At 41.1% G+C, this 72,089-nt stretch overlaps 1 protein-coding gene across 2 annotated transcripts; it reads right to left on the minus strand.

Annotated features, from left to right (window-relative positions):
* Positions 1-727: 727 nt before the first annotated feature.
* On the minus strand, positions 728-37,678 carry API5 (apoptosis inhibitor 5). Of its 2 annotated transcripts, none has more exons than XM_030864650.2 (14): positions 37,463-37,678; positions 23,422-23,583; positions 22,237-22,330; positions 21,676-21,741; positions 21,012-21,163; positions 19,574-19,780; positions 18,535-18,639; positions 17,328-17,417; positions 12,699-12,880; positions 11,322-11,415; positions 10,439-10,495; positions 8,024-8,100; positions 7,364-7,500; positions 728-2,879 (listed from the first exon to the last, which is right to left on the minus strand). In XM_030864650.2, exons 1-14 carry the CDS (start codon positions 37,529-37,531, stop codon positions 2,857-2,859), a joined length of 1,515 nt encoding a protein of 504 aa, XP_030720510.1. In that variant the 5' UTR covers positions 37,532-37,678; the 3' UTR covers positions 728-2,856. The 2 variants fall into 2 exon arrangements, with proteins under 2 accessions (XP_030720510.1, XP_030720509.1); XM_030864649.2 differs by having other exon boundaries at positions 728-2,884.
* Between the last annotated feature and the right edge of the window lie 34,411 nt (positions 37,679-72,089).

Here is a 72,089-nt window from a genome sequence, read left to right on the forward strand (position 1 = left end):
TGGCTAGAAGGAACAGCCAGTGCAGATTCTAAGGTAGGAGTGTGTCTTTGCCTAGCTGCATGAAGCTGACTGACTGGGGCAGAGCAGTAGCTGAGGTCAGAAACTTTTAAGCCATGGCAGTGTTTTTGATTTTTATTCTAAAACGAGGAGTCATTGAACAGCTTCAAGTAGAAGAGTGTATGTTTCTTTGCTGCTGTGTTTAGAACAGGCTATAGTCAAGTGTAATAGCTGGGAGATCAATCAGGAGGCTATTATGAAACTCCAGGCAAGAAAGGATGGACATAGACATTTGGCAGTCCTCAGCATGTAGATGGTATTACAGGCATAGGACTGGATGTGATCACCAAGAGAATTTAGGTAACTTTTTCTGATCCATCCTTGGTGCTACTTCAGGAAAACAAATAAAGGCTGGGAGTCAAAATAAGAAGTTGCTTTACATAATAACTTGAGGGAAGAAATTATTTCATAATGATTTGGCAAGTATCTGATGTTTTGCTTTGACAGAAAGAACCAAATCCTTTTTTCAGAAGGGTATTAGCTTCTAAAAATAAATCCAAAAGGTTGAAAATGAAAGATAACTTGTAACACTGAACCCTTGAAAGCAGAGCAGTATTTTTTCCATCTTTATATTTTCATGGTCTAACACACTGGCACATGAGAAGCAATGAATAAATGTTTAATGAATATCCAAGAATCTGAAGCTATAATCGTAACACAAGACACAAAACAAAATTACAAAAGGAAATTTATTTCAAAAGCATAAGGGAACATTTACATTTGAACAAGGGGATTTACAGGTGTCTTGCAAAAGAAAAAAAATTCGTGGCATGAAGTTTTTCGTTCAAAGTTTTGAAGCAGAAATAACCTAAGTTGTGCACTATTGCCTTAGGAAAGGGAAGGGGAACAATGAGGCGGTAAAGGAAGGAACACAGTCAACTTAATATCAAACTTTAGAAAGTAAAGTCACTTCTGCTCAGCTTTGAGTTTACAAATATTAAAAAGAAAAAGAGGAAAAATTACACTTAATGTTCAAATTTATATAACTGTCCCAAAACAGCATCTATACTTGAAATGGCTTTAGGCCACTGGCTGATCTGCCGTTGAGGTCCAGGCTACCTGGTCACAGTTTTCAAATGGAAAGTCCATGTTCCTGTGTCTGCTCAGATTCCAAGGGAGCTTAGGTTCAGCTCACTGTCTTTTGGAATGTTTAGAGATTATTGCCACCACTCCATAGTCAAGCTGACCAACTTCTTTTGCTCACTTGTATCATTCTAGTCTTCAAAAAATATTTTCCCCATATACATGTGCAGTAATTCTAACAAAGGGGTTTTGCCTATACCCCCAGTATAGAGGTAACAGTAATGAAGACACCTGTATTGGAATCACAAACTATGCCTCAAAAAAAAGGTCAAACTACTAGAAAATGTCACTCAGGCATTGGATTTGAATAGCAAACTTGGGGAGGGAAGATTAACTGTGGAACAAAAATATATGAAACATTCAAATGCAGAGCAAAGGGCCTATGCTACTAAAAATGCCCATGACATTAAACACTCCACAAACCCCCCATCTGTTGTTTTAACCTAAAGACTCTATTGACTAACTTATACAATAATTTTGATTAATAACCTGAGAAGTTAAAATCTTGAAAGTGGCAAAAGCAAACTGAGAGAGCATCCCTTACTTACTGGTATACCATGTTACCAAGTCACTTTTTCTGGGCTGCCCTGGTTATCAAATCCCCAAATTCTAAATTATTCTATCTCATCCTGTAGAAACCTATATGTACATCAGATTCAATATTCTGGCTGTATTTCTCCAACAGGGATCTCCAAATTTATCTTTGAAAATGCAGCCTTTGTTTATTTTTAGTTTTAAATAACAATAATCATGTAAGTGCAACTGACTCAAAAGCCCTCACTACTGGAAGGAAAACCTAGATAACAAGTTAATAATGGATTCAGCCTCAAAAGGATAATCACCGTGTCAAAGACTACCCGTTCCTGGAATTTTAAAAAATGACTTATGTTGTGTAGTCAAGTTTCGCAGCATGCATATATATATATATATATATATACACACACACACACACATACACAGATATATGCTCATGTATGTATGTATATTATACATACACATTTCTATGCAAATAGTAAGATCCCATATTCAAAAATTTATATCACAACATATGGAGAAGAGTTAAGTAAGCAGTGCAAAGCAACTTACTTCCTCCTAAAAATGTAATGTCATTTCTACATTTTAAGAAAGCTGGTAAGTATTTTGCTTTACTGACAGAAGCCAGGAATGCTGCACCATTGCCTAGCGGCTTTATTAAATAACAATGAAAATAAAATGTTAAGACTGACCATTACTCTTCTCCATATGTTGGCTGGGGGCAAGACAGAGAGGACAGGAAAGTCAGTAACCTTTCAGAACTGATGATCTTTACCAGTTATCAGAACTAGACTGAATTTTATTACATTTTAGATTTGAATAGCTCTCAATAACAAATTATCAAGATGTTTAAAAGATTCACAATATGAAGTCTGAATAATGGTGATATTGCAAAAACAAGTCAAGATTGCAGACAAAGCATCCAAAAATATCGCTGTGGTTTTACCTTGGACACAACCATGGTCTATTACAAAAGTAGATCATACATACAAAGGTATAAAGAACATTAAGTTTTTAGCTGAAGGCAGCAGTCTTTTTAAAGGGACATCCCCGGCAATCCAATGAGTAGAGTAGTAGAATTTAAGTGTATTAAGCTCAAGACAATGCTGAAGACTGTGACTTCTCATTCAGTAGAGTCTTCCCCGACTACGATTTCCTCGTGCTCCCCAACCTCGGCCACCTCTACTTCCCCTGAAGGCTCCTCTCTGCTCTACGAAAAAGCGAACAAGGGTTTAGGTCTTGTTCAGGACTTCACGGGACAGCACACACAGAAGTAATGTAGCTCGCAGCTCTGAATGCAGCAGTAGGCTCTATACAAACAGCATCGGTATTCTGCTAGTCCATCTCCAAATTCAATCTTCACATAAAACCAGGGCATCATATATGCCAAAGCACATATTGCAAGGTGCCTATATTCACAGTAGGTACTCAATTAAATGTATCCCATTAATAAAGATATTTCAAGGTGACAATGTTATAACTACATTGTTAGTTCTTTATTTTGGGGTCTATCACTACCAAAGATAATTAACAAAACTAGAAAAATTTCTATACTTATATTGGAATTAAAGCCAGTGGCCTTCAAAAGTTAGTGCCATATATGTAAAATATCTTAGACTATCAATGATCAATTCTGAAAAATCAGGCTAGAATGAAAAATGTACCTTTCAAATGCAACAAATAGGCAATTTGTTTTGCTCACCATATTTCAAAATAATGTTGATACAAATTCCGACGGCTTTCCTCACTGCTTTTTCAGCTATGTATGAGCTGCTCAGAGTGCTGCCAAAAAGGTGATATGTATATATTACAGTGTTTGGGTTACTGATGTAAATTAAGGATATCTTTTGCTGAAAAATCAAGTTACTTGTGTCATATGGTAGATTGAGTCCTTGATTTATTGGTCAGTCTGTTTTACAGCTCCAGAGAAATATTCCTCAAAGGAGTCTTTCCAGTGAAGAAAACTGATTGAAGTTATCAGCAAGGCAGGACTTTTCATCATGTATAAGTTAGTCTCAAACTTCTAATTCTGGAGATAGAATCTCCTCATTGGAACTTTTCAAACTTCCTCATTGCAGCAATCTTGTTAGGAGCAATAAAAAGAATCTGGTGTTGCCATTTTTGATCCATAATACTGGAGGCTTGAAAAATTCCTATCAAGTCAGTGTTGCAATCCATTTTTTGCCATTATGGCTAGAAATATAGTTACTGTATTTGGGTGATGTTTTGATTTCTTCTTTTTTTTTTTTCCCTCCAGAAACTCTTGAGTTAGAAAACTAACTAGACCTTTCCCCAGCTTAGCCAACATTTACCTGTGTAACAGAACAGAATCTGATTCAAAGTCACCTCTCATGTCATGACACATTTTTCTAAGTTGATTGGTATGCAAACTGTTTAAACGAAACCATCGTGAGCCAACACGTTCAGAAAATCAGAGGTCGTCTGTGGGTAAGATACTCCCAGTGATAGATGCAATGACTGTGGTGCATTCTGGGAGCATAGCAACCTTAATACAGCAACTTCTTGATGCTGTAACTCCTGCATTTTTGACTGTTTAAGACTTGGCTTTACCCATGCAGATGTCTGCATATTTTCCCCCTATCATACTCATATAACCTTCATTTCTCAGTTTACATCGACACACTTAACAAATCAACACCCCCATAGCTATCATTATTAGCTATAAGCTAACAGACTACTAAAATCTACCCTTTCAATTGTTTTTCAATCAATTTTAATATGAATAACTCAGTTACCCTCAATTGTTCAGTATATCTAATAAGTATATTAAATACATAGTATGAAGGTATTATTTGCTGTGATTATCTTTTCTATATTGGCTATTTCTTTCTGATCTGCAACCGAGGCAGCCATTTCTACAGTACAGGGAGTCACCAAACTTTCTTTTTTCTTCATCCTGAGGGACTATTCTGCACTTTAATGATCTTTTCAATGGTTTCAAGCTTACTAACACTGCTTACAGTTAAAATTATACTTTAAAAATTATTTTTATATTCTAAAAAGGTAAAAGTTGAAGGATACAAGTCACAAAACGTAGAATTAGTACTTGTGGGTTACCAGGGAACTCTGTTCTGCACGAAGGAAAACTAAACATGGGTATATGTTTGCAAATCATTTGACTGAAAATGCACCAGGAAGCTGAACTAAGTTACGGGAACAAACGCCATTTGATAAAGCAAATAACAGAGACATTGGTTAGTAAAGTGATAAACTTGGATAAGGAAAGAAGTCTAAGTATGCCTACATGGACTCAAAGAACAATCACAAATTCTGGCTCCTTCTCTGTAGTGAACAAGTTCAGGCCCATGACACTGGCACAATCTATTTTCTTTGCAGTAGACTTGTTCACTGTAATAAGAGCGATATTAGTATTACCTGGTTCCCTATAACACAAAAGGAGTAAATTTCCCAACCCTTCAGTGTGTATGACTCTTCAAAAACAAAACAAAAAAACCCCCCATGCAACCAAGTCTTCCTTGGAAAAATAAAATTGAGCTTGGCTGATATAGAGAAGTGGAATTATGATGTTTTTGCCAAATGTGGGTAATAAAATCTATGTATTAAAGACTCAAGAACACAAAACATTTTTTCCCTCCAACTTTGAGACAACTCTGACATCCCAGGAAAAAAAATCCAACAGTTTCTCCTTCTTCCTGACCCACTGTCAGCTCCCTAAGGAAAGGACATAAAAAAGGTAGAAAAAATTTGAGGTAGATTGGTCCACCAATTCTCATCTATAGTACCAAGAACGGTTTTCAACCGAATGGGTGAAAGAAATCCAGGGAAACTCTCTGAATTGTTAATATGAGAATACTTACAATCTGACACATTCAACTCCCCAAAATAAAAGTACTAGCAGAAATTTTGTTCCTACTTTCCAATAAGAACAATCAGAGTTTAGTTTGCTTTGTAATTCAATTTATGACAAGCACTCCAATTACAAGGGTCACCCCTATAGGAATATTAAAGTACAAGAATACCAGACACAAAAGACAATGGTTTTGTCTGTTCTGCCATTCCGTTACTTTGAGGACTACGGAACAACTCAGGTTGTGACTCCTGGATTTTTTTTTCTTGGCTGCACTGTGCAGCTTGTGGGATCTTAGTTCCCTGACCAGGGATCGAACCCCCCGGCAGTGAAAGTGTGGAATCCTAACCACTGGACTGCCAGGGAATTCCCTGGATATTTGTCCTGAGTAAAACTGCTTATTTTTTTCACATTGATTATTTTTTAAAAATCACATACAACCTAAGGCTTTGCATTTTCCACATCTCTTTTCCACATGCATCACATCATCTGATTCTCCCTATCAGGCAGGTAATGAATTTCACAGGGCAAAATGCTTACGGAAATTCAGAGTAACTGACTTGCCTTAGTGAAAATAAATACAATTTAATTCTCTATGTATTGCCATACCTCTTGATTACTTTCATCTATATCAAATGAAGATAGTATCTGAGAGAACAGTTGATTTTAAGAATGGTTTTGATAAACACCACATTAAATCATACAAATGACAGAGGACAATATTTCGTGCAATGAAGTAACAGCATCGTTTCCATTTAAAAAATGCTTTTGCAAATATTTTTTGAAGTTTTTAAGCTCTATGTTATCCCTTTATTTCAGGTAGGAAAAGAAGCTAAGAGATGCACATTTACTTATTATTATATAAGTAAAAGAGTTCAGTGATCTTTTCTACACTAAAGTTGCCTCAAAGAGTCTGACTGGAGTAGAAGGGTTCATTTCACAATCTAAAATTGCCTTTCTATAATCTGATTGCTCAGATATTAGAGGAATTTAGCTATCGTAGGAGGAATTTACTTAACGTCACAATCATCTCACCCTGGAAACAATTATAGAGAGCATATTCTTCAGAATGTACTTTTTTGGGAATAATTACTGCAGAATCAATTCTGCTTGGTAACCAAGACCAATCACAAGTATGTTTGGTTTTGAATATTAAACTTGGTCTTCTTAAGCAAGATTTAGGATCCGAGTCAGTGAAATTTTTGTCCATTTTTCTTTATAAGCCAGTGAGACAAACTTCACTTCTGATTCAACAGTCCTGGGAGAGACTGGACTAGTGGGAAGCTCTCCTTGCACTAATGTCTAAAGTTGAAAGGAGGACTGCACTCTGGGCAGTGGGGGAGACTGCAACAGGACACATCTTCTTTGCTAGATGATGCTTTAACATCTCACTCTACCTTCTAGAACTTCTCCTTTTGAAGTAGTGCAGAAGATGGGAGGACAAGCAGTAGGCTGACTAAGGCCAAGAAGGATCATTAATACCACATCTGCCAAGAATGGAAGCTATATACATTCTTGAGGGAGAATGCACAAAATGTCTTGCCTTGAAGCTAAAACAGGGAAAACCAGGAATAGATGGTTCATGCCATCTTCCTTCCTTTTTTTTTCTGTTGGCTCCTCTGAATACAAGAGGCACATTTTTCAGGTTCTCAGTGTTACATGCTCAATTCAGTGAGCCCACAAGGGTGAGTCAGAAAGGAATGGGTTAAGTTGTTTCCCCAACAGTTCAGGTTCCCCAAACTAACTCGAAAAGTCACCTGAAAGAACTATGATAGTCTATTTAATTAGTAATTAAAATCAAGTACAACACAATTTCTGCCTAATCTCTCATATTGCTTGTACCCAAACGGAAACGCTCACCATAATTAAAGTTGCCCAAATTGCTGCTATATTTCCCACTAGGAGGATTATAAATCTGCCTGGCATCCCTTTTTGGTCCTGCTGAAGATTTCTTGGGTGGTGAGCCTGAAGTTGTATCTTCATTGGCTCTCTTTTGCCTATAATGGTAGGAAGAATAGCAATTAAAAAAAATTCTTTTATACCAGAGGCTATCAATATATTTATTATATCTGTTACAAAAGACATCCAAAAGATGACAGTCACATCAGAAAAAAGGAAATAACATTCTGATGTCATCAAATTAACTGTGCTTTAGTTATGCAGACATTGTCAGAGGGGCATTTACAAGGCTTTACAACAATCTGAAATATGTAGCTTCACAGATTATACACAAGTGACTCATTTTATAAAACTTGTCAGGAAAGTCTTATTAAGTTACAGCAATACGGACAAAGGCTTGAAAATTCCAGAGTTGTATTCTACCAGTTTATTTTATAAATACTAGATTAGATTTTATATTTTAAGTCATGCTTTTAATAATCATAGTTTAACATCTTACTAAGAATCATTTAACTAATAACGTACCATTTTGTACAGGAAATGTAAAATCTGAATTCAGATTTTTCCGTATTTGTAAATCAAATATTAGAACACTTTAATCCCTTTACATATGTTTCTTACCCAATTTCAACCTTCTGTACAGGTTTCCAGGATAATGTTACTGTGCTCTTATAAGAAGGAGGAATGTGGAAGAGATCCTGAAGAGACAAAATTAGAGATTTCTAATGTGTTTGGTGGTGCGGGGAGTGGTGTAAGGGTAGGAAACAGGGAGACACATTTTAATTTTAGGACGGGAAACTAATTTATCCTTCTTGCTTTTGTGCTGATGACTAAAATAATAACCTAAAAAATAAACTGCAAGAGAAAAGTAAACAAGGACAATTTTGTTTACAAATTACATCTACTACTTCAATGTTATTTTGCACACATCACTTAAGAAACTGCAGCTTTTTTCAAATGTCATTTCAAGTTATAGGACAAAAATATCAATATTTATCAACTTTAATCAAATCCACAAGTAGTTTCTTTTGCACAGGAGCAGTCACTGACGTGCTTTAAGGAAGATACAATGGTGCACTCTGCATTTGCTTTTGCAGGTTTTTAAGTGGTTCAAAACTAGAACAAAACTAAAGGTCTGGCTAATCATGTTTTTCTTCCCCTCAAATATCTATATATTACCAATAAGGAAAAAACCCACAAGATTTAAGTACTAAATTATTAATATAAGGTAATGCAAATATTTGCTGAATTTAAATGTTAACATAATCTAGAACTGAAATAATCTAACCTCATAATACCCTCAAAACTATGAATGAATTTCTAAATATATTTATTCTTGGTATTTTACCTAACATTTCTTACCAGTTTTACTCTAATTTTTATATACAGGCAAAACCTGATAAAAGTAAACTAAGTTTCTTTCACAGTTAAAATGAATATGTGAATAAAAATCACCTCCTACTATATAAAACTTAAGTCCAGGGTACCAGATAAATGCAGGGAATTAGCCAATATAAAGTCCTTTGAAACAAAAATGCTTGAGGTTTCTAGCTGGAGTGATTTAGCATATAATAATGTTATTTATTAAGAAAGTGTCAACGGGAAGAAGAAGGGGGAAGTCTTCAATTTTAAACATGTTAAATCTCAGGTGACAATGGGAAACTGGAGTATAGTTTGTGGATTCACTGAAATAGAAGTGAAGGTAAATTTTGGAATTAGATGCGTCTGGTTAGGTAGGAACTAAAGATGGCAAGCAGATGCCATGGATGGACCAAAGCATACCAGTTTTTCTTGTGATTTCCCTAAAACAAAGAATTATGTCATATTAAAAAAATATTTCAGAATTTTTTGGTCAGGTACCCTACACATTGGTTGCTGACCCTATTCATCATTCTTCCCCATGCAACTTCCTACTGCAGTCATCTTTAAATCACTATGGTTTCCTGAACAGGAAACTGTCTCATCTCCATGTGTTGGGTCATAGTATTTGCTAAGTTTAAAATGTTCTTAACATCATAGTATATCTTCAACTTTGACTTATAGCATCAGTTCAAATAAAGTCAAATCTCACATTTTAATGTATTAATCCACCATTTGAAATTATTTATATTTAAGGTTTGAAATAAATGGTGGCTATGATAAAAATTTTCTTTGAGATGTGAGTCAGTATTCTTACCTCTTCTGTTTTTAATGCCTTTTCACTTTTCCTGTTGGCAATGATACTCATCCCTCAACGTCTCACTGTTTTCTCTGAAAAGCTTCCCTTTCTCTTCTGATAAAAAGTAAGTATTCCATGGGATTTTTACCAGATTAGTTTTAAGGCATATCACTAGCCCTGATTTTGTTGCTGTTAAGCTTTGTGCTATAAGTGTTACAAATATTTCTTTCTCCCATCTGGCTACAATACTATCAACTTATAACAGTACTGTTAACTTACAGTATCAAATGATGTGTACTTTGTTGTGATTCCTTTTTTGTTCTCTCAGGTTATTAGTTTTTTGTTTAGGCTAACAGATACTTGGGGAGGGTAAACAGAACTGAAGGATATTTATGGCTTAATGGTAAGTATAGAAAACTCTCAATTTATTACATAGACAAGTTAACAGAAAAGACCACAGGACAACATTTCATGTGCCACATAAGACTGTTCATTCTTAGTGTAAGCAAAGCAGGGTATTATTGGTCATTCAAAAGGATCCGATAGTATTAAGACTACAAGAACTTAAGTCAGTGAAATCTCTGAGTCTAAATATATCTGCTTCAATGCTCTGGGTCAGAAAAACTCTGCATGCCTCCCTTTGTTTGCAGTATCTTCTGCAATAACTTTTAAATAAATAAAACAATGTATTATTCTATAATAGCTACAAAAACATCACTCGGTGTTATAAAAGGCATAAAGCTTTAAAAGGCCAAACGTCTGGAATGTAATGGCGTCTCTCCTTAACCAGTACCATTGCAGACATAAAGACATACGGAAAACCTCTTGCACTAACTTTCTAGCTGGCTGGGATGACTTGATAAGAAAGGAAGACTTACCTTGATTAAAACATTGATATTATTTGTTATTTTCAATGCAACAACTTTAATCTTGTTCTGCAAAAGGAAAACAAAATTAAATTAAAATGCCAATAACTTTCATGATGTATATTTCATTCCCATATAGAACTTGAATAATTCCACTTCTCTTTCAGAATCATTTCTACAGTTAGAGAATTCCTTGGTTTATATTTACTGATAATGTTCAATCCTATTTCTTGACTCTAAAACAAGTGTAGAGATGGCAAAGAAAGCAAATAATCTTTATTTCCCTTGACAGGTTAGAAGTGTTATATCTACAATTTACTTGAAAAACGAGTAGGGGACAGATCATGGGCACATAGCAGTTGTTTTTAAAAAATATCAGTTTATGTTACAGGAAGACACAATGAAAACTTAAAATATTTCATTAGGACCAAGATGAAGATTGATCAAAATAGATGAGATCAGAGAAAACCAAAAATCCCAACATAAACACATATAGTTTGGTATAGAATTGGAAGTTTAATATTTTTTTCTAATGTAAACTAATATTTGGGCTTCAAAAAGGTGAAATTAAAAATATCACAATTGCCAATCAAATATTTAAACAAAATATGCTGCTAATGAGACCCTAGTGAAAGACTGGTATGCATCAACATTTGATAACATTGTTCACAAACATTGGAAACATTCAAGACATTTCAACAATGATAAAGTTTCCTATATAACTTAGCATATAACTAAAAATGTAGTCTTCTAACATTGTATCTTCAACTTAGAGTTGTATCATCCTTCAAATAAAGTCGAATGTTACATTTCAATATATGAATTCAGTCTGAATTTGTAATAAATGGTGGCTATCATAAAAATTTCCCAACAAGATGTAACTGAGTATTCTTACCTCTTCTGTTTTTAAGGCCTCGCCTGTTTTACCCTGGAGAGCCAAGCGAAGTTGTCTGATATACACCTGCAGGCCCCGTGCAAAGTACTGCAGCCTAAATGAAGAAGTATTTGCTAATTAAGAAATCATCACTTCAACTTTGCTTTTATACCTCAACTGTGTTTTTAAATTCAAAGAATACTATAGCTAAATGGCCTTTACCAATAAAGAGTAAATTTTGAGGGGGACTTTCTTTTAATTATCAATGTATGATCATAAGAGATACACAAATAAGTAAAATAAAAGCAGTTTTTCTTCATCAAAAATTGGAATAGATCCACACTCAACCTGGCAAGGGAAACACTTCTGGCACTGTGCTAAGGAAGCTTGTTATGTTAACCTGCAAGGTATGTGTCTAAATTAGAAACAACCAGGAGCCAGGGACTAGAATCAGGTGGCCTGGGTTCTTCTCTTCCACTAGCCAAATGAAGGTCAAGTGACACAGACAAGTCACTTAATCTCTATGTTTACCTGCTAAGGAGGGACAGTGTTTGACCCATTTGCACCTAAGGGTCCTGTTTAAAAATAAAACAAAACTGCAGATTTTGCGAAGGATGTTGAGTAATCTCTTTTTCAAATTTGTTCCCAGGTAACGTGTGAAGAAAGGTGGTACCGTAACTCCATCCTGCCGACTTCTAGGAACTCTACTTAACAACGTGGCATCGCTGTTTTTTTCACTTTCAGAGTAATTTCCTAAGATGCCTGCTTCTGGTCAAACGTTTCACCAAGTATTAAACCTCTGCCTTACCAAAGCATAGAGGACAATAACAGATGATACAGTGGCCAAGCATCTCAAAACTTAAGATGTGAATTTGTTCATGCAATGATTTAATACAAAGTATCTTCAGGAAAACGACTTATATTGATTTCTCCAGTGCTGCTCCTCCAGCTGCACTGTAAGATATTAATAACACTATAAGATAGTAATAGCAGATACAGTTTACTGAATACCCACTATGTGCCAGGCATTGTGCTTAAAGCTTTTCATCCATTGTCTCATTTAATTCTCACAACTCTATAAGGCAGGTACTATTATCAATAAATTTAACAACTGAGGACAATTTGGGGTGTTAGAGAGGTTAGGGAACCTGCACAAGATCATGAAGCAAGTAGGGAGAGCCAGAGTCCATTTTTGAAAAAGGTCATCTTCTCCCATGCATTTGCTATGCCACAATAGTTGTATGTTTATATACACTCCTGTTTTGTAGATCTTCCATTCTTCTGCACTGCAGTAAGGCAGGGTGGGGAAAAAGCTCTTATAAAATGAAAACAAAATCTAGGGAGCTTCAAGATAGCTTTCACCTTTGTCAAAGACTGGCCACTTCAACCATACATCACCTTATTTTGAAATCTTTGAGCTTTTCTGCATTCAGCTTGGCTGTTAAGAAATCTGGAAGTTTTCGGCCCAACTGGTGAAAGCTATACAACAAACATTCCACATAACTGAACTGCAGCTTGGGTTCTTCATTACCAGCGTTCTCCCCGTTTTCCGCTTCTTCTGGAGGGAGAGGCATATACTCCTAAGAGATGAAAATAGAGAGATGTATGCAATCTGCTCTAGACACTCTAATTATAAGCATATACTCACGTAATTATAAGGCACGCTTTGAAGACATGAAGCATTAAAAACTGCCAAGATCAGAAATTTAAGTAAGATATCCCTTTTACATATTGGATCAATAACCCAGCCTGTCAACATTCCATATTAACCTATAGTATAGCTGCTACTACTACTACCACTACTAATGACAGTGAAAGTGACTAATATTTATTAGGTACTAGGCAGATGAACAAACTGAAGTTCTGAGAGCTTAGGTAAGTTTCCCAAAGTTAATAAGCTGAAGAGGCAGGATTCAACCTGGGTTTGACATCAAAAGCTGATGTTCTTAAAAGAGTATGGAGGTTCCTTAAAAAACTAAAAATAGAGTTACCATATGATCCAACAATCCCACTCCTGGGCATATATCCAGAGAAAAATCTAATTCAAAAAGATATATGCACCCCAATGTTCACAGCAGCACTATTTACAATAGCCAAGATATGGAAGCAACCTTAATGTCCATCAACAGATGAATGGGCAAAGATGTGGTATATATATATATATATATGTACACACACACACATACACACAAACACAATGGAATACAACTCAGCCATAAAAATGGATGCAATGATGCCATTTGCAGCAACATGGATGGACCTAGAGATAATCATACCACATGAAGTATGTCAGACAGAAAAACAAATATCTTATGTCACTTATATATGGAATCTAAAATATGATACAAATGAACTAGTTACAAAACAGAAACAGACTCACAGGCATAGAAAATAAACTTATGGTTACCAAAGGGGAAAGGAGGGGGAGGGATAAAAAGGAGTTTGGGATTAGCAGATACAAACTACTATATATAAAATTAAGATAAACAGCAAGATCCTACCATATAGCACAGGGAAGTATATTCAATATCTTATAATAAACCATAATGGAAAAGAATATGAAAAAGAATATATATAACTGGATCACTCTGCTGTACACCAGAAACTAATACAACATTGTAAATCAACTATACTTAAAACAACAAAAAAGTTGATGCTCCTAGGAAAAATACTCCTAAAAGTTATATGGAACCAGAAAAGACCCCAAATAGCCAAAGAAATCCTGAGAAAGAACAAAGCAACAGGCATCACACTTCCTGATTTCAAGCTAGGCTATAAAGTTACAGTCATCAAAACAGTATAGTACTGGCATAAAAAAAGAGAAACAGACCAATGGAACAGAATCAAGAGCCCAGAAATACACCCAAGCATAGATGGTCAACTAATATTTGACAAGGGAGCCAAGAACATTCAATGGAGAAAAGACAGTCTCTTCAGTAGATGGTGCTGGGAAACTAGATATGTACATGTAAAAGAATGAAACTGGACCCATATCTTACACCACTCACAAAAATTAACTTGAAATGGATTAAAGACTTAAGTGTAAGACCTGAAACCATGAAATTCCTAGAAGAAAACATAGGAATAAAGCTCCTTGATGTGGGTCATGGTAATGATTTTTTGGATATGACACCTAAATCACAAGCCACAAAATAAAAAAAAACAAATGGGACTACATCAAACTAAAAAGCTTCTATATAGCAAAGTGAAAAGATAACCTGTGAAATAGAAAAATATATTTGCAAACTATGTATCTGACAAAGGGTTAATATCCAAAATATATAAATACACATACAGCCCAACAGCAAAAAACCAAATAATCCAATCAAAAAATGGACAAAAGAACTTTAACAGACATTTCTCCAAAGAAGATATACAAAAGGCCAACAAGCACATGAAAAGATGCTCAACATCACTAGTCATTAGGGAAATGCAAATTAAAACCACAATGAGATATTGGCTCATACCTGTTAGCATGGCCATCATCAAAAAGACAAGAGATAGGGGCAGTTTAGCCAAGGCAATCAGAGAAGGAAAAGAAATAAAAGGGATCCAAATCAGAAAAGAAAAAGTAAAACTTTCACTGTCTGCAGATGACATGATACTGTACATAGAGAATCCTAAAGATGCTACCAGAAAACTACTAGATCTAATCAATGAATTTCATAAAGTAGCAGGATACAAAATTAATGCACAGAAATCTCTTGCATTCCAAACACTAAAAACAAAAAAATCTGAAAAAGAAATTAAGGAAACATTCCCATTTACCACTGCAACAAAAAGAATAAAATACCTAGGAATGAATCTACCTAAGGAGACAAAAGACCTGTATGCAGAAAACTACAAGACACTGATGAAAGAAATCAAAGATGATACAAACAGATGGAGAGATATACCATGTTCTTGGATTGGAAGAATCAACATTGTGAAAATGACTCTACTACCCAAAGCAATCTACAAGTTCAATGCAATCCCTATCAAACTACCAATGGCATTGTTCACAGAACTAGAACAAAAAACTTTACAATTTGTATGGAAATGCAAAAGACACTGAATAGCCAAAGCAATCTTGAGAAAGAAAAATGGAGCTGGAGGAATCAGGCTCCCTGACTTCAGACTAAACTACAAAGCGACAGTAATCAAGACAGTATGGTACTGGCACAAAAACAGAAATACAGATCAATGGAACAGTACAGAAAGCCCAGAGATAAACCCAAACACATATGGTCCCCTTATCTTTGACAAAGGAGGCAAAAATATACAACAGAGAAAAGACAGCCTCTTCAATAAGTGGTGCTGGGAAAACTGGACAGCTACATGTAAAACAATGAAATCAGAACACTTCCTAATACTATACACAAAAATAAACTCAAAATGGATTAAAGACCTAAATGATACTATAAAACTTAGAGGAAAACACAGGCAGAACAGTCTATGACATAAATCACAGCAAGATCCTTTTTGACCCACCTCCTAGAGTAATGGAAATAGAAATGAAAATAAACAAATGGGACCTAATGAAACTTAAAAGCTTAAAAGCTTTTGCACAGCAAAGGAAAACATAAGCAAGATGAAAAGACACCCCTCAGAATGGAAGAAAATATTTGCAAACAAATCAAATGACAAAGGATTAATCTCCAAAATATACAAGCAGCTCATGCAGCTCAACATCAAAAAAACAAACAACCCTTCCAAAAATGGGCAGAAGAACTAAATAGACATTTCTCCAAAGATATACAGATTGCCAACAAACACATGACAGAATGCTCAACATCACTAATCATTAGAGAAATGCAAATCAAAACCACAATGAGGTATCACCTCACATCTGTCAGAATGGCCATCATCAAAAAAATCTACAAATAATAAATGCTGGAGAGGGTGTGGAGAAAAGGGAACTCTCTTGCACTGCTGGTGGGAAGGTAAATTGATACAGCCACTATGGAGAACATTATGGAGGTTCCTTAAAAAACTAAAAATAGAACTACCATACCACCCAGCAATCCCACTCCTGGGCGTATACCCTGAGAAAACCATAATTCAAAAAGAGTCATGTATCACAATGTTCACTGCAGCACTATTTACAACAGCCGGGACATGGAAGCAACCTAAGTGTCCATCAACAGATGAATGGATAAAGGTGTGGCACATATATACAATGGGATATTACTCAGCCATAAAAATAAACGAAATTGAGTTACTTGTACTGAGGTGGATGGACCTAGAGTCTGTCATACAAAGTGAAGTTAGCCAGAAAGAGAAAAACAAATATCACATACTAACGCATATATGTGGAATCCAGAAAAATGGTACAGATGAACCTATTTGTAGGGCAGGAATAGAGATGAAGAGGTAGAGAATGGACATGTGGACATGGTGGCTAAGGGAAGGGTGGGACGAATTGGGAGATTAGGTTTGACATAAATAACACTACCATGTGTAAAAGAGATAGCTAGTGGGAACCTGCTGTATAGCACAGGGAGCTCAGCTCAGTGCTCTGTGATGACTTAAACAGGTGGGATGGGGGGCGTTGGCAGGAAGGTCCAAGAGCGAGGGGTTTTATGTATACATATAGCTTATTCACTTCATTGTACAGTGGAAACGAACACAACATTGTAAAGCGATTATACTCCAATTAAAAACTAAAAAAGATGGCTTATTTTCTCCACAACTATGATTAATGACTTTATTTCCAGGTTGCTAAAGCCATTTGGCCTTGAGCAGCAACCTTGATGGTGATCTGGTGCAAACATTTAAAATATTTTGATAAAGGAATAGCAGAAAGACTTACTATATAAATCCTGTATTATATTTTGTCTAAAGCATCAACAACAGAAGAAATGCCTAAGATTAAAACAGATTTTATTTTTAAAGTAGACAACGTGTGGTCTGAGCAGCTAACAACACTACAATTATTATCTAAATCATTTCAAAATCTGGTTCTCTATAATCTAGAAATTAATACTACACTATTAGACTTTGGGGCTCTATACTGACTATGCCATAAGGAAAGAAAAAAGTTCTTACCAATAACTTATCAAACAGTTTCCTTAAATTTGTTTCTAGCTTTTCCATGTCACCACAAAATGAACTCATTTCAGCCAACAGTTTCAATACCTAAAACACACAATTCACTGTTATTAGCATTCTTTTTGAATGAGCAAGGGTTATAAAATAATAATTATTCTACATAACTATTTAATAATGCTTATTTTTCAGTTAGGCTTTTACAGAATCATAACATTTGAACTGGAAAAAAAATTTAGAGATGCAGCCCTATTTTACTGTTGAGGAAACTGAAGGTCAGAGAGATTATGTGACTTGGCAAAGTCACAACGTATGTGAGTGGCAGGGTAGACTCTAAAACCCAGTTCTCATGACTCTCAATATATCTGTGAGAATTGGTAAGGAAAAGAATATACACTTTCTGCTACAGGTTAACAATGTATAAGAAAGAGACAATGAGCAAGAACTCTTAACAGCAAAGAATTATTTACTAACATTTAGGATGGGCCTCCTTTGCTATCAAACTTAGTCTCTGGATACTAACTCAAAGTATCAGTAATTGCCACTATGTTTTAGGTTCATCTCTGCTTTACTCAATTCCAGTCTGATAAGCCAAACCCAGGACATGTGAAGGAAACCACAGTGTAAGTGCACAGTGAGACTCTTCTCTATCCTAAAGACCCATGAAGGAAATGGCACATACATTTCCATATTTCAATTCAATCATCATTACTAGGTGCTTTTCAGAATTCTACATTAGATTCTGAGGATTCAGAGAGAAATAAGGTTAAATTGGGGAGAAAAATGTGAGTATTTTATATGCTGCAAAAAAAATGTATATGTACATCACAGTTGAGATATAAAGGGGATAGAGAGTAGTCAATTCTATTGGAGAACGGATAAAGGACGTTTTGTGTTAATCAGTTAAATCTGGCTCTATCAGTCATAGAGATAGGAACTGTCATAATTGAACAACGTATTTAAAAGTATTAAGGCTACAAAGGCAGAGACTTAGACTATAGTGAAAACTATAGGCGGTGCTTTCCTACTGTAGCAAACTCTCAAAGAATCCATAAAGCATTCCTATGTAATTAATCCTGGGAGAGGTTACTAGCTAGCCACCACTAGGCCTTAAATCTCTTAGAAATCAGATCAAAGTTAGTGGTTTACATTTATGTTGAAATACGGGAATGACTTTTCAGTGCTAAAAGCAGAAATTTTCTCTTACCTCCAACTGTATATCAAGACCCTCCACTGGGGTAGTCAAGGAACTGAGGTTAGGGAGAACTTGCTCACAGAAATAAGTCACAAACCTTGTGGAATGAACATTTTTCTGTAAAAATCCAAAGAACACTGAATTGTCAAAAAAATATATAGATATACATATATTATATTCTCCCAAACAGTAGAATGTCAATAGACAAATGCTCAGTACCAAAGCATCAAGTACTGTGGCTAAAATACAACAGAGTGCATACCCCAAAGCACCCCAGGAGTAACCTCAATAGACAATATATACTTTGTTGCAAAGTAATCTGGAGCATTGGGACTTTTATACATCTTTCAACTCTTATTTGATTCTCAGGTCAAATTTCAGGGGAAACTTTAGTGTTGAATTTTAGACTGTACATTCTCCCTTTAGAAGGACAGCTCCTTTATTTATTTATTTAAAAAACATTTATTTATCTATTTGGCTGTGCCGGGTCTTAGTTGCGGCAGACGGGCTCCTTAGTTGCACCTCATAGGCTCCTTGGTTGTGGTATGCACGTGGGATCTAGTTCCCTGACCAGGGATCGAACCCAGGTCCCCTGCGTTGGGAGTGCTGAGTCTTAACGACTGTACCACCAGGGAAGTACCAGGACAGCTCCTTTAAATTGTGTTTTTCAAACTGTGCTATGCACATCTCAGAAGATTCATGGCCAGAGGAAGCACAAAGCCAGAGATAAAGAGCAAATACACCTACAACAACAATCTAAAAAATTTAAGGAAAAAAAAAGTTAAATTACTAAACTAAGTGCTTTAAAAACTCAGTGAAACTATAAAGTATGATGCAAAATCTCAAGACTTTTAAAAAGTCCCTAAGCAAGACTATATAGAAATTTCTTGCTGCTTTGGGCTCTTCACCTAGGCCTCCATAAAATAAATAATAGCTCCATTGGGTTAATACTTTTTTACAAAGGTTTGAGAAGAATGCTCAAGTGTATATCTATAGAATTTTAAGCTAATAGAGTAATCAAAATACCAGGTATATAAAGCAAAGAGCTCACAGAGAAGAGGGGTACCGCCTGCCGAGTGCACTGTAAAAGCCTGTCCACACAGTCAGGATCCGAGGGGTTGAAGGTTTGTTCCAGATCAGCCTGTTCAGCCACCAACTCTACCAGTTGTTGCCTTCCACTCACTGTCTGTAAGCTTTTTAACCCAGATAGTATCTTCATAAACAGGACAAATTCCTCACCAGTCACGTCTTCTAGGACCTGGAAAGAGACGATTCAGAACAGTTATTAGTATCTTTATCATTTGAATGGGAAAGAAACATCAATACTGAAACAGCACAGCAAATTTGTTTTGCAAAGTCAGTTTGCTGCTAATGTTCCTGAAATACTGAAGAGAGGACAACTTCAAGCTTCAGTCAAGTTAGCTTCAGAATAAGCCATGTATTTTCAATGGTGCGCTACACTGTTTCCAATGGAACAAAATTTGGTTCTTGGAAAATTTTACTCTTCTTTTACATATAAAGCTCAGATATACATACAGTACATAAACAGATATACAGTATATCTGTGGTATTAAAGTTTCATGGGATAGTGGCTAAGGGAAAAAATATCTAAAAAGGCTCTTCAGGGGGTGATAGCCAAAAAAAGATGGAGAAAATGTGGCAATAAACTGTTAAATCAGACTCAGTTCCCTATATTTAAAAGCAGCCTCATTCACATTAATATGGTAATTGTATACAAAACAGGAGACCATGCAAATTTTAAGCGCTCCATATCAGTAGGTCTAAGCCTTTCTGTTCACTGACCAAAGGAGCAAGCAATCATGACATATCCCACCAGATAACTAGCTGGGGCATAGGTGAAATATGCTGCTCCTTTCTCTCTCACTAAAGAAATCTTATCAATAAGCAAGTGAGTGGTGCTATTAGAGAAAATTTTGAATTTTCCTCAACACATAAAAATAAATTATTCCCAAACGTTGGCACTGTATGAATGAAAAGTTAATTGTGACGCACCTTTCAAATCTTAGCAACTGTAACTATGCCAGCGCTGGGAGCACAAATAAGCATGGTCTCTAGAGCTTATAGTGTCATGGGATAGGATGAAACAACAGGTCATTTCAAGGTGACTTCAGTTTCATTCTGAAATGATCCAAAATACTATGGGAGAATATCCTAAAATCAGGGAGGAAGGGCGGGAATTAGGTAAAAATTCCTGAAGGAAATGATTCCTTCCTGATGAATGCATAAATTTTAAGGATAACACCACAAAGGATTTAAATGTGATCAAACCCTTTAAATTAACACATTGATTCATCATTACAAGTGACCAAAGTGCAAAGCACAACATAAGAAAATCTTGAAGTTCTACGGTGGTTCTTATGGGATATATCACCTTATACACAAGCTACATACAGCACTGATGAATACGGCTAATTTCAAATATGTTCTTGTGCATTAGAGAAGTTCACTAAAAGATAACCGAAGCTTACCTTCTTGGATTCAGTTAGTATAAGTTCCTCCACTTCCTTTGTTAAGACTTCATCTGGTAAAGTCTTAAGTTTTGTAGAAAGGAATTTAATTGCTCTTTCTCTAACAATGTCCTCTCCTTGAAGAATTTGGCTGAACAAGCCACCTAAAGTCCCTGCAAAACAAAACAGTTGCATGTAGCAAGTCAATTCTATACAGGAATGAAATTTTTCAAGTTAATTTGAATTACAGTATTTCTTTACAAGTGAATTAATAAACTTCCTGAATATCACTGATACTGGTTAAACTGTCTGAAATTTCTAAAGCCCCAACCATAAGAGTGACCATATGCTTTGTTCACAGATTCAGAATCAGCTTGAGCATGACTTTCCTTTTCTATCACTATTAATAATAAATAAACTCAGGTATTTTGGAAGAATTTCTTTAAAGTGGCAAAGGGAGTTTTTCCAACAGACTTCTAAGGGAAAAGTTTGATCTGTTTTTGCAATTATTTCTGCTGGTTTTTCGAGTCACAAACATCTTGAGCTAAGCTTTTTTTGGAGAGTACTTAGAATTTTTATGAAACAGACGTCTGGGTGAATCCCAGACTTTACCCTTAATGAGTACTGCCAAACTCCCCAATTTTTTAGGACATCAAACACAATTCAGAACAAGAAGTGGCCTTACCTTTTGCATCCATCTTAAATATACTTAATAGGGCATTGTTCACTAAGTTAAATTCTGCAGAGTCATCTGGATAGAAAAAAAGTGGTACAATGTATAAAATAAATGAAAAATATCATCTGCTTCATTTTCAAACTTAAGACTCAACATAGTTTCTCACAGATTACATTGAGAGGAGACATATAACTAAGCATTTCTCTCAAGTACCAAGAAAATACATCTTTCTTGTAAGGGTAGAGAACCTGATCTAGTGTACCTGTAAAGCTCTTATGTTAAGATGGTACAATTGAGAAACTACAGGAAATTAGGGGGCGGGGGGGATGGTGGTGAATAAAAATTCCCCAAAGAATCCAGTCATTATACCTTTATAAACAGAATTCAAAACAAAACCAGAAATTAGATAATCACAAGTCAGTAAGCTTCAAACTACTGAATAAAAAAGAGAATTTAAATTTCTATCAGAGGTAGCACCTTCAGAAAAAAAAAAAAAAGCTAAGAAAAACAGAGTCATTATTTCAGAGAGAATTTATATTTAGATAAAAGGGTATTAATAAAATTCCTTACCTGTCTGCAAAAGTTGGGTTAGTATATCTGCCACTCGGGGAAGATTTTCTCCAGTGGCAAATTGAGGCAGCTCTTTAATTGCTTGCCGTCGAATCTGAACATAATTTCAAACAAAAAATTAACCAAATACTATCATAAATAAAAACAACCTCAACCTTTAAAGAAAACAAAACCCACAGACAAACCATATAGGGGCATATGAGTCACAAAAATATGAGATTTTTAGCAGTTTTAGAAATAATTTACTCCAATTTAATATTCAAAGCTTCACAGAATACTAAAACAAAATGTGGTGGAAAGGGACATTAAATACAATTATCTGGAGTAGGCAGATTTGAGATTATAAACAACAGTTTATATACTGATTATACACAACTGTTGGGTTTTTACTACCTGTGGGTACGTAATACTGTATCCCTCAAGAATGGCTACAGTGTCAATGTCATATCTAATAACTATTTACTTTAGAATTTTCAGTATTGACTACTTAATACATTTGTGAATACATTCTGTGAACTTCATTCCAAATATGCGATCGTGGCTTATCTAGTTTAACATAAAAGTGCAAGGGAGTTAAATCTAACAAATTATGCATGAAATCATGATTCAATGATTTTATTTGAAAAGCCAGGGGCTAATAGTTGAAAATTCTTAGGAACCTGTATCAGCAGCCAGAAATGCTAATGGTTAATTCTGTTCCAAGCAAAAACTATTTCTTTTTAGTCTAGTAATCACATACAATTTTTTCACAGGTCAATTATTTTTCTGCTATGCAAAATATTTAGGGGTGTTAAAACTATATTTTATGCTGCAATACTATTATTATTTTAAATATCCAAGCAAGCATAAATTGACTACAAACTAACACTAGTCTGATTTCATATGCACAATGCGTAATAATCTAAGGAAAAGATGTGAGCCACAACCATTTTCAACAGTGGATAACAAATAAGCAAAACAAAGTATTATGTGATTCTACAGATTTTTCACAGTTGAAAGAACTAATATATTTTCTTACATGTAGGTTTAAGCCTTGGTATGTTGTCACACCAGGCCACACTGCAGTATTTTATTGTTCACTGATATGATTGGTACTTCAGTTATATTAGGTACACGCAGAAAATATTTGAAAATGGCAAAAGCAACATCTGAAAACTTGTTGAAAAGTGTCAAACATAAACTTACTGATACGTCTTCATCCTCACAGAGGTCTAACTGTGCATTGATAGCAGAATCAGCCAATTCTGGAAAATGCTTAAAGAATTTTGGAATAAACTGAGCTGCTAATCTTTTTTCCTTGGTACCACCTTTGACACCATCCAATATCACTTGATAAGCATCTTTATGCTGAAAGAAAGAATGAAGTAGAAAAGAAACACAATTTTGAAGGATGGGAAGCTAAACATACTTCTTTGAGTCTCCTTTAAATTAGTTAAATTTTACATAGGCTAAGAAATGGGCTTATTTTTGGAGTTTTACTGCTTAAATTTGACAGCTACCTTCCTACTATCTGCTCCCTGTCCCCCATGTTATTATTTGTGAGTTGGGAAAGGAGAAGAATGACTCTAATATTAAGTGGAAAAAGCAAGTAAGTTTGTTATGTACCAACACTTCTTTATTCTATTGATTACTGACCCTAGCCTTGTGATTGTATCATGCTTTAAAAATTTGTAATGAATATAATGGAATTCTCAAAGAATTGTGTTACATTTACTTAAATATATTTATCTGTTTCCAATTACCACCTTGCAGAAGGTAGAGAGAATACACTCTTGAAATTAAGCAATACGAGGAAGGTTAGGAAGCTTTATTTTGCCTCACATCTTAGGATATAAAAACAGTAATTCATTCTATATGGCCAACCAATTTCGATGAAGATAGATGCTAATATCACATATTTAACTTTTCATTAAAATAATACATTCAAAGCTCATTTGTTTCCTTTAAAAAAAAATTTCAGAAGTGCTGTCCCTCAGATACTCATAATGTGAAGAATCAACAAGTTCCCAATCCCCCCTACACACTTGCCTCCAAACCAGTCCTTTTATTAAATGGATCAAGCTGGCAAACAAAGTAACAAATATCACAGTTACACAATACTTTCAATTCCTGGAAAACCTTAAACATAATACAAATACCAAATATGTATTTACTCTGTATAAAGAAATTCTCTAAATGCTTTAGATAAGTGAGCTTGCTTTATGCCATCAAGAGCGTAAAACTAAAGAACAGAAAATGGATTAGAGAATTACCACAAATTTAGTTTTGTGATAATTCTTCTCATGGACAATATACTGTGTTAAGTGAAAAAATATATAGCATGATGAAAAGTTATTTAGGTTCAGTGGGATCTCAATTAAGGACATTATTATCATTATTTTTGGCCACCCTACACGGCATGCAAGATCTTAGTTCCCCAACCAGGGATCGAACCCGTGCCCCCTGCAGTGGAAGCTCAAAGCCTTGACCACTGGACCACCAGGGAAGTCCCAAGGACATTATTTTAAAAAAATAATCAGAAATAAAGTGCTCCATGTATCAAAAGGCTATGATCACAATTAGATCTTCTAAAGGTACACATTTTAATATAATCTGCATAATTACTAGATTACTTTAAAAGTTCATATATTGCCAACCTATCTAAAAAAACAAATTCTAAAAATTATTTCTAATAAACAAATTCCATCAAACCGATTAATGACAACTCCTTCTACTATCTTAAACATTAATACCACCCCCTAAATAACAGAAATTTCTGTGAATAAGGTTAGCTTCCTCATGAAATGCAGACACAAAATCAGTCTTCAGGAGTTACTACTTCAAAAGTGTATTATACACTTTTGGGCTTCCCTGGTGGCGCATTGGTTAAGAATCCACCTGCCAATGCAGGGGACATGGGTTCAAGCCCTGGGCCGGGAAGATCCCACATGCCTCGGAGCAACTAAGCCTGTGCGCCACAACTACTTAGTCTGCGCTCTAGAGCCCACAAGCCACAACTACTGAAGCCCGTGCGCGTAGAGCCCATGCTCTGCAACAAGAGAAGCCACGGCAATGAGAAGCCCACGCACCACAACGAAGAGTAGCCCCCATCTGCCGCAACTAGAGAAAGCCCACACGCAGCAATGAAGACACAACGCAGCCAAAAATAAATAAGTTTATATTTTAAAAAGTGTATTATACACTTTTTAGTGCAAAGGTTCAAAAAAATCATGGCTGACTTCTCTACCAATGTACATTCCTGTGGCTTGATTCATAGCTTCTAGTAGACTTCATAAAACTGAAGTATTGAGCAGTCTGACATCCTTAGTTTTTGCAGAGTATCACAATCCAATTTTCTTTAACTCAAACTTCAGACTTTACTTATAAATCCCTTTGAATTGTCTAAAATTCACTGTCTAAAATTAAATGAAGGATCCCTGCTTAAAACAACCATTCCCCTACCAAGGGAAAAAAATGTGGAATAGAATAAAAAGGGATTATTAGTAACACTTACTGAAAGCCTACATGGAACTGTGGAATGCCTTCTGTACATGCCTCACAATAATCCTGAATTAGGTGTTACTATGCTTGTTTTTCAGATGAGAAAACCAAGTCTTAGAGAAGTGAAATAATTTGTCCAGAACCACATATAGCTAGTTAAGTAGCAGATCCAGGACCTGAACGTGGTTCTGATGGCCTTTTAAGTCAAGATCTGTGCCTAATACCAAGCTTCTTTAATTGGAATCTTTCAAATTAGTGTCCTGAGATCTTAATTAACAAAGGAGGAGAGAAAGAAAAGCTTGCCAGATGGAGGATTGCCAAAGGTAAAATTTGAGTCCTAAATACAGTCTCCACACAGGCATATAAATTGAAATGTAGTATATTAAACAGCAAGACCTTTGGAAAGTTAAGACATTTTAACATAGTCATAATAGAAATCAAAGTTTTTATCATTAATAGGCATCAGTTCTATCAAATAATTTCACAGACATTACAATAGACTTCAACTAATTATCCTTTATGAAATGCAAAATAAAATTATATTCTTCCTTGCCAGCTTTTTGAATTATGTCCTTTAACTGTAGTACAGGGACAGGACTTTTTAACAGAAATCTCCTTAAAGTAATTACTACTTCTGCTTTTCAAAGTAGGAAACAAGATATAAGTGATATTTGCAGTGATCATAGTGATTTAGTAACAAGTAGGAATGTAACCATAATAAAATGCTTCAAATACTACACAGCACTGTGTATCTTTGCTTTTCCAATAGTTGTATTTATATTTTAGCTGGATAAATTAATGATCCTAATTAGAAGCTTTTTTTGTTGTTTTTCTTTTTTTGCGGTACGCGGGCCTCTCACTGTTGTGGCCTCTCCCATTGCGGAGCACAGGCTCCGGACGCACAGGCTCAGTGGCCATGGCTCACGGGCCCAGCTGCTCCGCACCATGTGGGATCTTCCCAGACCGGGGCACGAGCCCGTGTCGCCTGCATCAGCAGGCGGACTCTCAACCACTGCGCCACCAGGGAAGCCCAAGAAGCTTTAATTGTAAATACTTTTAATGGATTTCTAAAGCTGTGTATTTATGTGTGATTTTAATTTCTAATTAAAGGAGAAAACTCTAGAGCAATCTCTAAGATATTTTCAAGTAAAAAAGTCAGTTACAATTTGATCCACATTCAGCAGACACATTCTAAAAGAAAAACCTTGCAATTATGATTGTCAAATCACAACTGACATGCATAAGTGGTCACTGACGTGCCAGGTAAGCGACGTTTGGGTCCAGGATGCAGCCTTCATGAAATAAAGCAGAAGAAGAGAGGATGAGAAGAAAGAGAAGACAGGATGTAGCTTCAACAAATTTCTCAAGTATGACATAAAAAGAAAATGGGTAAGCTAAGCTATACTACTTCCTTCCTCAGACTCAATTAATAGACTTAGTTTGAATTTAATATAAGTGTTAAACTGTTAACACTTCTACATTATTTTTGAGTGATTATGAACTTGGTTGGTCTGTGATTTTAGCTTAAGCATACCAAAAAAAAGTACCAAAAGAATGCTATTTCATGAAATATAAGTCAGTAAAGCTTACACTCTTCCACACTTAGGAGCCAATATACTCCTGTATAAGAGAACACAGGAGGAAGGAGGAGCTTCAAGATGGCAGAAGAGTAAGACGTGGAGATCACCTTCCTCCCCATAAATACATCAGAAATACATCTACATGTGGAACAACTCCTACAGAACACCTACTGAATGCTGGCAGAAGACCTCAGACCTCGAAAAGGCAAGAAACTCCCCATGTACCTGGGTAGGGCAAAAGAAAAACGGAAAAACAGACCCAAAAGAATAGGGACGGGACCTGCACCAGTGGGAGGGAGCTGTGAAGGAGGAAAGGTTTCCACACACTAGAAGCCCCTTTGCGGTCGGAGACTGCGGGTGGCGGAGTGGGGGAGCTTCAGAGCCACAGAGGAGAGCGCAGCCACAGGGGTGTGGAGGGCAAAGCGGAGAGATTCCCACACAGAGGATCGGTGCCAACCGGCACTCACCAGCCTGAGAGGCTTGTCTGCTCACCCGCCGGGGCGGGCGCGGCTGCGAGCTGAGGCTTGGGCTTCGGTCGGATGCAGGGAGAGGACTGGGGTTGGCGGCGTGATCACAGCCTGAAGGGGGCTAATGCACCACGGCTAGCTGGGGGGGAGTCTGGGGAAAAGTCTGGACCTGCCGAAAAGGCAAGAGACTTTTCCTGCCTCTTTGTTTCCTGGTGCGCGAGGTGAGGGAATTAACAGCACAGCTGAACGGAGCTCCAGAGGTGGGCGCGCAAGCCGCGGCTAACAGCGTGGACCCCAGAGATGGGCATGAGACGCTAAGGCTGCTGCTGCTGCCACCAAGAAGCCTGTGTGTGAGCACAGGTCACTATCCACACCCCCCTTCCGGGAGCCTGTGCAGCCCGCCACTGCCAGGGGTCCCGTGATCCAGGGACAACTTCCCTGGGAGAACACATGGCAAACCTAAGGCTGATGCAACACACTGGCCTCTGCCGCCGCAGGCTCACCCCGAACTCCGTACCCCTCCCTCCTCCCAGCCCAAGTGAGCCCGAGCCCCCGAATCAGCTGCTCCTTTAACCCCATCCTGTCTGGGCGGGAACAGACGCCCTCAGGTGACCTACAAGCAGAGGCAGGGGCAAATTCAAAGCTGAACCCCAGGAACTGTGAAAACAAAGAGAAAGGGAAATGTCTCCCAGCAGCCTCAGGAGCAGCGGATTAAATTTCCACAGTCAACTTGATGTACCCTGCATCTGTGGAATACCTGAATAGACAACGAATCATCCCAAATTGAGGAAGTGGACTTTGGGAGCAACAATATATATATTTTTTTCCCTTTTTCTTTTTTTGTGACTGTGTATGTGTATGCTTCTGTGTGTGATTTTGTCTGTATAGCTTTGCTTTTACCATTTATCCTAGGGTTCTGTCTGTCCATTTTTTGTGCTTTTTTTTAGTATACTTTTTAGTGCTTATCATTGCTGAATTTGTTTTTTGGCTTGGCTGCTCTCTTCTTTCTTTCTTTTTTTTTTTAATTACTTAAAAAATCTTTTTTAATAATTATTTTATATTTTAATAACTTTATTTTATTTTATCTTCTTCTTTCTTTTTTCTCCCTTTTATTCTGAGCCGTGTGGATGACAGGCTCTTGGTGCTCCAGCCAGGCGTTAGGGCTGTGCCTCTGAGGTGGGACAGCCAAGTTTAGGACATTGGTCCACAAGAGACCTCCCAGCTCCACGTAATATCAAATGGCGAAAATCTCCCAGAGATTGCCATCTCAATGCCAAGACCCAGCTCCACTCAACGACCAGAAAGCTCCAGTGCTGGACATGCTATGCCAAACAACTAGCAAGACAGGAACACAGCCCCACCCATTAGCAGAGAGGCTGCCTAAATAATAAGGCCACAGACAACCCAAAACACACACCAGACGTGGACCTGCCCACCAGAAAGACAAGATCCAGCCTCATGCACCAGAACACAGGCACGAATCCCCTCCACCAGAAAGCACACACAACCCACTGAACCAACCTTAGCCACTGGGAGCAGACACCAAAAACAACGGGAACTATGAACCTGCAGTCTGTGCAAAGGAGACCCCCAAACACAGAAAGTTAAGCAAAATGAGAAGAGAGAGAAACACACAGCAGATGAAGGAGCAAGGAAAACACTCACCAGAACAAACAAATGAAGAGGAAATAGTATGCCTGAAAAAGGATTCAGAATAATGATAGTAAAGATGATCCAAAATCTTGGAAATAGAATGGGGAAAATACAAGAAATGTTTAACAGGGAACTAGAAGAACTAAAGAGCAAACAGTGATGAACAACACAATAAATGAAATTAAAAATGCTCTAGAAGGGATCAATAGCAGAATAACTGAGGCAGAAGAACGGATAAGTGACCTGGAAGATAAAATAGTGGAAATAACTACTGCAGAGCAGAATAAAGAAAAAAAAATGAAAAGAATTGAGGACAGTCTCAGAGAACTCTGGGAGAACATTAAACGCACCAACATTCGAATTATAGGGGTCCCAGAAGAAGAAAAGATGAGCAAAGAAACTGAGAAAATATTTGAAGAGATTATAGTTGAAAACTTCCCTAATACAGGAAAGGAAATAGTTAAGCAGTCCAGGAAGCACAGGAAGCACAGAAAGTCCCATACAGGATAAATCCAAGGAGAAGTCCAGGAAGCACAGAAAGTCCCATACAGGATAAATCCAAGGAGAAACACGCCAAGACACATACTAATCAAACTATCAAAAATTAAATACAAAGAAAAAATATTAAAAGCAGCAAGGGAAAAACAACAAATAACATACAACAGAACCCCATAAGGTTAACAGCTGATCTTTCAGCATAAACTCTCCAAGCCAGAAGGAAGGGGCAGGACATATTTAAAGTGATGAAGGGGAAAAACCTACAACCAAGATTACTCTACCCAGCAAGGATCTCATTCAGATTTGACGGAGAAATTAAAACTTCTACAGACAACCAAAAGCTAAGAGAATTCAGCACCACCAAACCAGCTCTACAACAAATGCTAAAGGAATTTCTCTAGGCAAGAAACACAAGAGAAGGAAAAGACTTACAATAACAAACCCAAAACAATTAAGAATATAGTAATAGGAACATACATATTGATAATTACCTTAAATGTAAATGGATTAAACGCTCCAACCAAAAGATACAGACTGCCTGAATGGATACAAAAACAAGACCTGTCTATATGCTGTCTACAAGAGACCCACTTCAGACCTAGGGACACACACAGACTGAAAGTCAGGGGATAGAAAAAGATATTCCATGCAAATGGAAATCAAAAGAAAGCTGGAGTAGCAATTCTCATATCAGACAAAAAAGACTTTAAAACAAAGACTATTACAAGAGACAAAGAAGGAGACTATATAATGATCAAAGGATCAATCCAAGAAGAAGATATAACAGTTGTAAATATTTATGCACCCAACACAGGAGCATCTCAATACATAAGGCAAATACTAACAGCCATAAAAGGGGAAATCGACAGTAACACAACAATAGTAGGGGACTTTTACACCCCACTTTCAACAATAGACAGACCCAAAATGAAAATAAATAAGGAAACACAAGCTTCAAATGATGCATTAAACAAGATGGGCTTAATTGATATTTATAGGACATTCTATCCAAAAGGAACAGAATACACTTTCTTCTCAAGTGCTCATGGAACATTCTCCAGGATAGATCATATCTTGGGTCACAAATCAAGCCTTGGTAAATTTAAGAAAATTGAAATCGTATCAAGTATCTTTTCCGACCACAACGCTATGAGACTAGATACAAATTACAGGAAAAAATCTGTAAAAAAATACAAACACATGGAGGCTAAACAATACACTAGTTAATAACCAAGAGACCACTGAAGAAATCAAAGAGGAAATAAAAAATACCTAGAAACAAATGACAATGAAAACACAACGACCCAAAACCCATGGGATGCAGCAAAAGCAGTTCTAGAAGGGAAGTTTAGAGCAATACAATCCTACCTCAAGAAACAACAAACATCTCAAATAAACAACTTAACCTTACACCTAAAGCAAGTAAAGAAAGAACAAAAAAGCCCCAAAGTTACCAAAAGAAAAGAAATCATAAAGATCAGATCAGAAATAAATGAAAAAGAAATGAAGGAAATGATAGCAAACATCAATAAAACTAAAAGCTGGTTCTTTGAGAAGATAAACAAAATTGATAAACCGTTAGCCAGACTCATCAAGAAAAAAAGGGAGAAGACTCAAATCAACAGAATTAGAAATGAAAAAGGAGAAGTAACAACTGACACTGCAGAAATACAAAGGATCATGAGAGATTAATACAAGCAACTATATGCCAACAAAATGGACAACCTGGATGAAATGGACAAATTCTTAGAAATGCACAACCTTCCGAGACTGAACCAGGAAGAAATAGAAAATATGAACAGACCAATCACAAGCACTAAAATTGAAACTGTGATTAAAAATCTTCCAACAAACAAAAGCCCAGGACCAGATGGCTTCACAGGTGAATTCTATCAAACATTTAGAGAAGAGCGAACACCTATCCTTCTCAAACACTTCCAAAATATAGCAGAGGGAGGAACACTCCCAAACTCACTCTACGAGGCCACTGTCACCCTGATACCAAAACCAGACAAAGGTGACATGAAGAAAGCAAACTACAGACCAATATCACTGATGAACATAGATGCAAAAATCATCAACAAAATACTGGCAAACAGAATCCAACAGCACATTAAAAGGTTCATACACCATGATCAAGTGGGGTTTATCCCAGGAATGCAAGGATTCTTCAATATATGCAAATCAATCAATGTGATACAGCATATTAAAAAATTCAAGGAGAAAAATCATATGATCAACTAAATAGAGGCAGAGAAAGCTTTCAACAAAATTCAACACCCATTTATGATAAAAACCCTCAAGAAAGTAGGCATAGACGGAACTTACCTCAACAGAATAAGGCCATATATGACAAACCCACAGCCAACATCGTCCTCAATGGTGAAAAACTGAAACCATCTCCACTAAGATCAGGAACAAGACAAGGTTGCCCACTCTCACCACAATTATTTAACATAGTTTTGGAAGTTTTAGCCACAGAAGTCAGAGAAGAAAAAGAAATAAAAAGAATCCAAATCGGAAAAGAAGTAGTAAAGCTGTCACTGTTTGCAGATGACATGATACTATACATTAGAGAATCCTAAAGATGCTACCAGAAAACTACTAGATCTAATCAATGAATTTGGTAAAGTTGCATAATACAAAATTAATGCACAGAAATCTCTTGCATTCCTATACACTAATGAAAAAATCTGAAAGTGAAATTAAGAAAACACTCCCATTTACCACTGCAACAAAAAGAATAAAATATCTAGAATAAACCTACTTAAGGAGACAAAAGACCTGTATGCAAAAAGAAAAAAATTATAAGACACTGATGAAAGAAATTAAAGATGATACAAATAGATGGAGAGATATACCATGTTCTTGGATTGGAAGAATCAACATTGTGAAAATGACTCTACTACCCAAAGCAATCTACAGATTCAATGCAATACCTATCAAACTACCACTGGCATTTTTCACAGAACTAGAACAAAAAATCTCAGAATTTGTGTGGAAACACAAAGACCCCAAATAGCCAAATCAATCTTGAGAAAGAAAAATGGAGCTGGAGGAATCAGGCTCCCTGACTTCAGACAATACTACAAAGCTACAGTAATCAAGACAGTATGGTACTGGCACAAAAACAGAAATACAGATCAACGGAACAGGATAGAAAGCACAGAGATAAACCCACGCACATATGCTCGCCTTATCTTTGATAAAGGAGGCAAGAATATCCAGTGGAGAAAAGACAGCCTTTTCAATAAGTGGTGCTGGGAAAACTGGACAGCTACGTGTAAAAATATGAAATTAGAACACTTCCTAACACCATACTCAAAAATAAACTCAAAATGGATTAAATACCTAAATGTAACGCCAGACACTATCAAACTCTTAGAGGAGGGCTTCCCTGGTGGCGCAGTGGTTGAGAATCTGTCTGCCAATGCAGATGACACGGGTTTGAGCCCTGGTCTGGGAAGATCCCACATGCCGCGGAGCAACTAGCCCCGTGAGCCACAATTACTGAGCCTGCGCGTCTGGAGCCTGTGCTCCGCAACAAGAGAGGCCGCGATAGTGAGAGGCCTGCGCACCGCGATGAAGAGTGCCCCCCACTTGCCGCAGCTAGAGAAAGCCCTCACACAGAAACGAAGAGCCAACACGGCCATAAATAAATAAATAAAAATTAAAAAAACTCTTAGAGGAAAACATACGCAGAACACTCTATGACATAAATCGCAGCAAGATCTTCTTTGACCAACCTCCTAGAGAAATGGAAATAAAAACAAAAATAAACAAATGGGACCTAATGAAACTTAAAAGCTTTTGCACAGCAAAGGAAAACACAAACAAGACGAAAAGACAACCCTCAGAATGGGAGAAAATATTTGCAAATGAAGCAACTGACAAAGGATTAATCTCCAAAATTTACAAGCAGCTCATGCAGCTCAACATCAAAAAAACAAACAACCCAATCCAAAAATGTGCAGAAGACCTAAATAGACATTTCTCCAAAGAAGATATACAGACTGCCAACGAACACATGAAAGAATGCTCAACATCATTAATCATTAGAGAAATGCAAATCAAAACTACAAAGAGATATCATGTCACACCAGTCAGAATGGCCATCATCAAAAAATCTACGAACAATAAATTCTGGAGAGGGTGTGGAGAAAAGGGAACACTCTTGCACTGTTGGTGGGAATGTAAATTGATACAGCCACTATGGAGAATAGTATGGAGGTTCCTTAAAAAACTACAAATAGAACTACCATATGACCCAGCAATCCCACTACTGGGCTTATACCCTGAGAAAACCATAATTCAAAAAGAGTCATGTACCAAAATGTTCATTGCAGCTCTATTTACAATAGCCAGCACATGGAAACAACCTAAGTGTCCATCATCGGATGAATGGATGAAGAAGATGTAGCACATATATACAATGGAATATTACTCAGCCATAAAAAGAAATGCAATTGAGTTATCTGTAGTGAGGATGATGGACCTAGAGTCTGTCATACAGAGTGAAGTAAGTCAAAAAGAGAAAAACAAATACCGTATGCTAACACATATATATGGGATCTAAAAAAAAAGAAAAAGGTCATGAAGAACTTAGGGGCAAGACGTGAATAAAGACACAGACGTAGTAGAGAATGGACTTGAGGACACAGGGAGGGGGAAGGGTAAGCTGAGTCAAAGTGAGAGAGTGGTAGTGTATATATGGACATATATACATTACCAAACGTAAAATAGAGAGCTAGTGGGAAGCAGTCGCGTAGCACAGGGAGATCAGCTCGGTGCTTTGTAACTGCCTGGAGGGGTGGGATAGGGAGGGTGGGAGGGAGGGAGACGCAAGAGGAAAGAGATATGGGAACATATGTATATGTATAACTGATTCACTCTGTTATAAAGCAGAAACTAACACACCATTTTAAAGCAATTATACTCCAATAAAAATGTAAAAAAAATGTTCTTCAATAGGCTATATAAAAAAGCAAGCAGATATTCCTAATTAAAAAAATAAAATAAAATAAAATAAAAGGGGTACTGACAGTAGCAGAGAGGGCACTCCCTTCAGTGGTGGCTCTGTGAGCAGCATCTGCGGTACTCATCTCTTTTAAAAAGGGCGAAAATCAAAATAAAGTTAGAAGTAAGTTCTAGACTAAGAAACTCAAATATGGTTTCAGAAGTGTCCAGATAGGTACCGGCCAGGAAATGTAAAGTCTTGACTGTAAATCTTAACAAGGTGACATGAAAATCTGGCTGTGCTACACTATGAATGTAAATATTTTTTTCTCTCCTTAAAAAAACGTGAATGGTGTCCCTTCCGTTAAGTTGGCTCTTGCTTTTGTTAATTAAATTCACATGCAGTATCTAGAAGCTCAATACACCTTTTTGGGTGAGCGGTTTTAGGAATTTTCTCTAAAAGGAAAGAAGTATTACACAATAGAGCAGAATTAGTTGGCATTACGGTTTAGTCTAGCTTCAGTTCTCCCAGAATTCACTGTTTGAGGCTGAGCAAATCACAACCTTTCATCACCCAAAGATTTTTTTTCCTTATTTAGTTGCTTGACAATTGTCATTACAGTGTCATGAAGGTACTGATCTCCCATCACCTAAGGGAACCGTGCTAAAATTTTACTGCCCAGCACAGTCTGGTACATGGTAGGCACTCAAGAAAACATACTGAATAAATGAAATTGTGGGTCCTCATGAAAGTCTGCATAAAAGGGTCCCTCCTGTTTTTCACAAAATTCTGTCTCCTAAGCACTCTTCCTAAATTAAAAGCAGATTTTTGCCTTGAGAAACACTACTGACCTCTTGAGAGAGAACTCTGAATCTAAACTGGTATTTATAATTAAAGACAATATAAGAGGGAAATGAGAGCAACTCTCCATTATTCATAGAATATAAAAATCCCATTTGGCTTCTATTTGCTCTAACATACTGTAAGTAGGTGGCTGTCAACCTTTATCCTACTTCAGCAAAAAATGAGGGTGGGGTTATGGGACAGCACTCTGCATACAGTTTCAAAGTTTCCCTAGAAGATTCCTGAATCACCTCTTTGGGAGAGCACCATATACAAATTGACTTGAGAATCACTGTTGTACCTTTTATTCCATCCCCTCTGCTGATGCGCAACAAAGTCAATTTCAGGGAGAACAATTAGCTACAATCTCCCCCAACTCAGTCATAATGAATGAAACTATCTTCACTACTAGTTCTCTATAGGAACAAGGACAACAAACTCAAACTGAGTGACCATAAGTTTTTCCCACCTTGCCTTAATCGGCAGAAAATGTCTCCTTCCCAGCCAACTTAACACACACACCCTACATACATCTACAACAGACTGACTGTCAGTATATATTTCTCATTGATGATGTCAAAATTTCCTACTGAAATGAAAACGTGCAGGGAAGGAAAACCAACTGATATCTGAAAATGGTATATTCGCAATTCTAGATTAAGCTAAAATAAGGTCCCAACATCAAAATTTTTTTTTGTTCGGCTAAGAAAGGTTCTACCTGAATGTCTGGAAAAGGGGATGGGAGAGGTAAAGCCCAGTTTTGCTCATGTTATCAGACTCTGGGATCTGCCACTCACTACTCCAAGAGATGGGTAAGCAGAAGAATCACATGACGTTCTAGGCACTGAAAAGATACAGCATGGGATTTCCAACAACAATGGTCAAGATTACCGCGGGGAGAGCCTGGTTCTTTTCCCAAGAAAACACACAACCACTTGTCAATTCCTCAACTTCAAAGGACTCCAGTACTTGAAAATTCACAAAGAAGCAATGGCTCGTACAGCCAATTCAACACTTGCCAGACAACTCTATTTAAAACTGCACTCTCCCCCAACGCCCTCTACGGCCCTGTTATATTTTCTTCACGACACTCCATTGGGGGAAAGGGGGGAAGCATCTCTCTTTCTTATTTATCACTAGTCTCCCTCACTAAAGGTGCTTTCTGGGAGCGCATGTGTTTTTCTGTCTCGTACCTCCAGCGCCCGGCGCAGAGCCTGGTCCATGACAGGCGCTCAAAAAATGTACTGAATAATGAAATCATAAGCCCTCGTTAAGTCTGGACGAAAGGGCCTTTCTGTATTTCACAAACTTCTGTCTCCCAAATTCTCTTCGTAAATTAATTGCAGATTTTTGCCTCGAGAAAGACATTTTTGACCTCTCGAGGACTCTCATTCTAATCTTCCAAGGGACTGAGCGCCACCGAAAAGGAGAAAAACTTCAGTGGAATCTGGAGGACAAGGCTTGGAAAGAGACTGAACGGGGCGGGGACGGGGGGGCTGAAGAGGCTGAGTTGGGAAACGCCACGGTGAGAAAAGGCTAATCAAGGGAGGCAGAGGAGCCTGGAACCCGGGGACCGCGCTCTCCCTGGTGAAGCCCGAGTCTGCACTCCCGGCGAGGGGCCCACCCCGACGATACAGCCGGGGCAGCTGGGAGCCCGCGGGAGGGCGAAGCAGTAGCCCCCGCCGGCCCGGGGAGCGCTTTCGAAAGGCCGCAGAGCGCCGGGCCCCGCAGGCCGCTAGGGAACTCACTTGGCCCACTTGCTCCGTGGCATCGGCTAAGATGCCATAGTTGCGGTAAAGCTCCTCTACGGTCGGCATGGTGAACGACAAGCCCAGGGCCTGTTACTGCTGTCTTCGTCGTCGCTAGTGCCACCGCCGCCTCTGAAGTTCTCCTAGCCTGCGACCCGCACTATTACGGCTCCAGCTGCCGCCAGTGCCGCCGCCAGTCACCGCGCAAGGGACAGCTCCTCCCCCAACGTCCACGTAAAGACGGGCGCGTCGGGAGCGGCCTTCTTTGACTGCCAATGCGCCACCTGCTGTTTTATTGCCCTCTAGCGGTGGGAGGTGCAAAAAGCGGCAAGGACGATTGAACTAGTTCGTGCCTTTTTTTTTTTTTGGAAGGACTGTGCCTGGCTAGGAGATCTTGGTGCGGGTTGGAGGAAAATACAAAGCTAATTGCGTTTCTGCCCTTAAAAGACCTCACGTTGGCCAGAAAAGTGATTTTACGGGGAGAAAAACAGAATGAAGAGTGAGAGTGCAAGCTGTATGGGAAGTCATAAACTCTATTTACAACTGACTCAAGGAAGGTAACACAAATCTGTGGCAATTGGTTCAGTGTTGCTTTTATTATTTTTTATTTTGGGTTTTGTGGTTTTTTTGAGCAAAAATCACTCAGTTGTCATTAAACAAACAAACAAACAAAACTCAACGTCCAAACAAAACAGAAAAACCCAAAAAACAAAAAAAAACTTCTGTCCACCAGGCTAAACAGGTCTAGGAGTGAAATTTGCCCTACTGGAAAAGTTTATCTTTGCTTGCTGCCAGAGTAGAGTTTGGGCTACCTGATTGTGTCTAATAACCAAGAGGGTAATAAATAACTGAAACCATATATACTTACTGATAAGAGTCTGCAAGATACAAGTTTAGATGAAAAAAATGGAAGTTGCAAAAGAGGTGTAAAAAGATTACATTTTTATTATAAAAAACCCCCAAAGCGTACAAAACAAAGTTATGTGCATGTGTGTTCATATTGAAATGTCAAGATTGAAACATCAACTGTAATAGATGGTAAATTTCAAAGCCAGATTCACTCGTGCAGAATATATGCAGGCAATGGTTACAAACCAGTTCCTTGGGTCTTGTACTCCTCGTTTAGATTAAGGGTATTAAAAAAATTAGGTAGTAGAAGGAGAGGGATTGGTGAGGGTGTTTTTGGAGAGAGATCTTGTGCTTGTGAGCAGCTTGGGGCAACTGTGACCTCGTTCCCTCAAGCCTGGGACCATACTGAGGAGCCTGAAATGTAATCCCTGTAGTTGGAAGACACGAAGGGCTGGTGCCTGACATATGCCTGAAAAAGCTTGAGTTACCTGTGGCAGCAGAGTGGAGGTGGCCATGTTGGGATCTACCTGCCATCCCAGATTTTTCCTGGAAACAAGGGGGTCAGAGGGATTCCCTTGTACCAGAGATAGGCTTGTAAAAGAGAGAGAGAGGGAGAGATTCTGGATCCATTCCGAGTCCTGCTTCAGGGGGCATCTGTCTGAGCATGAGAAATCCCCCACGACAAGAATCAGTGGCAACAGAAACTGTGTGACGTTTGAGGGCAGCACATGAGCACCTCATGGGGGTCACCTCTAAAGGTCCCACAGAGTGGCCTATGGAAAAGACCTAGTCTCTACCAACCTGAGAAGGCATGTAGTACTGCACATGTACTAACGTATCCTCTCTTCTCACATCCCCCTCTCAAAGCATATGCCCAGGAGGGCTTAGAAACTGCTTACCAGGTGGGGTGGGGAATAAAGAGCAGAAAGGCAGGATGGGAAGCAGGTCCCAGATGGAGCAGAGAAGATATGATTGTAACTCAAGTTTAGAGTTTGGGTTCACCTGTGAGAATGGACATTTTAATTTCTGAATTGAGGACTATTTTTTAACTAAGAGCAAGCAGAAAAGTTATGGATCTGCCAGAATTTCTCTCTAGGATCCGAATGAGATTCCTCTACTTCAATAAATTTTAAAGAGATAGTGAAAGACAAATAACAAAGGCAAAGACAAATAACAAAGGTGTATTTGGATCACATCCGCTAAGTTAGGTATTCAATGAAGTGTTAGGTGTATGTGTAAAAATGGGGAAGTGGGGCTTCCCTGGTGGTGAAGTGGTTGAGAATCTGCCTGCTAATGCAGGGGACACGGGTTTGAGCCCTGGTCTGGGAGGATCCCACATGCCGCGGAGCGACTGGGCCCGTGAGCCACAGCTACTGAGCCTACGCGTCTGGAGCCTGTGCTCTGCAACAAGAGAGGCCGCGATAGTGAGAGGCCCGCGCACCGCGATGAAGAGTGGCCCCCGCTTGCCACAACTAGAGAAAGCCCTCGCACAGAAACGAAGACCCAACACAGCCATAAATAAATAAATTAATTAATTTAAAAAAAATGGGGAAGTGATCTGGGGCAGGAAGTGAGGCTCTAGATTTCTTAACTAACTAGGGAGTTTGTAAGACTGAAAGAAATAATTGAGAATGCCTCCCTAAACTAAAGAAAGTCTGTTTCTTCTGAAGTATAGCACCTCCTGCAAAAAGCTTTGTATGCACTCTATACAGTGCAAAAATGTTTCATAAATACAGTCCACCCTTAATCATCAGGACGTTTACGAGTTTGTGAATAACAGCGATAAAGGTGCAGTGGAGGCTGAAGCTGGTCCCACCTTCCCAGCTTGGATTGATTGCCAACCCTTTGGGGTTTCCGTGGGTGGAGAGCCCAGGAGGGAGGGAGGGAGGGAGAGAGCAGCTGAGATGATGTAGCAGTCACGGCTGACGATAATGGTAATGAGAGCCACAAAAGTGATAGCTAACATATTGAGCACTTTCTCTCTGCTTTTCCTTGTGGGATCTCCCTCTCTCCCTTCTGGCTTGTGAAGAAAAGGTTTAATTCTGTGTCACATCAGAGAGGTCAGGAGGTTACATAAATTTCCCAGAGTTGCTCAGCCAGATTGGTAACAGAAGTGGGATTTGAACCCAGACCCATCTGACTTCAAAACCTGAGCTCTTGGACTCTACAGCTTTATATATCTTTCCCACCATCCTCCACTGCAGCAACCAGCTGAAGCCCGTGAAGAAAAGTCTTCCCTCCATTAGCTTTCCCTTCACGGACAATGAACAGATTCTGTGCTTCTTTATTCCCTCCATGTTCCCCATCCATTAATCAAAACAGGTAGAAATGACTACTGTGTGCAAAGTGATACAGTTGATATTGGCTTAATTTTGTCCAGAGAAGGAGAAGCAGTGGAAGAGAATGACCCCAGAATTCATTCACAACCTCAAAGGCAAAGAGATGTTTAAAAAAAGTACCAATGGTTTTTATGTTTATTTTTTATTACAAATGTAATAGATGTTCACTGAAGAAAATGGGAACTGCAAAGAAAAGCAAAAAGAAGGAAATAAAATTCTCCTACTAGCCTGCCCTGAGAGACAAACTCTGTTAACATTTTGGTATGTTTGCTGAAAAAGAATTTTTTTTTCTTATTTATAGGTAAACATACAAATTCTAGTTTATATAAAACACTGGATTTTTTGCTATGTGAAAAGAAAAAAATAATCATCCTAATTTTTTTAATGTCATTTAATCAGGTCGTTTGTGACTGGCGGCTGAAAGCGTTCTGATTTCCCACCTAACAGATCCAACCACTGTTACCTCAGTTCATGCTCCTCAACATGTTGGTTCATTCATGGCTGCACTAGGCACTGGGGGTGGGGGGGATATAAAACAGTAAACACGGCAAGCGCTGCTCCTGTGGTCCTGGAGCTGACGATCACATAAACCGAGGAAAACAATACAAAAGTTAAAAGTATTAGCAACTTGCCATGGATTGTGATAGGTGCTGTGACCTAGCATGACAGAGGTGGATAACAGTGCCTGGGGAGAGTCTCTGTGAAGACAAAATATTTGTGTTAGGACCTGAAGGAGAGGGAACCGGTCATTGGAAGAGGGGTCCACAAGGGGGAGCTGTTTGCATGGCCAACTTAACTCCTCGATGCCTCAGTTCATTCATCTGCAAGATGAAAATAAGAGTACAGAATTTAAAGGTAATATTATGAGGATTTAACGCGCTCATTGTGTAAAGTGCTACATGGTGGTTACTTTGGAAGTGTCAGCTGCTGTTGCAGTGGGGCTGAGGCTGGGGCTGGTGAGGCCTACAAATTCCCATGGGCTTGCAGTTCTCCTTTATGGCGCTCTCTGCCCGCCCCCGATCCTTGCCTGAGGTGGCACGAGCTGTCTCTACTCCTCCCAGTGTCAACCCGTGTCTTGCAATTCAGCCTCTTAAGACCCAGCTTACACCGAAACAAACAAAATTTTTGAAAAGCCACAAAAACCACAGCAAACAAGTGAACAAGAAACAAAAGCATATTCATAAATGATCAAAACAATTCCGTTCTCTCTAAGCATTCCTAAACGTTTGAAGTCCACTTTACTGAAGACTTGTAGAGGTCGCAGGAGGAGGAGTCACATTAGCATATGCACATCCCCAGCATCCTGTGGGTTCCCCCTTCCCTTTCTTTTCTGTATCTCTCTCTCTGGAGTTTCTTTCCCCATCGGACACATAAATGTTTAGCTTATCTTTTGTTGCTTGAGCGTGTCAGAAAGGCTCCTTCTTTGCACTGAGAGCATGTCAGGGTACTTTACCCAAACAGATGCAGTGCTGTTTCTAAGAAATCTGGTTTTGTTAGGCTGGGTTTTGTTATGCTGCAGTAACAAACATCTCCATAATCTCAGTGGATAAAACAAGAAAGCTTGATTTCTTGCCCATACTAAGTTTTTTGTAGGTTTGGGTGACTTTTTAGGGCAGCCATCCTGCATGTGATGCCTCAGGTTGCACTTTTTATCTACATGTGCTGTCAAAAGTGAAGAGTGAGGGCTTCCCTGGTGGCGCAGTGGTTGAGAGTCCGCCTGCCGATGCAGGTGGCATGGGTTCGTGCCCCGGTCCGGGAAGATCCCACATGCCGCGGAGCGGCTGGGCCTGTGAGCCATGGCCGCTGAGCCTGCGCGTCTGGAGCCTGTGCTCCGCAACAGGAGAGGCCACAACACTGAGAGGCCCGCATACCACAAAAAAACCCCAAAAAGGTAAACGTGAAGAGTGAGGAGTAGTGTTGAGCACTGGCAATTTCATACTTCCACCTGGTCTCTTCTACTCATAGTTCATTGGCCAGAGCGAGTTATACGGCTACACTTAACTACAAGTGGCAGAGAAGTACAAACTTTCCTTGTGCCCCAAAAGAGAGGGAAACAGGATGTTAGCAAAACGTGTGAATAGTGAAAAATTGATCTTGACCTCAGTACATTGACACAAAGTGAGGTACTGGTAGAGCCGGGATGAGAATCTAGAACTCTGGCCCTCGAGTCCAGGACCCTTCCCTCTGGAGGTGGCGCTACTATAAGGACAACTAAATGCCTATTAAGAGCTTGAGGTCTGAAGCACGACTGAAATCAACACCACCCATGTTACACATCTGTTAGGAGGATTGAAATGGAAGCAGTCTTGTTTAGGCTTCAGAGGCAATATTAGGCCTCTAACTGACTCGTGACCTTGCCTGGACTATGTGCCTGCTTGTGAGCTGCCGCCAGCAAGACCGGCAGCACTTAAGATGAAGAAGGGAGTGGACTGTGGAATTTCTTGAGCCTCGGGGACCTGGCGAGTTCCCGGGGGCCTAGAAATTCTTATGATACACAAAATGAGATAAATAGCATTGTTGAAGAAACCCAGAGCTGCACGTTTGCACGCAAATGGATGATATCAGTCTGCAGCCTGGTATTATAAGCGGGACTCCCCTAAACTGCAATTTGAAGTCTCACCCGCAGAGTGTACGCACCGCCCAGGACCTTTCCCAATTGGGACTCCAGATTGCTGTTTTCGGGACTTCTCCGCGCTAAGTCTGGCTGTAGGTGTCGGCCCAATCTGAGGGTGTACATGCTTTTACTTTTCTTTCCCTTTTCATTTCTATTTCTTTCTTTTTAATGATTTTCTATTAAAGTTAAGTTGAAATTGTCTACTGGTGTGATGAGTGGTGTCTTTTTGTTAACGAGTCCTTCGAACCTGTAACGAAAGTAAAACTTTCGGCAAAACGGCATCGTGGTAACAAATGGAGAAGCTCCCACTTCTTTCACATGTGTTTTCATTTCATAAACTGGACACAATAAAGATACAATTACTTTGGGTTCCTTTTTGGGAGGCATGTCATTCGCATTGAACTGAATGTTCTTAGAATACATTAAAATGTTTACATACTAGGTAAAACATCAAAGCGCAATATGTCTTCACTGCAAGAGAATCAATACAAATTTAGCTTTTGTGAAAAATATATCACCGACTCACTTTCAGATAAATCGTTGGACCAATGCAATCGTTCAGATCAGGCCCGGTGTAGGGTAGGGGCTCATTAAATCTTTGCTGAATGAGTGAATGAATAAACACTACTCTTCAGCCAGACCTATTGCACTTATTTATTCAACCAAAAAATATTGAAAGCCAATGTGGTCCATGGTGCCTTGGTGTCTCCTGATGACCCACCCCTTCCAGGGTTCATGATCGCAGTGTTCATACCTTTCCACTTTAACCCTGGGCTTCCTCAGGTGACTTGCTTTGCCCAGTGGAACATCAACAAGCATGACGCAGGCAGAGGCTTGATAAGCACTTGTGTGCTGGGGCTTGTGCCACCACCACGTGGGGGAACTTGGTCTGGTCTCCTTGAGGATGGAGACCCCCGGGAGACCGAGGCTCGGTGTTCCCAGCCGTCTCAGCTGAGCTCCTCTTCCAGCTATCCCTTCAGCTGAATGTGGTTACCCAAGTGAGATGGGAGAAACCAGCACAGACTGCGTTATTGTGAGATATGAAAAATTGTTGTCAGACCAGGGGTCATCCGACTTTTTTCTGGAAAAGGCCAGATAGTAATTATTTTAGGTTTCTTGGACCATACAGTTTCTATCACAATGACTCAATTCTGCCATTATCGTGTGAAAGCGGCCGTAGATGACATAGAAACGAATAGGTGTGGCTGTCTTCCAAACAAACTTTATTTTCAAAAACAGGTGGCGAGCTGAATCGGTCCACGCGCTGAGGTTTCCTGGCCCTGTTTTAGGACACTAAGTTTTGGGGACAGTTTGTTTTGTTGCAGTAAATAATGGAAACGACCTGCCATCGTCTCTTCTGAGTTCCAGGCATCCTCATTCCCGAGAACATTCCACCGTGTGACTTCATTCCCAATGGCTCCCTGAGGTGGAATGCCCTCCTTTCTCAGACCTGGCCCTAGGAAAATTAGAAAGTCATCAGCGTGTGTTTTTAGCTTCTCATCAAAAGGTTCTAGAAGGGCCAGAAAGAAATGGTTGTGGAAGTGCTCCTTTCCCTGGGAGTGAAGGGTGCCTACTCCTAAGTTTCGGGTGAGTGGGGGCCACTCTCTCCTCCTGCCCTGGGACCCTAAGGCTCCGTGGAGTCTGAGCAGGACGGCTTCACACTGGGTAAGGGGCAGTGAAGGTGGTAAAACGGAAGACTCCTAGCCTGATAGTCTTATTATATCACTAGAAAGGCTCAGCTGTCCCCATACAACGGTGGCTTCTGACCGACCCATCCACATATTATTGCCCAGAAGTCTCAGATTTCCTGGGATTTCGACCAGAATTCCTAGAACTCTTAAGTAATGGTCTTCAAAAATCAGAATGATTGCATAAGGGAATTCCCTGGTGGCGCAGTGGTTAAGAATCCGCCTGCCGGGCTTCCCTGGTGGCGCAGTGGTTGAGAATCTGCCTGCCAATGCAGGGGACACGGGTTCGAGCCCTGGTCTGGGAAGATCCCACATACCGTGGAGCAACTAGCCCCGTGAGCCATAATTACTGAGCCTGCGCGTCTGGAGCCTGTGCTCCGCAACAAGAGAGGCCGCGATAGTGAGAGGCCCGCGCACCGCGATGAGGAGTGGCCCCCACTTGCCGCAACTGGAGAAAGCCTCGCACAGAAACGAAGAGCCAACACAGCCATAAATAAATAAATTAATTAATAAAATTAAAAAAAAAAAAGAATCCGCCTGCCAACGCAGGTGGCCTGGGTTTGATCCCTGGTCCGGGAAGATCTCACATGCCACGGAGCAACTAAGCCCGTGCACCACAACTACTGAGCCTGCACTCTAGAGCCTGCGAACCACAACTACTGAGCCCACGCGCCACAACTACCGAAGCCCGCGTGCCTAAAGCCTGTGCTCCACGACTAGAGGAAGCCCACATGCAGCAATGCAGACCCAACACAGCCAAAAATAAATAAATAAATAAATCTATAGATAAGAAAAAAAGAATGATTGCATAATCATCAAGGAAGTAGAGAGCCCTGCCCTGTTACCTGGTGGAGAAGGGTGCCGATTCTGGAATCAAGCTGCCGAGAAGCAAATCCTGCCTCCCATCCACTCCCACCATTTGGATGAAGCCCTTGGGCAAACCACTTAATACTCTAAGCCCAAGTTTCCTCAATTATAAAAGGGTGATAATAATAGCATTCACCTTTATGATTTTTGTGACAATTGAATGACAAACCATGTAAAGTATCACAGTGCCTGGCACATACTAAATATTCAGCAAATTGTTGCTATTATTAACTCACTGTCAGTCAATTCTGTAGTTTCTTAATTCCTTCGATTTTTATAGATTATTTATATTTTTACATAAAGTGTTCTCACTTCTATATCTCATTGATGTGCCTAAAAATATATATAGCACAGTAATAATTAATGTCAATTTAAAGGGGAGGAAAGTGAGATTGAGGCGTTAGGTTTTTTGGTTTGTTTTTGTCCCAGTTATCTTTATTCTTGCCCAATGAAGCTGGTAAGAGACAAGTGTACTTGTTCCAGTTTACAGATGGGGAAGAAAGAGGCAGGGAGTTGGGGGACTGTAAGAAAGAACTAACACTGAAGTGTCACGGAGCAATTCCGCAGGAAGCGGACTCTGAGAAGATTTGCAGGAAGCAAGTTCATTGGGAAGTGCTTTCTGAATGACAGCTGTGGGGAAGTGTAGGAAGCAGAAATGGGCAGAGGGGGGAGTTGGGGTGTGATTCAGCCCCCTCAGTCATCCCACGGGGAGTTCTGAAGCTGGAATAACCCTGCAGAGTGGACCCAAATGAGGCGAGTGGTTTGGACCTTTTAAACGTCAGTTTAACCCACAAACTGACCATTCGTTGGGTGTGGACCACCCTGGTAAGGGAGGTGACCTTGGTCAAGGCTGCTGTCTTCAGTCTAGAACAATTTCCAGAGGGAGACTCAGCTGTGAGCTCTCAGTTATCACCACTCAGTGCTGATGGTTTTGGGGGGATCTGGTTGGCACCCCAGAGCATCCACAACATACAGCTTCTACTGTGGACCAGGCACTGTGCGATGAGCTTTCACATACATTCAAACCTGACAGCAAACCGGCAGAGTAACTAATGAGGAAAGCTATGATATGTTTCGTGGTTTCTATATGCCAGGTGGTTTACAAACTTTCATTCATGCCATTTTCTTAACAACTCATCAAGGTTGGAGTTATTTGTTGCATCTGGTGGAAGAGAAATCAGGAGTTCAGAAAAGCCAAATTGGTGCTCAAGACATGAACCCAGCTCTCTCACATGGGAGCTGGCGCTCCGCCCACACCGGGCAGTACAGGCAAATTTTACTGATGGGGCAGTTGCGGTTTAATGAAGTTAAATGACTTCCATGAAGTTCAGAGCTAGTGGAGGGGAGAGTTCGGGCTTGAACTCAGGTGTGAGACGATATTTCCCAGGCACCAAGTTGTACACTGGGAGAGACGAGAAAGACCATGACGTGGGGAAGAAAACAGCTCAGATGAAGCTTAACTTCTCGGAGCTCCATTAACTCTGTCCCTAATGCTTCAAGGACCTTCGAGACATTTCCTGATAGTAGCAGTTTATGGGTTTTGAGCATTTTAGTAGGGCTGGCCGAGAAGGCTTTAGAAAACTACCTGTCTGTTTTGCTTTTTTCCTCTTCTTCTACTCCTACATCAGCCTCTAGAGCCTGGACATGAAGAAGTGGGCAGGAAGAGGCTAGAAGATCTTCTTTCTTGGGAATATTAAATTAGAAATGAAGTCCTGTGTCTTTGACTGTGCTGTTTGCTGTACTTGGCCTTCAGTTGGAGGCCACTAGATGGCGCTCACCCTCCATTCCTGAAACTTCTGTCTGCCAGGGGCTTATCTTCCTCCCTTCCCTCTGCACTTTAGTAACCCTATTGATAGCTAACAGTGTTATTCACGTGCCCAATGCACAGCGAGGCCAAACAGACCGAAATGTCGGAGTCTGGAGCAGAGAAAGGACCATACAAGGAGAGCAGGTGGCTCATCAAAAGACACAAACTCCAATGGGTTTCAGGGAAGAAGATTTTATAGGCAAAACTTATGGGGAGGGCTGCGGGGCTTGTAACTCTCCTGTGATAGGCTGACAGTGAGGTAACAGGGTGGTGCTCCAGGAATTTCCATGTCAGCCTTCTGGTTCCAACCAGTCTGAGGTCTGGGGGCTTGGGCTCAGCCTGAACTTAGCCTCCTCCATCCGGGTGGGGGGCCTTAGCTCCTAAGGAAGAACTCAGAGATAAGTATCAAAATGTTAGGTACAACCCCAGAGGAGGAACCAGGCTCAGGCCCCTGTAACTGTTTGAATCTGCCCTTTGGAACTCAGGGAACGTCTAGGAGACTGAAAGCCTTCTTCCTGCAAACAAGAAACCAGGAACCGGGAAAGGTTTTTATGCCCTGGAGTTCCCCACAGGATCCTGCCTGGTTTTAACTGTTATTGAGAAGTTACTCTGTGCCTAGCAAGTTACTATGCTAAGCGCTTTACAGAAATTGTCTCATTTAATCCTTACTAGGACTCTAAGGTAGGCGTTGTTATCCTTAACTTACAAATGAGGATACATAACTTGCCCAAGAAACGAAGCTAGTGCTGGCTGGGTCAAGGCAGGATTTAAACTAGGTCAGCTGACTTAGAGCTTTGACCTTGTCGGGGAGGAAAAACACTTCCTCTCCCCTTCTCGGTTCTTCCGGATGGCCTAAGAATTAAATTGACATGAGACAGATTAACAGGAGGGAAAATCAAATTTAATTACATACATACAGGAGTTCCATAAGAATATGGGTCCTAAGAACAAGTTAGTCAATTGAAGCTGGTATGCCATCTGAGGGAAGGAAAGCGGGTAGAGGTTAGGACTGCAAAGGGAAGGAAGGCAAGTTACAGGAAAATGAACAAGAGCAAATGTTTGCTGGGCCATGCGGAGACCATGAGGTGGAGAGGACTTTGATGCCACAGGCCTTGCTAACTTGCCCCCGGATGACCACACCTGGTTCATATTATGCTTTAGTTACCCACGGTGATACTTCTTTTTCCTGAAACAGGCCCTTTATCTAAATTCTTCTGAACGGTTAAGGGGAGGAGGTAAAAGGGCTTGCTGAGCCTTTGTTTCTTAAAAACTATCAGTCTAAATTAATCCTCAAGCCAAAGAGACACATTTTGGGGTGGCAGGTTTTGTTCCCTTCTAACCTCTACCCATTCTACTGTCTCCCCAGCCATCCCATAATGACGATGACTGAGTGCTTACTATGGGTTAGACATTGTGGTAAGTGGTTCATAAAGTTTGCTTCATTTGAAACTCATAATGTTCTCACCAAAAAAAAAAAAAAGATAAATACATGAGGTGATGAATGTGAAGGAATCCACATTTCAGTGGTGGGAATCCTTATGAAACAGGAGGGAAGGGGGCAGGGCACAACCTTTAAAAGAGTGACACAGACATAGGACATGACAGAAACTGGTTAGAACCAACTAGGTCCAAGATGGTGGGAGCTTAGACTTCCAGTGGACCTTGATCCCCGTTATATGCTCATTGTAATACATTAGCATATGCTAAATGTCACACCCACAGGCACCACAACAGTTCTGAGGCTAACCATCAAAGGTTAAAAAGTGCGTGGTGGCCCAGTCCCTGGAAATCTCCACCCCTTCCCCAAAATGGTTGGAATAATCCTCCCACTGGGTAGCCTAGGAAATTACCCAGCCCATAAAAACTAACCACGCCATACTTTGGGGTCTCTCACCTTTATTTTTTTTTTTGCGGTACACAGGCCTCTCAGTGTTGTGGCCTCTCCCGTTGCGTAGCACAGGCTCTGGACGTGCAGGCTCAGCGGCCATGGCTCACGGGCCCAGCCGCTCTGCAGCATGTGGGATCTTCCCAGACCGGGGTACAAACCCGTGTCCCCTGAATCAGCAGGTGGACTCTCAACCACTGTGCCACCAGGGAAGCCCCCTCTCACCTTTTGAGATGGCCCACACTGTGTCTGTGGAGTGTGTTTCTCCCAGGGCCGTTCTTACCTTTTGAGACGGACCCCGCATTCTGTCTATGGAATGTGTATCTCTCTAAATAAATCCACTCCTTACCTATCACTTTGTCTCTCCCTGAATTCCTTCTGCGATGAGACATAAAGAACCTGAGCTTCATTAAGTCCTGAGACCAGGTGTGTGATCTCAGTTAAAAGACTGTGGGTTTGGCACAGTGGTTAAGAATCCGCTTGTCAATGCAGGCTATACGGGTTCAAGCCCTGGCCCAGGAAGATCTCACATGCCTCAGAGTAACTAAGCCCGTGAGCCACAACTACTGAACCTGCGCTCTAGAGCCTGTGTGCCACAACTACTGAAGCCCACACGCCTAGAGCCCATGCTCCACAACAAGAGAAGCCACCACAATGAGAAGCCCGCGCACTGCAACGAAGAGTAGCCCCCCGCTCGCCGCAACTAGAGAAAGCCCATGAGCAGCAACAAAGACCCAATGCAGCCAAAAATAAATAAAAATTAAAAAAAAAAAAGACTGTGGGTTCAAGTCCCAAATCTGAGCTATGTGGTTTCACTTTCACACTATATATGTATACAAATCGTAACACAGTACGCTTTAAATATCTTACCGTTTTATTTGTCAATTATCCCTATAAAAAAAACAACCTCTTAAGACCCTAGGAGGTAAGTACGATTATTCTCCCTCACTTTAAAAGTGAGAAGATTGAGGGACAGAAAGGCTAAATTATTGCCAAGTTGCAGCTAATATATAGTGGGAGTCAGACTAGAATGCAGATTTCCCAGGCTATGAATCCCAAGAAGGCTTACCTTCTGAGGGATGATGAAAAATGAGAATATTGGTCCACTCGGATTCAGTGGGGCCCTAGGATTCAGGAGCCACTGAAGATTCTCTCTGTTGTCACCTTCTGCCTCTTGGAAGAGAGCTCTTCTCGGTGGGCTTACACTGCTGGGAGGCAGCCCAGGCTTTGAGTCAAATCCAGCCTCAACTCCTGGCTCTGTGTGACGTCAACTTCCCTTCGGCACAACTTCTTTCCGCTTCTGCTCCCTCAGCTGTAAAAGTGCAGGTATCACAGTTCCAGTCCTGAAGTGTTGCTCTGAATCCAGAGTCCAGGCGGGAAAGGGGCTTTCAAGAAATGGTGTCCCCTTCCCCTCCCTCTCAGAGCCCCCATGTGTAAGGAGGCCCAGGAGGAGAATCGGGCACGACTTTTCCTAAGTAGGTCAGGGTTAGAGGCCCTTTAAGATTGACACCACCCTTTCTGGAGATGCTGAGAGAAGCAATTCTTGAATCCATTTATTTGTGGATTTGCTCACTGCCTCTCTCTCCTAGACCAGCATCCTCCAATAGAACATTCTGCAATAATGGCAATGTGCTATACCTGCACTGCCCAATGCAGTGGCCAAGAGTCACAAGTGTCTTTTGAGTACTTGGCTTGTGGCTAGTTAAAGTGAGGAAATACATTTTAACTTTTATTTGGTTTCAGTTACTTTACATAGAAATAGCCACATGTAGCTAGTGGCTACCGGATTGGACAGCAAAGCTCTAGAGGGTGCAGAGTTCACTGCTGCACTGCCCAGAGGCTGGCATAGCATGTGCCCTTAGAAAATATTGGATAAATATCTTTCAAATGAATGAATGCGGATAATTCACTTTGAATCTTCCTAAACTACACCAGTAGGAAGAAATTCCTGTGCGTGTAGGAAGGCTTGGCGTCTGTGATAGCCAGAGGACTGGTGAACACCATTTTCAGGAAAGACAGAGAAGAAGAGGAGACCATCAGATTTGCAGGCATTGGACTTCCCTGGTAACACAGTGGTTAAGAATCCTCCTGCCAATGCAGGGGACACAGGATTGAGCCCTGGTCCAGGAAGATCCCACATGCCGCGGAGCAACTAAGCCCATGTGCCACAACTACTGAGCCTGCGTGCCACAACTACTGAAGCCCGAGCGCCTAGAGCCCGTGCTCCGCAACAAGAGAAGCCACCACAATGAGAAGGCTGCACACATGAAGAGTAGCTCCCGCTCGCTGCAACTAGAGAAAGCCCGCGTGCAGCAACGAAGACCCAACACAGCCAAAAATAAATAAATAAATAAATATTTTTAAAAACCCCAAGATTTTCAGGCATCCTCTAAGGGAGAGAGTCTGAAACAACAGACTGTGGTCTATGTCTGGGGGAAGTTGAGGAACACTTATCTCCTCTCCAGTTTGTTGTATTTTACTTCTCCTTCAGAGATTAGGAATCAAGCCCTGACAGTGGAAAGGAAACTGTGGGCTTGATGGCAGAGACCCCAAGGAAGGAAGGAAGGAACTGGAGAGACTGTATCACTCATCACAGCAACCCTGAGCGAAAGAGACCCCAGGAGGTAGACCAGAAGGCAGGAAGACGACAGGGCCTTTGGGCTTGTGCAGGAAGGAAGGGAACAGAGGTGTCACCCTGGGGAGTTAACAGTCTGGAGACTCATCCAACTCAGTTACCGTCATAATCCCTACTTTGAAGTTAAAATCGGAGAACCGAGAATACTGACTCTTTATTTTCCTGCCTATGGAGTCTCTCTGGCCTAAGGCTCCAGCTGTTTCTCTCTTTCTCTTACAGGCCTCGTGTAAATTCATCAACATCATCAATATTTAGTGAGCAGGTACTGAGACCCATGGTCTCAATGGATTCCATCAGTTAATCCTTCAACAGAGCTCTGAGAGAGATGATCTTAGGTAACATTAGGTAACACTTATTGGCCATTTATTATGTGCCAAGCTCTGCTCTAACTCTTCAAATGTTCACAACCGCCCTGCTCCCCATGGGTAGGTGTAATTATCATCCTCATCATTCCTCAATTTACAAATTAGGATCCTGTGACCTAGGAGTGTGGAGTAGCTTGCCCAAGACTGTAAAGCTAGTAAGCAACACAGCTGGGGCTCAAACCCCAGGCAACTGGGCTTTAGAAATTACATCATACCGCCAGGTTCTGAGAGTTACCTTATACGTATTATTTTTTTTTTTTTTGCAGTACGCGGGCCTCTCACTGCTTTGGCCTCTCCTGTTGCGGAGCACAGGTTCCAGACGTGCAGGCTCAGCGGCCATGGCTCACGGGCCCAGCCGCTCCGCGGCATGTGGGATCCTCCCAGACCGGGGCACGAATCCGCGTCCCCTGCATCGGCAGGCGGACTCTCAACCACTGTGCCACCAGGGAAGCCCTACCTTATATGTATTAACTCTTTTAATCTTCACAGTAAGCCTATGAGATGGGCATAATTATTATCATACCCGTTTTATAGGTGAGGAAACTGATGTTTAACAAAGTTAGGTAGCTTGTCCCAAATTATACAGTAGGTTAGGGCTGGGGCCAGGATTTGAACCTAGGTAGTTGGACTTCAGTGGTCACTCTCAGTGCCACTAGGGTGGATCTACTGGGTTGAATGATACCCCCCTGCCCCACATCCCCATTCAAGTCCTTCCCAGAACCTCAGAATGTAACCTTATTTAGAAATAGAGTTGTTGCAGATGTAATTGGTTAAGATGAGGTTAAACTGGAGTGGCAGGGGGGCTTAATCCAACGTGACTGGTAATCTTATAAGAAGAGAAGAGACACACAGACACCCAGGGGAGACAGTCATGTGATGACGCAGGCAGATGGAGTGATGCATCTACTGGGTTGGCCAAAAAGTTCATTCAGGTGTTCCATGTTACTAAAGCCCGAACGAACTTTTTGGCCAACCCAATACAAACAAAGGAATGCAAGGATTTCTGGCAAACACGAAGCTAGGACAAGGCAAGGAAGTATCCTCCCCTAGATCTTTCATAGGGAGCATGGCCCTGCTGATGCCTTGATTTCATACTTCTAGCCTCCAGAACTCTGACAGAATAAAGTTCTAAGTCACTCAGTTTGTGGTATTTTGTTACAGCAGCCCTAGAAAACGAGTGCAGTGGGATATACATTCCAGGATGGAGAAGGTACTATTCTGTAGCTTGCTGACGAAAGAAGCCTCAACTTTGGAGTGTTTCCAAAAACTAAGGTTAAGGATATAATTTGGTGATGATGGGGGAAGAGGTAAGAGAATAAAAGGGGGTTCCTGACTCCGCACTTTAGTGACTGTGCTTTCCCCACACAACCAGGAAGGCAGAGAGCCGGTTGGTCTGTGCCTGCCCTTAGTTATCTGTTAGGTTCAGACTTTGGAGCAAATACCTAATGCCTGGTGAACTTAAATTTTCTAACTTCTCTAAGCCTCTGTTTCCTTCTCTGCAAAGGTGGTGATAACAGTATTCTTTAACTTGAGAGATGCTATGAGGATTAAATGAGATAATACAAATTATGTCCCCGGGTACCCATAGTAAGCCCTCAGTGAATTATAGCTGTTATTCTTCCCAGAATTGGCAAAAAGACTGAGGAAAGAGATGGCATCAGGCCTAGATGGTTTATGTTCTGGGATGAACTCAATGATTGGAGGGTTGAACCTACAGTCTCCAAGGTCTTTTCTGGTTTTATAATTCCCCTCCTTTTCCTGGCCCTTCTCAGATTTAAGAGCTGGGATCCGTGAAGTATTTTACTATACATACCCTTACTTTTCTTTCCTCATCCAGTAGGTGGCGATAAGTCTCCATCATTTTTCTTCATCCAGCATTTACTCTTCAGCCCTGAGGCGGGCTGTGTTGTTCATGGGACCACCGGGAGCGGTGGAAACAATTGAGATTGAGGGGGCTCCCTTGGGAAAAATTCAGCGCCCCTCAGGGCACAAATAGGCATTCATTTCCAGGGGGACTTCTCTAGAGCTCTTCTGTTAGTGTTTATCCCCAACACAGTAAGCACAGATACAAAATTTGTAACAAAAGCCCTTCTATTTTGTTCCCAGAATGAGGATACATTATCTCCCTAAATTCCAGAAGGGATGCAGTCCTAAGGGTCAAGATGTGAACCCCATCTGACTGGTAAATCTCATGTCTCAGTGCATTTTGGGCCCACAGTGTGGTTATCAGTTGGGAGCTTCTTAGAAATGCAGAATGTCAGGCTTCATCCCAGACCTGTTGAATCAGAATCTGCAGTTTAACCAGCAACCCAGCTGACACATATACTCCTTAAAATTTGAGAAGTTCTGGCCTATAGACCTCAGAAGGAAACGATTCCTCCTGCCAGCCCCATAATTAGTTCTCTTTAATTCAGTGGAGAGTGAAAAGCTCTCATCGTTATCATGTGTCATATTTACAAAGAGCGTTATTATTCCTAGAGTATATTTATACACATATATTGTCCTGTTTGATTGCAGCAATACTTTAGCTCAATCCCACTGATAGCTGAGGAAAGGAGGCTCAGAGGTGCAAGGATACCCAGGGGTAGAAATGAGAAGTGAGCTCAGGTTTTTCAAAGTCCATAGTGATTGGATTTCAAAGCAGTAATAGAAATAATAGCTCACCTTTAGTGCTCACTATGTACCAGGCTGTATGATAAATGCTAAGTGCATTATTTCATATAATCCTCCTGGCAATTCTAAGGAGAGGGTACTATTATTATCACCATTTCACGAATGAAAAACTGAAGAGAGGTCAATACACTGGCCCAAGGCCACACAGCTGCTAAAGAAAGAACTGATTTAGAAGCCAGTATGACTCCAAGCCCCAGAGCTTAAACATGCAGTTTATAATCTCCCTGAGGGTTCTGTGAATTCCTTGTATATATGTCATTTTGAAACACTTGCCTATGATTATAATGTACATTTGAGTAAATCATTATTTTGAACTTAAAATTAATAACTATACCAGAACAGTTTCTTCCCCAATATTTAGTTCCTTCTTTTAGCACCTATATTAGTTTCCTAGGGCAGCCGTAACAAAGTGCCATGAACTGGATGGCTTAAAACAACAGAGGTATATTCTCTCCCAGTTCTGGGGGCTAGAAGTATGCAATTAAGACATCTGCAGTGCCATGCTTCCTCTGAAATCTGTAGGGGAGGATCCTCCCTCGCTTCTTCCTCGCCTCCAGTGATTTGCCGGTAGTCCTTGGAGTTCTGTGGCTTGCTGCAGCATAATCTCTGCCTCTGTCTCACGTGGTGTTCTTTCCTCATGTGTCTTTTTTTAAGGACATCAGTCATGTTGGATTAAGAGAACTTCCTACTCTACAATGACCTCATTTTAACTCATTATATCTACAATGACCCTATACCCAAGAAAGGTCACTTTTTGAGGTACTGGGGGTTAGGACTTCAAAATCTTTTTTGGAGGGGACACAATTCAACCTATAACAGTACCTCGTAAAGTAGAACAGTGGCCAGGTGTGTGGGTTCCAGAACCAGAGAGCCAGGGTTCGTAACCTGGCTCTGTCACATAAGCTGGGTGATTGAGAGTAAGTTACTTAGACTATCTGAGCTTCATTTTCCCCTCTGTAAGTCAGGAGAATCTCATGGGATTGTCATGAATTCATACACCTAAAGCACCTGCCTAGAAAGGTGTCGTAATATAAAGCACTGGTGCCCCTCCCAGATCCTTCACTAGGTTGTGCATCCGTTCTGATCCATGGCCAACAACTCCAACGTGTGAACTCCTGTGGAGAATTGTCTTTGGTTCCTGTTCTGACAGGAACCACCTTGTTGGAGATGCCTGGGAGGTTGACCTCTCTCCCTTCCCCCCTCCCCAGTTTACTGACCAAGCCTAGACTTCATCTGAGACCACATCCTTGCTCAGCTTTTTCCTATTGCCTCACTCCCATACAGGTCCTTCCTGAGCACAACAAGTCACATGCATCTGAGTCCCTGCCTCAGGCTCTGCTTCTAGGGAACCCAACTTGACCCAAGTACCCAGGATGAAAGCATTAGATTGATGTCGTTATTATCATTTTCAAGGACCCAGGACTTCACCTCCCAGTCTTCCTGCCTTTTCCATGATTTCGTACTGCGATTATGTCTTATTTTTCCTGCCATTTATCTTGTAATGCCGAGGATGGCAAAACTTTCCACACACACTGACTGATTTCTGGGCTGAGATTGTCCCAGCTACACGCAGGGGAGGCTGCTTCTTCACGGCTCCTGGCCACCTCTGAGAGTGGAGTGCTTCTCTTCACTTTATCTCAATGCTGGATTGCTACAGGCTCTTCTTCACTATGACAGCCTATTCCTTAGTGTTCACTCCTCTGACATTTGTATAGAGAACAAAGTCTGTTTTGTAGTGGGATCAGGATTAGTAACTGTTGTTGGTTCAGGCTAACACTGTTCTACCTGTCTGTCCCCAGGTTGGCTGGGTACATGTTAGCCCTGCCCACATTCTCATCATCATTATATTCACAGCTACCACTTAGAGAATGACTGTGCCAGTCAGGATATAGTATCCAGTAAGTCCCCTACATACGGACATTCAAGTTGCAAACTTTCAAAGATGTGAACGTGGAGCTTACTAATCAAGACCTGATGGAATTGGAGGCCCAGAGAAAGGAAGAAGAGAGACAAGAGGAAGAAGAAGTAACCGAAGAACCGAAAAGATTCACAACACAGGCAAGGGGATTTTTCTTTATTTGAGGAGGCACTGATAGTTTTTTGAGGCACAGGACCCGAATGTAGAATGGTACACGAACGTTGCAGCTGCTGTTCAGAATGCAATCCAGTGCTACCGTGTCATCTATGATGAGAAAAAAAGAGCTACTACCCAGCTATCACTGGATCGTTTTTTCAAGATGGTAGAACTGAATCCAGCAAGGAACGAGAACCTGTGCCATCCACGTCAGGCATGAGTGAAATTGCAGCTCGCCCTCCACCTCCTATTGCTGACGATCCTTCAGCTCTACCATCTCCCACCTCTTCTCCCTCCTCCAGTCAGTAACTCTTCTTGCCTGTTCACTTGATGCCAGCCCCTGTATGCCAGCTGTTGTACTGGACTACTGTACTTTTCAAGGTACTGTACTGTAAGATTAAAAATGGTTTTTTTTGGTTTGTTTGTATTTTATGTATTATTTGTGTGCAAAGTATTATAAACCTATTACAGTACAGTACTATATAGCTGACTGTGTTAGTTGGGTACCTAGGCTAACTTTGTTGGACTCACGAACAAACTGGACTTACATACGCATTCTTGGAACAGAACTCTTCGTATGTAGGGGGCTTATTTGTGTATCACAATAACATGGATACTAGTTCTAACCCTCAAAATCTCTTTGGAGAGTGACATCTCGTTTTATTAATGAGGAGCAGAAGGTCAGAGAAGTTAGGTCACTTACCTGTGGTCACACAACGGTTGAGTCAGACTTTGAAGCACAGTCATGTGCGGGAACCAAGTGCAACTCTCAGGTTCCTCATTGAAACTACATTCGCTGTAAGCACTCAAGCCAGGAACCCGCTGCTTTTGTCTCTGTGAATTGTACCTATTTTTGTTTCTTTTTTATTCAGATATAGTTGAATTGCACTTTTTTTTTTTTTGCAGTACGCGGGCCTCTCACTGTTGTGGCCTCTCCCGTTGCGGAGCACAGGCTCCGGATACGCAGGCTCAGCGGCGATGGCTCACGGGCCCAGCCGCTCCGCGGCCTGTGGGATCTTCCTGGACCGGGGCACGAACCCATGTCCCCTGCATCGGCAGGCAGACTCTCAACCACTGCGCCACCAGGGAAGCCCTGAATTGCACTTTTAATAGCTGGTGTCCTAGTCCCTTTCCAGCAAGGTGAATTGATATTTTAACTCCTTGGATCTTTCTTTTCCTTTCCTCTCCAGCCTGATCTTGGAGTTTCCTCCAATCTTTTTACTTCTACCTGCAATCTGAAGCTTCTTTAAGCTTATGCACCACCACCGCTGCTCCCCCTCCGATTCCTCAAGCCCCAGGAAAATTCACACATATTATTTACCCATTTCCTTTTGTCCCCAAGATTTCAGTTTCTCTAGCATTCCACTTATGCCACTCAAGTTCCATTAATCATAAAATCTGCATTTCAGACCTACATTTCAGTCAAAGCACATGAGGTTCTTGCTTGTCATAGACATTGAAAAGGGGGTTACAGTGGCCATGTCATTTGTCGTAGTTTATTTATAATGACGCCTTGGGAAGGCTTCATTAATTAAGTTCCCAAACAAAGCCTCCTTCCTTCTCCTTCCTGGTAGCCCAACCATTCATTAGAATTAGATTATTTTGAAATCACCCCTTGGTAACAACCTGTGGTGGATATCTGAGTTACTTAACAAATCACAGGAATCCTATGAAATCGCACAGGAAAGGTTTTGCAAATGAAAATTCTCACTAATGAACCTGCCAATTACAACAGTTCCCATCAGACAGCCCTTCCAGATCCGCTCTGGTCTCCTTCCTCTTGTATTACCCAATGTCTTTGTGGGTGGGTGTCAGGCTCTTGATGTTTTATGAAGGGTGAATATCTGATAACTGCAAAGCAAATTCAATGTAAGTCGATTGCAAAGTGAAACTGGAAATACCGTAAAAGGCGTAGGATATGGGCTTCCCTGGTGGCGCAGTGGTTGAGAGTCCGCCTGCCGATGCAGGGGACGCGGGTTCGTGCCCCGGTCCGGGAAGATCCCACAGGCCAGGGAGCGGCTGGGCCCGTGAGCCATGGCCGCTGAGCCTGTGCGTCCAGAGCCTGTGCCCCGCAACGGGAGAGGCCACAACAGTGAGAGGCCCGTGTACTGCAAAAAAAAAAAAAAAAGGTGTAGGATTTGATGAAGTCAGTGGAATTGAGGTTGGAAGGACATCTGAGTTGCATATATGCTGTTTGGCAAAACAAGACTGGGAAGAACCCTTAAAAATTAAAGCAGTCGACAAGGATAAGGACATCTGAGCTTCTGCAATAGACAGTGATTAGAATATCCAGTGCTTAAGAGAGTCCCTCGGGAAAAATGAGGAAGACTTTAAATATTTTTAAAAAATGATTCTCTCATTTGCTCTTGCTGTGAAAGTTAAATACAAAATCAAGAATGCCCTACTGTGCAGTCATACAATTGTGTGAAAAAATTATGCCAGAGGAATCAGCACATGATTTATTCTTGGTTCTGGAATAATAATGACCTAAATTTTATCAAATATAAGCCAAAATAAATCAATTATTATAACTTTCGATTTCAGTTTTTAATACAGAGCCTCCGATAAACCTGTTTTTCACTATTTACTATGACATTTTGTTCTCCTTTAAGTAGAGCCATTCCCTGGAGTCTGTTACCCTAGGAGATCAAGGGCCATCTAGGTACCAGAGTCCCTGCCCACAGGGAGCTTATGGTCTAACTGGCAAGGCTTCCCTAACACACTGGGGACAGGGCGGTGATGAGCGAGAGGGTTCCCTTTGCCACTTCCAGTCGAGATCTGCAGAATCTTTAGCCTTGTCCCGACCCCACCTGCTGCTGTCAGGGACATGTTGACAAAGCTCTTTTGTCGGCTTCCTGAGGGAGCTCGTGAAAAGCACATTGGGAATTCAGCAAAACACCGGGGCTCTCACTGTTCCTGAATGAGACAGAATTAGAAAATGGCTTCAAACTGAAAACTTAATTTTCAATTAGTGTACATTGGGGAAGGAGCGGGAGGGATTGAGGGATGGCAGCTTGTTTGGTTAACACGCTTTTTAGAAGACATGCTTGCGAGCTATTAGTGGGCTTCCTCTTTCCCTCCCCCCCCCCCCCCCCCCCCCGCCGCTCTCGTGCTGCTCCCTCTGTCATTTGGCAGTCCCTGTGGCTGGCCTGCTGCACCTCCGTCCCCGACTGACTCAGATGCAGATGGTAGCAGCAGCAGCCACAGGAAATAGGATGCAGCCTGTCACCTCTGAGGCTGGCTCGTGTGTGTCATCCTCGCTGTGGACCCTGTGAGGCCACAGGTGAGCTTGTCACTTCTAAAGATGGATGGGCTCCTGATGGCTTTAAAAAACACATTCAGGGGGAAAAAATTTGTTTTCTCTCTCTCCAACATGTTGGATCCTGGTATGAGGCTCACCATGGGGCAAATCTACTCAGTGTGGCTTCAAACTGTGTGTTGTGGGATGAGAGAGAGGGGCTGAAGGTGGGAAGGGTGAAGTCTGCAAGAGTGGGTGTGAAAAGGGTGGGAGGAGGCATGGGACGAATTGGGAGATTGGGATTGACATATAGACACTACCATGTATAAACTAGATAACTATAGACACTACTATGTATAAACTAGATAACTATAGACACATAAACTAGATAACTATAGACACTACTATGTATAAACTAGATAATATAGACACTACCATGTATAAACTAGATAATATAGACACTACCATGTATAAACTAGATAACTATAGATACTACTATGTATAAACTAGATAACTAATGAGAACCTGCTGAATAGCACAGGGAACTCCACTCAGTACTCTGTGGGGACCTAAATGGGAAGGAAATCTAAAAAAGAGTGGATATATGTGTATATATATAGCTGAGTCACTTTGCTGTACAGCAGAAACTCACACAACATTGTAAATCAAGTATACGCCAATTAAAAAAAAAAAAGAGTGGGTAGGAAGTTGGGTGGAGGAGATGGCAGAGGCTGCCCATGAAGGACAGGAGTGGCTTTATCTGTCCTCTGGCGCCTTCCTTCCCATCTTTAGATACAGTTCTCATCCTCTTCTCTCCCTTTCCCCCTTTTCCTAATGGGAAGCTCTCTTCCAGACTCAGTGTTATGGTACCCACAGCTGGTTCCCCTTGGTTAGCCCTTTCTCTTCCCAACACTTAGCTACCTGTGACGAGTTAGCCGTGGGGTCAGGGTCTCCACAATGTGGCCTCCGTTAACCTGTGAACACGTAGCGCAGTGTGTTTACCAGCACCCTACCCGGAAATCATTAATTCAGCCAGCAGAGCAATAATTTCATTAGGGACTTCCTTCTGCCCTTAGGAGGCTAGAGAAAGTGCGCTGCAGTGATTAAACATGCCGTTTCCGATGTCGCAGGCAAGGCTGTGATCTGCTTGGCAGGCACCGTTCATCTTTTCATCTTCGTTCCCAGATACCGCGAAGCTGGCTGCAAGTGTTGGAAGCAAGTGGTTCATTTTTATAAGGCACGTGGCCGCTGGCTCTGCAGATCTGTCACTAGGGTTTTCCTGACTTCTTCCTCGACCTTGGGTCACATCCTGGCCTCAAGCTCCTGGTGACATCTGCTCCCCACAGATGGACCTGAACAAATTCCAAGTGCCTTTCCTTAAAGCCCTCTGCCTCGCTGAGTGTAACCCTAGGCTAATTTCAGCAACTCTCTCTCAAAGGTACCAGCATCCTCAACCACCACAGGTGAAATCCTTCCCAAGGTTAAACTCCTCTCCAGAGAGGCGATCCCCACACGCTGTTTCTTCATTAGTCTTACTTCGCCAATGAGCTGCTCTTGTTAATCCTCTTTCTCCGTCATCCAAGCTGTAGCCTTCCAGCCAGTTTCCAGGAAGTGCTGGATTTAACTGAAGAAAGGATGAGTGAGAAAATTAGTGCTCAAATGCTAACACAAGCTTCCAGACTAACCAGAGGAGAATGGGAAGAAGTTTTGAAAAACAACTTCTGCTAGACAGACACCTGTGAATCCTGATACCCCAGAAGCAGTTGACTTAGAGAAGTGAAACTGAAAGTTAGGAGCTTGAAGGAGTCTTAGAAGTCTTGTAATCTAATCCTTTTATTTTATAAATGCGGAAACCCTAACTTAAATAGGCTAAAGGGCCTGCCCATGTTACTAGCTGGAGAACGGTGGAGGTAGTTCTCCAGCCCAAGGCCTGACACTCTTCCTCTTTCCTGCTTTATTCACCGAACCACACAGCCCGTCTCTTCTTTCCCTCGGTGAAAGCAATTGAGAAAGTTTTTGGTGAAGGTGTCAAAACCCACCTACATATGATTTTTAAAGATGACATTATGCTTCTTCTCAGGATTTAGGAGCAATCTAAAGAGAGCTCGTTTGGTTGCAAGAGATGGAAATAAAACTTATCAGAAAGGAGAATTGATTAGCCCATGAAATCTAAGGGAGGCTGGTTAATCAAATCCTAGAAATATGGGGAATAGAAAAGACTAGAACAAGGGCTGGAGCATCACTAGTCCTCTCTTTGTCACTGTGTCACCTGCATTCTTTCTCACTAGAAACTGCTTCTTTTTCTTTTGTTTCTTTTTCTTTTTTTACAAAGGGAGGGGAAGCATTGCTGCCAGTGGTTCTAAGTTTTATGTCTTACAGCTCCTACCGCTGGAAACAACTTAATCACACAATCTATGGCTCAATCCTTGGAAAGCGCCTGGTTGGCTGGGGGTGATAGGAGGAGTCAGGTGGCTTCCCCTGAGCCAATCAATTGCAGCCAGGTGGTTAGGATATCATCATGGCTCTGTTTGAGTCTGGGGCCCAATCTAAGACTAATCATTAGTGGTCTTAGGGTTGTGATCTGTAAGAATGTGGCTACTCCCATATAAACCTCATGGTTACAGTTTGTATGTGGGGAGGGTGGGCAGGGAATGACATTCCCACCAGAAAGCAAAAGCTGGGTAGACAGAATGATAGCCATTCCACTGTAAAGCATAAACCTGTCCCCTCTCATTTAATGAATTCTGTTTCACCTTGATACTCATCTCTATGGAGATTCTGAGATGTCACAATTTAAGACACAAATTTCTGTGTTTTTAGTATTGCCAAGTACCTTTCCAAAATAAGATAATAGAAGTTGGCAAAAATATAAGGCAAACAAAATGCTCGTTGAAAGCGTTAGTACCACCACGAGGTGGGTGGTATAATCTCCATTTTAGTGAGGAAAAGAAGGCTTAGCTAGGTTACATGATTGCCAAAGTCACAGGGAAATAAAGTGGGCAAGTCAGGATTTGAACCAGGCCTGCCTCACTCTCAGCGTAGTGCTTGCTATCATACTTGCAAATAAAATGAATCTGTCAGATGCTTGCTGGTTGTCACCACAGGTTTAATAGGGAAGGAAGGTGGAAAGTCCATGACATTGGGTCCTTGCAGAGATCAAAGTGGGATCCCTTGAAAAATCTGAGGAGATTGGTGTATGAAGTACGAGAAGGGCAGATGTGAAAGGCTGTCCTAGAAAGTTCCAGTTCCCTCATTTTGCTGCCCAGAGAGAAGGGAAATATTTACTTAGCTAATATTTTTGGAAGGCTCTGGCAACTAAGGTGTTAATATTCTGTGTAGTCACAATTATGCTGTAACTATCAATTATGGGGAAACTCATCATTTTACTGTAATGTAATTACAGTAAACAGCATCAGTCATGTCACTGCAAAGACTGGGGCAGCCACTAATTATCTGCTGCGTCCAGACACCTCTGCCTGGATTAGAATAATTGGTGTGATGCAGTTTTGCCTTTCAGGGTTGGCCCCAGTTTTCCTCAGGAAAGGGTTTCTTGCTTGATCTTCCCTTGTGTGTGCAATTCAGCTGTGTTTGTGACCTGGAAGCAGATGAGATGTTAACATCCCCAATCTAGGTGTGACTCAGTATTTCCCTAAACAAGAAAGGATTTGGGAGGAACGTTTCTCTTCGTGAGCACTTTGAGGATCAGAAGTGTCTTTATTTGTCTCTCCTGTCACCGTTTCTCGGGACAGAGAATGAGAATAGATAACAAACATTGAGGGTCTCCCATATGCCAGGACTGTGCTAAATATTTTACATATGTTTTGTTATTAATTCCCAAAACAATTCTGTAAAGGAGATATTAAAATCCTCACTTAATAGAAGAGAAAACTATGGATCAGAGAGGTGAAGCAACTTGCCCAAAGCCATAGAAGTAGTAAGTCATAGAGCCCAGGTTCATTCTTTTCCCAAAGCCTGTGTTCTTCCAGGCCTCCCCACTCCTTCCCAGTTGGTGACTAATAAAAATTTATCGAATGAGGTTGGAGGAGGCCACACATTTTTGCATGTGTAGATGATCTTTTACTTTCTAGTCTTTTCCACCAACTTCTTCAGAATTAGATCCCTAGTTTGGTTAATTTCTAAAAAAAAATTCTTCTTTCCTTCCTACGTGATAATCCAATACCAATTCTTTCCAGTATTTGGAGAGTGCCTTCCAGTGGCACATGTGTGTGTGATGAATACATTTTTTTAAAAAGTCAGTCAGTTGTGAAGTTGATCTGAATAAATATCCTTAGGGAAGACCCAGGTCTTAGAAGGAAGAACTGAGCTGCTGTGGTGTGCAGAGGCCCAAAGGGATGAGAAAGCTCAAAAAGATCTTATTTTCTTCTTTCTTTGATGTTTGGATTTGGCAGTGATCTGATTTAAAAATCAGGGGAGTGCAGCAGATGCTATGATTTATAGTCACACATAAAATGCTTTCCCCAAGTGATCTGGAGGCCCTGGTGGGTTTTTAAGTTATAAGAGCTGCGATTATTTTATCGTATTTTATAGACACTTATGTAGTGTTTTGGTCATCCCTGACTGATTTCTTCCCCCCAAAAAAGCAGCAGAGGCAAGAATAATAGGCACCTCTATTTAAGAGATGGGGAAACTAGAATGGAAAAAACAGATTCACGGACTTCCTTGGTGACGCAGTGGATAAGAATCCACCTGCCAATGAAGGGGACACGGGTTTGAGCCCTGGTCTGGGAAGATCCCACATGCCGCGGAGCAACTAAGCCCGTGTGCCACAACTACTGAGCCTGCGTGCCACAACTACTGAAGCCTGTGCGCCTAGATCCCGTGCTCTGAAACAAGAGAAGCCACGGCAATGAGAAGCCTGCACACTGCAATGAAGAGTAGCCCCCGCTCGCCGCAACTAGAGAAAGCGTGCAGCAATGAAGGCCTAACACAGCCGAAAGAAAGAAAGGAAGACAGAAAGGAAGAAAGAAAGAAAGAAAGAGTACCGAAGCTGCTTTAACAAACTAACAAACAAAAGAAGAGATTCATCTCGGGAGGCATCAGCACAGGTCACCGCATCATGGACTGGGGCTCTGAGAGCCCAGCGTGATGGAATTTAGTTCCCTCTCCATAGAAACAGATATTATTACAGCGGAGGTAAGCACCCGGCATGTACCTGCTGCAGGATTGGGAGCTTCCTGCGGACTGATGGGCTTCACCTTTTCAAATGAATTTTCTTTGCTTATATGAAGTCTCCTCAGAGAGGCATTTTATTGGCCTCTGTGGAGTCAGAGAAGTTAGACTTTTCTGTTTGGACCTTAGGATAGTAAGTGAAGTGGCAACAGGACTCCTTAATTAATATCTAGAAGAGGGTATTGTTACTTTGGAAAATCCCTCAAGCAATTTCATGGAGAGGGTAAATTAGGTAAATGAGGATGCTGTGAAGTACCTACCCTTCTACCAGGAGAGGCTGAGGAGGACGGGCTGAGCTGGAGGCTGGAGGAGAAAGCATTTCGGGAAAATCCAAAACGTAAAGACGACCCCAATGGGAATGTTCTCAGCACTGCTGCGGACCCTGGAATAACCAGACATCTAGATAACAATGTGAAATTTTCAGAGTGAACAAAATTTTCTCTATATTTTGATCTTAATTCAAAAATTCTTATCTACTTTTTATTCTAACAATAATCAATGCTTATGATAAAATTCAAACAGTCACAGGGGATATAAAATAAAAGTGAGGGCTTCCCTGGTGGCGCAGTGGCTGAGAGTCTGCCTGCCTGAAACTAGCACAGGGGACACCGTTTCATGCCCCGGTCTGGGAAGATCCCACATAAAGCAGAGCGGCTAGGCCTGTGAGCCATGGCCGCTGAGTCTGCGCGTCCAGAGCCTGTGCTCCGCAACGGGAGAGGCCACAACAATGAGAGGCCCGCGTACTGCAAAAAAAAAAAAAAAAAAAAAAAAGTGAGAGACTCCCTTCTTACCCCTTGTTCTTCCTTCACACCCTTTAGGACTAACACCTGTAAATAGTTTCTTGTGTTATCCATCTAAGATCATTAAAAAAAAGCATATATTTATGAGTGTATAAATCATACTCACTTATTTCCACAGCTTGTTTTTTTTAACTTAACGCTATATCTTGGGCATTGTTCTATATCATTAACTATAGATTTACCTTGTTCATTAAAAAATTATTACAAATGATTACTGTGCACGGATGTACCTTGATTTACTTCCGTTCCTTATCAAAGGGCATTTGGGTGATGGTCAGGGTTATTTTTTTTTAATCATTTTTAAAAACAGTTGTTGTCATTGCAAACAATGTTACCCTGCACGCTTTTTTGTACCGGTCCATTTTAGAAAGAAAAAGAGGAGGAGGTCACATCCATGAGGAGTTTTCAGCGCGTTACGTAGGAGCATCATTTCCCCATGTTTAGAAGCCTTCTTCTGTTTGGACTTCATTTTCTCCTAAATGTATTTTTCTGTGCTATAACTTTATTTTGAGTGCATTTCGATGGAGCCAGTGGTGCAGAAAGGAGAATTCACCTTTCCCCGACTGGGCTCCCACTCACCTCCTCTCACCCATCGCCTGCCACCTGCTCTTCATCCCGTGTGACACGTAATGAATCTCAATTGCACCATGTTTCATGTGCTGACTGCATTTACTTTCAAATTATTGTTTATTACTTGTAGAAACTTGCCTTCACTGTTCAACTGATGTATCATTCTATCTGTGCAAATTGGTTATCATTGGTTAGGATGCCGTATGTTCTATTTTTTTTCCATTAAAATTAATGAAAATATTGTTTTATTTAATGGTTTTTCACATAGAGGCAGGATTTTCAGGAGTAAATGAGAGTCGTTACGCAGGGGAGGAGTGTGCTGGATCATGGCCTGTTGAGCATGTCAGGGAATATGACTTTCCGTTTTTATATCAGTGGCCCTGTGTGCTAGCATGTAGTAGGCCTTCAGTAAATGTTTGTAGAATGAATAAACACATTCGTTTCACAGAACGGCAGGGGAAATATTTTCAAGTAGACATTGCAGAGATTGCATGGTACCATCTCTCATCTTCAAAATGGATATGGCTTTGGGCATTTCCTTATTTGAATTGGCCAGAAGCAATATTATTAAAAATGAACGTTAGAAATGCACATATTGGGGCTTCCCTGGTGGCGCAGTGGTTGAGAGTCCGCCTGCCGATGCAGGGGACACGGGTTTGTGACCCGGTCCGGGAAGATCCCACATGCCGCGGAGCGGCTGGGCCCGTGAGCCATGGCCGCTGAGCCTGCGCGTCCGGAGCCTGTGCTCCGCAACGGGAGAGGCCACAACAGTGAGAGGCCCCCATACCGCAAAAAAAAAAAAAAAAAAAAAAAAGAAATGCACATATTGGCTTTGCACTGGAATGGTTTAATGTTGCTCTGTGGTTTACTCAGGATTCTTGGGAAAGGAGAAGCATTGGGTGCCTCGATGGGTTGCTCCATGAGGCAGGTGAAAGAAATACTGGAGTGACTGGAGGAGGAGGGCTGGAGGAAGCCTGAGACCCTGGAGAACCGTTGTCAGGAGGGGCTAATCAAGGCTGCAGGGAGCAAGCACTGGAAAGCTGTGGAGCCTGAGAAGGGGAGCAAGGTCGAGGAGCAGGTCGGTGTGGGCCCCAGGAAGCCAGGAGCTGGTTCTGGATTTCTAGGGAGAAGGGAGCGGAGGGGTCAGAAAGGATGAACTTGTGGAGCTGTTGGGGGGCCGATGGAAAGGCGGCTCAGCCCCAACAGGAGGCAAGGTCTGGTCTTTGCTTTTCTTTCTTTCGTTTTTTTTCTGTAATTTTTTTTTTTTTTTTTTGGCGGTATGCGGGCCTCTCACTGTTGTGGCCTCTCCCATTGCGGAGCACAGGCTCCGGACGCGCAGGCTCAGCGGCCATGGCTCACGGGCCCAGCCGCTCTGAGGCATGTGGGATCTTCCCGGGCCAGGGCAGGAACCCGTGTCCCCTGCATCGGCAGGCGTACTCTCAACCACTGCGCCACCAGGGAAGCCTGTAATTTGTTTTTTAATCACTAATAAAATAGAGAATTTTTCTTCTTTTTTCTATATATTTTATTAAAATTTTTTCTTTAATTTTTAGATTTTTTCAAGGCAAAATATATCTATATCTATTTTTTTTTCATATTGGAGTATAGCCGATTAACAATGTTGTGCTAGTTTCAGGTACAGCAAAGTGACTCAGCCATACATATACATGTATCCATTCTCTCCCAGACTCCACCCACCCACCCCCCATCCAGGCTTGGGCTTTGCTTTTCTAATGAGAGAGAAAAGTGGACACAGAGGAAATTAGAAACATGTGGAGAGGTAGGGACACAAAGAGGACAGAGAGCAAGAGATGACCAAGAGAGACCAAGAGAGAGAGAAAGAGAGAAAAGGAGTGGGGGGAGGGAGGGAGGGAGAGACAGAGAGAGGATGAGAATAAAAGAAAGACAGAAAAAGAAACCAAACACAACAAAGACTGAGACAAAGAGACACAAGGAGTGTCAGAGAGGACGTCGCTTCTCTGATGAGAGCAGGATGTGATGGAACCAGGAAGTGAAGCCTATTAAGAACTTGATTAAACAGTGGGAGCCCCGCCAAACTTCATCTCCTAAAGAGGTTGTGTCCTTGTCCTCTAGCTGCCCGTTGGCCCTCGGATCTCTGCACACCGTGGTTACGTGCTGTCATCCTCCAGCTGACTGACTGCGTAGACCCAGGCTAAAGAGCCGCAAGCCAAATAGAGGCACTTGAAAGAGGTGAAGGTGTGAGAAGCCAGGGAGCCGGGACCTTGCTCATAAGAAGGAAACACACAAGCCACCCGTCCACCCAGCCAGCCAACATCTGCTCCTTTGATGAGGTGGCAGGAAGTCCACAGCTGTGAAAATACCTCCAGAGCCCTGTGTGATGTTTCCCTGAATTTCTTTTTAAATTAACACCCACTATTAAGGCAGAGAGTTTCCTTCTTTCTGGGCATAGGTCAGGATGGGGATCTTCCTGTTAGATTTTGGGAGTTCAGATTCTTTCTTCTGCTTCAGCTGCTAACTGGCTGCCCTTTTCGCCACTCAATAAAAATGACAAATCAGAAACGCTCACAGGGAAAATCTAGTGCTTGACTTCATTAAAACGTGGCAGGACCCAGTGGTATGGAAGGCCCTGCTGCTCCCAGGTTCGGTGAGTGGGAAAAACATCCTGCCTCAACTGTCCTGCTGGTGACTCCATGACACTAGCCCAAAGCTCCTTCCATCCCAGCTGGAGACAGAGCTGCCCCGATTCTGGGGACAGTGGCACCAGCCCGCTCTCCAAATGGTTATGAAGAAATGTACCTCCCATTGCTCTGCCTCTCACGTCAGAGGAAGAATGGAGGATATTCGTAGGAATAAGCCATTTGTGGTTTTGTGAAAGTGAGTACTTCAGACGTGAAAGCTTATATTTTTTGGTGTATTCCTAAAAGTGGCTACAAACTGTTGGGTCTCATCTTTGGAGGTCAGCAGAAACCAAAATGCCGCAAAACACAGGTAAACATAAAACAAACATTTGCATTTTTGGCCTGAAAGTGGTGAAGGCTACTTTGTTTTGCACGGGCCAGAAATCATCTAAGGAAAGAGGCTTCACAGCCATTCACGTTTTTGTATCTTCAATTTCCATTATCAATGAAAAGACAGTAAACTCTTATCCTAAATAGAAGTGCAATTAGATCTAATAATGAAATCATCAAGTACTACTGAGGTGGAACTTGTCAGTAATTAGTTTTTTGATACATAAATACAATTTCCAAATGCAATTTGTCCCTAAGCCCAGGCTGCTGATTCAATTCACCGTGTCTGCTATTACAAGGGAATGTGCAGGGAGTGTATTCCGATTCCTCAGGGCTGTGTCTCTCCAAGGAGAACAGAGAGAGTTGGCTGACATCTGAAATTACTAGTCAGACATGGAGAGGAGGTGTTGTTTGTGTCTTCTGGGGATCAGGGGCATGGAGGTGTTTGCCCCCAGGATCTCATTGACACGCAAATCACTCTATCAGAAGGCAAGCAGATGCTCTCTGCCTGCCTTTTTTCCATGTCTGTCTGTCTCTCTCCCCTTTCTTTCTCTCCCTGATACCACTCCTTCATTCATCTATTTATGTGTTCCTTCATTCAATGATTATTGAGGGTCTACTGTACTGTGTTATGTGCTGGGATACAGCAGTCCACAAAGGAGACACAGTTCTTGGCCTCAAGGGACTGTTAGTCTAGTACTCAACATTAAAGAAATATTTGTTAGTTATAATTGTTGTAGTGCTATGAAGGTTCCTGTGAGAAAGTAAAAGAGGTCTCTATCCTAGTCTGAGGGTTCAAGGAAGATTTCCCTGAGGAACTGACAGCTGTGATCTGAAATATGAATAGGACTTAGGCAGAGAATCTAGAGAAAGCCATCCAGGAAAAGAGAAGTCCTAAAGGAAACTGAGTGCAGTAGAGAGACAGGGAGGATGCCAGGGAGGGAGGAGCAAGGAAAGGAGGAAACAAGTGGGCAGAGAGATGACCAGATCATTCAGGGCCTTGTAGCCCTTGTTCAAGGTTTTAAACTAGGAGTTCTTTGAATATTTTAAAAAGAGAGGAGCAAAATGATTCTCCTTTTTAGTTGCCAGTCTCCTTTAAAGTTCAGTAATGACATTCCTCTTAATTTGCAAGATCTCTTTGATCACTCTTCAAGTCAGTTTCCACCATCCCTCAGCATTTTCAGAGATTCCAGCTGGGAGGGAAGTATAGTGAGTGACAGACGTTCCATCAGTGCCTTGTGACATCAGAATTTCAACGTGCAGGTGCTTTGCAGCCCTAGCAGTCATAATCCAAAGTACTTCAGGCAAAGGTTAAAGATTCATGATGTGGATTCATCAGATAAGAAGAGTAGCAGCTTCTCGATGAATGAATATGTTTACAAAGTATAGGCAGAGAATGATACTTCCCCTCCCCACATTACTCTCTTCCTAACCCAAATCTACTCAGTAAAGAGTACTCAGATCATTGCTTTTTCTTCACTCTTAATAGAATATAATTGCTAGGTCAGTGGTTCTCAACAGGGGCAATTTTGCCCTGCAGGAGACATTTAGCAATGTCTGGAGATGTTTTTGGTTAGAGCTGGGGGAGATGTTACTGGCATCTAGTGGGTAGAGGGCAAGGATGCTGCTTAACATTCTCCAATGCATAGGAAAGTTCTCCACAACAAAGAATTATTCGACCCAAATATCACTAGTGCTAAGGTTGAGAATGCTGGCTTAGGTCAAGGTGATATTGGGGGTCTCTGAGGAATGAAGAAAAAGCGCTATGAGAGAAAGCCAGCTTTAAACATGTGCTAGGCTCAGAGAGCACAGAACCACCTGAGATGCATGCCAGTCATGTAGGAACATTCTTAGCCCCCTAACATCTCCTAACTGCCCTGCTCCACTGAGCAGAAATATCTTGAGATCTACTTGACAATTTATGCAGAGCATTATAAAAAGATAGAGGGGTGAAAAATAAAATAAAGTTGCTGATTACATTTCCTGGGTCCTGCTTGTTTTATATACCCGTTACCTTAACAGTTACTGAATAGCCACTGTAAA

Source organism: Globicephala melas, chromosome 8 (genome assembly GCF_963455315.2).
Source record: "Globicephala melas chromosome 8, mGloMel1.2, whole genome shotgun sequence".
Lineage (NCBI taxonomy): Eukaryota > Metazoa > Chordata > Mammalia > Artiodactyla > Delphinidae > Globicephala > Globicephala melas.

Excerpts from the sequence above, each read along its gene's own strand:
- API5 (XM_030864649.2), bottom strand. The coding sequence starts at position 37,531 with ATGCCGACCGTAGAGGAGCTTTACCGCAACTATGGCATCTTAGCCGAT. Across the intron at positions 22,331-23,421 it reads GTGAGGATGAAGACGTATCA|ATTCGACGGCAAGCAATTAA; the intron begins GTAAGTTTATGT and ends AATTATGTTCAG. Across the intron at positions 21,164-21,675 it reads ATTTAAGATGGATGCAAAAG|GGACTTTAGGTGGCTTGTTC; the intron begins GTAAGGCCACTT and ends TTTGTTTTGCAG.